Source organism: Solea senegalensis, linkage group LG9 (genome assembly GCF_019176455.1).
Source record: "Solea senegalensis isolate Sse05_10M linkage group LG9, IFAPA_SoseM_1, whole genome shotgun sequence".
Classification (NCBI taxonomy): Eukaryota; Metazoa; Chordata; class Actinopteri; order Pleuronectiformes; family Soleidae; genus Solea; species Solea senegalensis.
In genome coordinates, this window is record NC_058029.1 from 8,828,375 (window position 1) to 8,899,766 (window position 71,392).

Genomic DNA, 71,392 nt, shown 5'->3' on the forward strand with positions numbered 1-71,392 from the left:
AAACAGTGCATTACAGAGGAGGGTTTTTTTGTTTAGAAAAATAACAAAATTTGCAATAGTTAGTTATTAGCGGACAGGAAGAAACTATCAAAAATAATTGTTAATTGAAATTTGTACATGTACAATGGACAGACAGACGGTCACATTGACGGTCAATTTACCTAATCTCCATATTGCATGTTTTTGGACTGTGAGAGGAAATTTCTAACTTTATATTAGATTTTTTCCATGTGGCCTTTAACATCAGTTTTTGATGTAGGCCTAATAATGCCCCAAACATTGCATTTGACCAGTAATGTATACAGCACTTTTGTGGATCCATATACAGTAGACTTGGAATATAAAAATATAAAAATGAATAAATATGAAGGGGTGCCACCTTTTATCCCACTTGAGCCACGTCTCCTGAAATGTCTGTGGACGCCTCAGTCTTATCGACTTACCGTCCTTCCCTCTTCCCCATGAGGTCTGAGAGGGGAGATGTGTCCCTGGTGGACTCCACATCATACCAGCAGTGACAGAATGTCATTTACTCCACACCCACACAGACTCCGCTCCCTTTTTGTTTATTACAGCGGCAACACAAAAAATACATGAATTCCTTTGGATCAAAGAGTATCAGATTCCAGTAAAGCCCTTTACTGGTGTCCACAACACAACATGTTTGCTGAGGTAATGATTAACATCCATCATCCTCCTCACATGTGTGAAAGGCTTAATTAATGGTGACCTTATGAGCGAGTGAGTGAGAGTCCTGTGCGTATACGTGCCGAGTAGTGAGAGCTGTCCATGAAAGAGTAATGAGCTCCTCGAAATGATTCATCAGTCCCCAGTGGCTCTAGAAGACACAAGGTGAAAACAGCATCTTACATATGGAATATTGGTGTGACATTTCAACAAAAGGCAGTCACCACTGTCTGCGCCAGAGTTTTCTCCTGTGGTTCCATATATGTAGGTGAGATTCTTAGGGTTCCCCTTGAGGGTGGGTTACTTTAAGGGCCTGTTGTTGTGTCTTTACGCCACAGTGTGTCTGGTACATGAGTGCACGCGTATACCATAAGTGTCTGGCATCTAGGTTTTTAGAGGAGATGCAACTCACTGAAAAGTAGAAATTGTGTATTCAGATGTGTACACACAGAGCATAGCTGGTGTCTGTGGGGTGCAATGGGAGTCTAGGTGCGTTTGCTCAATTGAACTTGACGTTCCCTCACTAATAGATTGAAAGTGCCTGTGATGAGCAAATTCCTTTGCCTCTTTGCCTCCATTGCTCCTTTCTCTTCCTCTCCAGTGATTCTATGTGATGTGACAGAGCTTGGAAGTTGAGGTTTTGAACTTAGATGTCCTCCCTGCCAAGGAAATTGTTCTCCAGCTATATTTTAATCTCAGGGTGCTTTCATACCTCGCTCGCTGTTCCGAAATTGGGGACGTTTCTCCCCTAGATCGGTTCTAATGGGCTTGTGTGAACGCAGCAATCGTACTCCGTTTGGGCGCAAATCAGTGATCGGTTGCAATCGCTCCACATTTGCAGTGTGTACACAATTTACGAGTAGTATCCAGCTGCATTTATGACCTACAGCGCTGTTGTAACAGTGCCACTACCAATGTTACATTCAACTAAGGTTACATTCTAACATATTGCTCCATGAAATGGAACATAATACAGGTATGAAAACACCTTCAATGTCACTACAAGTGCACACCTGGATTGATTCATTTAATGGAGGCAACAGCAACACTAGTACTAGCCCTCATTCAGCAGCTTGGTTGAACAAACCTTTTGTCCACACCTGCACTGCTACACATAAATGCTCCCTCACTCAGGTCTGATAGTATTGCTTGACAGAGCCTATTTTTAAGGACACAACATACACGTAAAGTCAGCTTCTGTTCATCACGAGCAAACGGAGGCAGAATAATAATATCAACAACAACCAGAATCACCAACAGCTTTAAATAAACATTGAGTGACATATTGCGCACTGATGTGGTTTATGCTTATGCTTAATCTTTACGAACAGCCACAAAAAATAGAATAAAAGCACAACAAACCACAGTATTAGGTAGAGTATTTGCCTCACAGGAGGCTGTAATGACATCCATCTGTGTACTTAAGCTATTCTCTCAGATTCATAGCAATATGTTCACCACAGGGATAATAAGAGAACAAAAGGCTGCATCTTCTATCCGGCCTCTCTTTCATCTTGTGTTGCTCTCAGTCTATTCGATGTCCCCAGTGATTGACTTCTATGACTGGAATTCAGGAAGGCTTTTTCATCTTTAAAAAACATTACCATAATTACTTTCTCACTCTATTTTGTATTGATGGCTTTTGTTCTTTCTGTCCTTCACGCAGTTTCCCTAATGAATAAAAATGTAAAAAACACAGCTTTGTGTGTTTTGTTACTTCTGTTACTTCATTTAATGACACAGAACTGAACACAAGTCTATTAAAAACAGGAAACAACAGGTAATACATACATATATATATATATAAATATGTATACATGATGTTATATTTATGTACTTAGTATTCATTTAAACATCATTGCCAAGGAATAAGCAATAAGCGTCACCCCTGGTGATGGTGGGGCCCCAGTAGTGTGTGAAACACCCCCAACATTTTATCATATTAAATAATTTCTTTAGATCTATTCAGACATCTACTGTAAATAGTGTTGAAGTTATTTGGTTTTGTTTTGGAGTTGACCATTGCTAATTTCAAATCACAATTCATCTTAGGGCCCCATAAAGGCTTGCGTCGGCCCTGCCTTTCAGTTATCCTGGTGTTGTTTTACTTCTGCAGCTCTTTCAACAAACTGCAACTTGAGCTGTTCATTAAAAGGTAACACTGTCACTCAACAGAAGTGACCAACATGTGTCAGAGGGCAGAGCAGGCAGCACCACCTTTACACACAAAACACCTCCACCAGAGTCTAACCTGAGATTATCCATGACAAAAAAAAACACAGGGAATACTCGTGGAGCACAGAGAGCCAGGCCGGAGCTCAGTTTGTTTGCATAATCAGATTCATTCCGGCAGTATGTTCTCCCTGGAGCAGCTGCAACATTTTGCACAGTATAATTCCAACACCAGGTGGATTTCAAAGACAAATTAAACACACCATACAAGGTACAGTGCCGCAATTATATCAAATTAGGCAATTATCACCCTTACCCACTGCTACAGGGAGTTGAATGTAGTCCTCGGTATTTAGTGAGGTGACGATTAAGGAAGATCAATGGAGTAAAAGGAAGATAGGGAGCGACTCTGTGAAACAGAAAAAGATTCATTATACTGTTATATTCAAGTTATGCCGCACAATATGTTATCACAGCTACTGCTCGTTACACTTTCTCACATGTTGTGGTGAGAACGGCACAAATCCCACGTCTTGCCAGCTGCATAAAGCATCTGTGCTCTCTCTCAGCAAAGACACTTTGAAATCTCAGGGTTTTTGTCGACGTCATCCCACCAGGCTCAGGTGCATTTCCTTTTCCAGATTCAATCTTTTTCAAGCTTCACCAATCAAACTGTCTGAACCGCTGTCCTCGGCACATCCCGGAGAGAAAATGATTCAGGAGGGAAGTAATAACACACACATACACACACACATGTTCAAGCATGCACAAACTGCATTTACAAAAACATACATATCTCACACACAGCGACAGACAGACGGAGAAACGATCTGTGTGCACCTGCCAACCATTTCCCCTCTCACTCCTAAATTAGGAAAAGTCTGATTGCATCTGTCCTCTTGACCTGACCTACCACCAGCAATCTGAGCATAATAATGGATCCAGCCTTTCTGCCTCGCTGTATCACCTGTGGGAGCAGGAGCTTTCAGTTCAATACATAGTTCAATTTTCCTTCATTTAAAATATAATAATATAATATTCTTGATACACAGCAGGTTTTTGCTCTAATAACTAATTCCCCCCTCACACACGCAGACACTGAGAGATTATATTCCAGTCCATAGAGACAGATGTGTAAAATTGAGAGATGGATGATATGAAATGGTTTCAGAGTGAGTTTGCCTGGTTCCTGTGGAAGTGTGGTTATACTATAAATCCCCTAAGCAGTTAAAAGCATCCAGGCTGAGGTAATAAAAAACAAATATATATATATATATATCTATATATATAGATATATATATATATATTATTTCCCTTCCTTAGGCAGAATTGTCAATCTGCGACAAAACATTTTGTGCATGCAATTTCTCTTGTGTAGCTGAATATCAATACCCTCATGCTGTCCTAATTAAATAAATAAATGAATGAGTGAAACTCCAAAGATGAGGTAAGTGTTAACAAAGCCTCCTGGAATGTAAAGGTTATCAACATTTCACGGGCATCAGATTGTGGTTTCAGTCCAGCTCCTCTGCCTCTACATATCGAGGCTGGGATGATTCAAATGCTTTGCTGTGACTGCCATTGCTGTAGCATCCAAACAAAGCTGCCAAAGTACATTCAGACTCAGCCGTGGAGAACAACGGTGCATTTCCAGCCTTCAAAGCCACTTAACTCAAACTACATCCAGAGTTTCATTATAAATCACGGACATTATTTTCATAAAAGCAATTTTGGCAAATAGTAGCTAGAATTCACAAAGTGTTTGATGAGGACATGTTGTGCTCGCAACAAAATGTCTGTGGTTTTGAGTCCAAAAACATCCGTCTGAGTGGATGAGACTTCTGCAGTCGGCACGTGTCAATTGCGGAGATTAACCCACAGGTGACAAAGCTCCACTCATCCAATAACTTGAGAAATTATTCCCCCTCTGACTATGTTTTATTGTGTTTATTTCCTGACTCTCTTTTAGTCTTCCTTTTTTCTTATGTATGAAGTCATGAGTAGCAATTATTCAGCCATATAGATCTGTAAGCAGATTAGATCTGTAGCAGCCAACAACTGCTATTTCTATCTTTCTTTTTTCTTTCTTACTCTCCCTAAACTGCGTTGTGATTGATCAAAAACCTTCTCTGATGTTATTCTTTTATGGTACTTAATTGTGTTTGCCATGCAAACAGCTTATCATTCACCTGAGAAGAGGATTCTGCAATTTTGCTGCACCTGTGCAATGACAATAAAGACTTTCTATTCTATTCTATTATGTTTAATCTATGTTGTGGAATGGACTGCCATGACACACTAGACAGGCTCCTTTATTGTCAGTTTTAAACCTCTTTTAAAGACTCACCTGTTCTCCTCTGCATTTGAGAGAGTGCAAGTCTGTTCTGCATTTTATGGGAGAGATGTCACATGCTTTATGTCTTTTATGTTTTTATTTACTTTTGTTTGTTTTTTCATTCTTTACGTTCTTATTATTATGTTTAATACTACTGTAAAGCACTTTGGTCGATTGCTGTTGTTTATTAAATGTGCTTTGTAAGATTGGATTGGATTCTATTCTAAGTAAATAAATGAATAATCCTGCCTGCTGTACCTTTAATGTTTTTTTGTCATGTGATAGGGTTCATATTATGCAGTCACAGCCAGTATTTGCTGTGATACAGGACAAAGTGAAATGTTGTGAACATGTTCAGTAAGCCTTAACATGGTGTTGTGATATGATTGACCAGCAGACTGACACTGAACTCATAGCAATCAATCAATCAATCAATCAATCAATCAATAGCTATGTTTAGGACGGCCTTGAAGTTTTCTAGAAGGCATTTATGGTTCATATAGAATGAAATGTATGTTATCTATTCTAAGCTTAGCTACATGTTATGTTAAAACATGTTATATAAATAATCTTAGACTTTACTTGACTGTGAAGTGTATTAGGCTAAAACTCTTCATATGTTCTATATGTACAGTATGTGGAGCGTACTAGAACAAAGCTATAACACCAAACGTGATGTATTGGAATTATTAAAATCACTGTCAAATTGTGTAAGTATGATAATATAATGACTTGATTTTTTAAATTGATGCCCCACTTTACTTTTTGTTCTTTTGAAATATTGGTTGGAATCTTCGTTGTGGCACAAATCTTGATCTTCATAAAAGAAGAAGAAACAAACATTAAAGCTGAATTATCAGCTCAAAATACTCAACATGCTTGTTAACACAAACACACTCTGACCTCACCCGCGTGTTCAACATCACCTGCGTTCTGCATAATATATGCACAACTTCTTAAGCTGATAATTAGTGACGCCATGAACTGTGTAATGAGAGATTATTTTTGGAGATGTTCATTGATCAGACACGTTGGGAAGCAGGAGAAAGTGGGGGGTGGGGGCGTGCGGCGAAACAAGCACACTGAAAAGATCTAATTTTCCCACGCAGTTTAAAACGAAAGGGATTGTAGCAGATGGCAACAACATGAAATGTCTGCTTAGTAACAGTGTTATACCCAATCAATATGGTCTGTATTCGACATGCTGTCAGCTATGTTTGTGTACAGTACACAAAACATCACACATATGGAAGCGCATGAATAGTTCTCTTCGTATTCTACATCAGCGCCGCAGTATAAGCTGAGTACTTTTTTTTCCTCTTTTGTCCTTGTGACAGGAACAAAGTCAGTGAACTTAATCAAAGGCCACGGATGTAATTAAAAATCAATTCATTAAACCAACCCTGATTATAAAGTACACGTGGAAACAATTACACGTGAGCCAAATTTAAAAATAAACTCCGAAAAGGGCCTGAGAATTTCAGTTCTAGTGATAAAGAAAAAAGAATGTTGTGGGGTTTAATCTCTGCTTGACAGTGGGGCAGAGGAAAAACATTTTACTCTCTAATAATCTGAGCTGCCATCTGTACTCAGCTGTGTGCCAGACAAGCTGTGGGCCTTCCTTACATCCATCACCACAGTCAGAGGGTAATGATACAAGCGAGCCGAGGGGAGACAGAGGCCACACATCTTTGTCCTCCTCAGGATTCACAGTGACCTACACACACAGAAAAATGAAATCACTGACTTTCAGCCACATCTTCTCATCTTATGTTTCTCCACTGCCTTATAGTAATTTTCCATCTCCTCAAAAACTCTATAATTACTTTCCACTCGGTAAAACGGATCACTTTTTTCTTTCTTTTTTTTCAAATGTCACCTGTTACCACTGTGAAGTTATCCTGGTATTTTTCCCACATGCTAATTTGGTGTTTTGGATTCACTCCCACTGGGAATAGGCTTTAAAGGTTTAAAGGAGTAAACAAAAGAAGAGTGATTTAATTGGCCTCAGATGTAGAGCTGATGTGCATTTGAATTACATCACCGCTACTCAGTCATTCACCTCTCATTCAACCCTGAATATGACACTGTGTCCTAATATTGATGTTATGAGTATATTCAGTATACTTTGGTTTTTACAGAGTACTTGTTGATTTTAGTTTGTTGTCAGCCCCCTCATAGGCCACATTCTGTGTTTTTATGTTCAGACGAATTAGCCGTGACTACATTTATGTACAAACATCTGCATGTCATCACAAATTAAACTGGAGACAATGAATTCAAAATTGTTCTTCAACTGATGAATAAATGTATGAATGACCTCCAAGTACAGAAAAATCAAGTAAAAATAAAATGCTCTAAAAAATTTACCAAAATATGACATGACAAAATAACTGATAGTTTAGAGTTGATTCCTATTCGTTTCAACAGCTCTTTTATTCTTTAAAGTGAAATCAATGCCTCTAAATTAGTGCTCTCTGGTGAATTCCTGCTACTGTGACAAAGCTGTTTACTGTTGGGGGAAAAAAGCAGCAGGCAGAGGGTTTGCACTGACTTCACTCAGCCCCAGTTAATTTTTTAAAAAAAACATGTTTTATCCAGACACCTTGAGACTTGATGGAAAAGGGAGACCTTTGCAGGCTGTCACTGCCATTTTTCTCCACAGACAAAGCCCTTGTAAAGTGGCAGATTTAAGTCGGGTATAACAGAACAAATACAAGGGCATTGTGTTTTCTCTGTAAGACTTGTAACCACTGGCCTCAAATTCTGTCTGTTTGAGTTTATTCCACCAAAAAAAGTGTAACAGTAAGTTTGATGCATCTACAGTGTTGTTGAAAACACATCTGTCACTGTCAATTATGTGTGAAACACCCGGCAGTTTATTAGTGTGGTGTATAGGGTGATTAAAAACACACACATTTGTTTTCACTTCTGAAACGGTGATGCAGCCAGAGAATAAAATCATCTGAGGGAAAAAAAACATGATGTCACCTCTGAATGGTTGTTACTATGCCTGTCAAACTGTTTCAGTCGCTGCGTCAGTCACAGGTACAAATCCCTTTCACCCCTTCAGGCTTAAAACACATGATCTCACATGGTATGACACTAAGACCCTTGCTCTGATCTGCACATTCAATGACGCGGAAAGAACATTATGTGTGTTTTTTCTTGTTTAATACACTTTAACTGCACGTCTGGAGGTTTTTTTTGTAGCAACACCACAATTACTGTACATGTTGACACGCTTTCAAAAAACAACAACAGCATACAGTACATCCGGAGTTACTTTCAGACAGATTTGAATACAAGTAAAGCTGGACAACAGTGTGACACCTTCTAGGATGGTAAAGGACTACAGCATTCTCGGGCTTTTTATAATCTGATGCTGTCACGTTTCGTTTGGTCTATTATTGAAGGGACAATAACAGCACACAGTGTGATATTATATATTTAGGCTGTGCTGTACATTTGCTTATACTTTCTTTTCGTCACTGACACATGGATCAACACGTTATTGCACTGAGCTACAGAGAGGCAAACGGTCAGACACCGGTGGATGGAAGTGGGTTTTCTTTCAGCACCGTGGACAGCTCCTTGTGCAGCCGCTGCTGAGTGAACGCGGACACCCCACCCACATGCACGCGCGTCCTCCCGTCAAAGTGCTTCAGTGTATTGACTCATTCAGACTCTGCTCGCTGGGTGAACTCCGACTCATGTTTGACAAGCTCGCCATCAGGGATTTGACTTTGTGCGCGTAATAGTTTCTCAGGTTAATGGAAGGAACCTGCTTTATGTCCTCGTCGAAATTACAGCTTCTCATTGCGATCTCCAGCTGCTTCTGCTTCTTGTAGAAGAGGGAGAATTTATTGAAAATGAGCGTAATCGGAAGCACAACGACCAAGATCCCGGCTAGGATGCACGCCGAGGCGGTCAGTTTGCCCGCAATGGACGCTGGCACCACGTCTCCATACCCTACGGTGGTCATGCTGACCGTGGCCCACCACCAGCACGCCGGGATGGTGGAGAAATCCTCGCTGTCCTCTTTCTCCACCGTGTATGCCATGACACTGAAAAAGGAAACGCCGACAGCCAGGTAGAGAAGCAGCAGGCCCACCTCTTTGTAGCTGTTCCTAAGTGTGGCCCCCAAGGAGCGCAGCCCCGTGGAGTGACGCGCCAGCTTCAAGATGCGGAAAATCCTCATTAGCCGCAGCACCTGCGCAACGCGTCCCAGATTGGCAAGCGCCGGGCTGCTCTCCACCACCAGGTTAATCAGGAGTGTCAAGTAAAATGGAAGTATGGATATCAAGTCTATAATGTTTAATGGGTGCTCGAAGAAGTGCATGAGATCTGGCGCCACCACGAACCGAGCAACGAGTTCCAAAGTGAACCAGCCGATGCCAAAGTGCTCCACGGTCTCGAAACGGGGATCCTCCGTGGGCTGCCCCTCACTGTCCAACAGGCTGAACTCACTCATACTGTTCATGCACATCGTGGCGATGGAGCCGAGTACCACCAGGATGGAGAGGATGCTGATGATGCGGCTTGGCACGGAGTAGCCAGGGTTGTCCAGCATTAACCAGATGCGCCTCCGTGCGCTCCCGAGCGGCTGTTTGTCAAACTTGGTCGCGTCGTTATAGAACTCCAGAAGCTCATCGAACGATGAAGTGGTGCTCCCTTCATCACTCCGGTCTTCCCAGTCCTTTCGGTCCTGATCCATTTTCCTACAGTGGTACGCGCTGCTGCAGCAGGAGTCGATGAAGAACTCGTTGATGCCCCAGTACTCGATCTCCTGACTAAAGGAGAAGATGCACAGCTCGGCCATGACGTGCAGCCGCCCCGTGTTGTAGAAATTCAACACGTAGGGGAAGAGTGCTGGGTTTCTATCAAAGTAAAACTCTTTCTCCGTGTCGTCGTAGTCGTCGCACAGCTCCAGTATGGATTCTTTGGACTGACAGTGGAGGAGACGCGCAAGTCTAGTCTCAGGGAACCGGGAGAGAGTGTCGGACTGGAGACGCTTTTTGAAGCCGCCTACGTTAATGCGGATGGCGGCGTTGTCGTCCATGTGAGCCCCGCTGCCCAGTTCCCCCAACAGCTGACCAGTCATGTCTGCAAAGGGGGACACACAGACACGCACGACACACAGAAGACAATGAATGAAGGACCAGTCACATTAAGAAAAAGACACATACAATGGAGATAATTCTCAACTGAAACAAATAAGAGATTATAATTTGAATTATTGTCACAAAATGATTCCCTTTTGTTACACAATGTTTCCCCCCAAATAAAACAGGTACAGGAGGAGCAGCATTTGACTGAACTGAAACAAAGACACATGTAACTTACTTTAAAGCTCAACGAATCCTCCTAGAAGAAGAGTCTGCGTTTCAACTTGGCTGATGCCATATTCCAATTTAGTGTTGCGTGGTTGGGGGCAGTTGAGTCTCATGATAAAAGGCAGAGTCATCCCCTGGAGTCCAGACAGGCGCGTCTGTCAGGTTGTTCCTTCACATCTTCAGCAGAGGAGACGTGAGTCTCGCCTACGAGATGTCAAACATGACATTGTTTCCAGAAATTAAGAGAGAAATGTAAAAGAAAAAAATATCTTCGAAGGCTTGTTGACGCGCGGTGGTTCTTACATCCTGCATCCAGCGGGAGGTTTACATGTTATTCATCCACAGGTATCAGCTGTAAAGACTGATACACGCCCTGACAGTCGCTTTTGTTTGTGCGAGGGAATTCCTCGCTCTCTCTCTGTTGCTGCGCAGCAACACGTAGCTCTCTCTCTCTCTATTTCTCTCTCTGCACCGCCTTCCTAAAGTGATCTCAGCAGCATCATCTCATGCTGCCGCTGAGGGGCGAGGCGCAGCTCCGGGAGGAGAGGAGAGGTCACCAAGTAACGACCACACAGAAAGCATCCAGGCAGAGGATGAGATTTCCGATGTCGTTGTATAATAATGACTTATTTTTAAGCACAATTAGATCTATATTAAAGCGATGTAACGAACTATTAATGAGCTAGTACATGTTATAGGTGTAGTGTGGATGAATGACGTTCTAATACATTGTCAAAACCGGATGTTGCCATGAACCAGCCTGAGACACTGACTTTCCTTTAGCCACCTAACAAATGTCTCAGCCAGCAGAATCTAGTCAAAATCTGGGGGAAATCTAAAAACACTTAATGTGAAAAAGCTTAACTGAAAGTAGCGATCAATCATCATCAAATTTCTCATGGACACTTCTAGTCATGCCCATGCTCCGCTCTCCCAAAATCAGAACAGAAAACCCAACATTATGGATGCTGTCTACATTAAAAAAAAAAAAAAAATTAAATGGCTGAATGCCCTAAAATGGGGATGAATCAAGCTAGAAACTATCTCCGCTTTCACCTCTCCAAAAATCAAATCCGAAGCTTAATGCAGAAAGCATCCATAATATTGGGCTTTCCATTTTGATTTCTGGAGCGGTGGAAGTGGAAATGATAAATCTGGCTTGAGTCTACCGTGTTTTATGAATATATTTCCCACTTTCTCCCCCATTGGACCGCCTTTTTTGATGAGAAATGTAAGTTTGTAAACAGCTCAGTCTTCTGCACCATAGTCTATAGATAAATAAGCAGAAAAATCAATTTTTAGCTTGCAGAGACACGGGAGCTGTCAGCTGCTGCCCTGTTTGGTCAGTTTGTGTCACTAACTGGACAAAGGATTTCAAACACATTACACACACTCTGTGCCATGATGAACTGATTATAGTCTTATAGTGTCACCTTGGTGATGGGGAGAAAATGGCAAGAACATGTAGCACACATTAAGATATCTAGAGCTGAAACAATTAATCGTTGAATCGATTATTATTCATTTACTAAATTAATCGACAACTATTTTGATAATCGATTAATCGGTTCAAAGCTTTTTTCATGACTAAAATAAGATTTCCAATTGTTTAAGCTTCTTAAATGTGAATATTTTCTTCATTTGTTTGCTCTTGATAACACAGAAATCATTAAAAGTTAGTCATTTTGGTTTGTGGACAAAACAAGACATTTGAGAACGTCATAATTTCCAGGTTTGACAAACACTTTTTCAAGGTTTTCTGATATTTTATGGACCAAATGATTAATCGAGAAAAAAATCGACAAATTGATCGATTATGAAAATAATCATTAGTTGCAGCTCTAAAGATATTATAAGTCTAATATCTGTATATTAAGTCACAAAAATGAAATTTCCCTGTGTCCTCATTGGCAGCCATGTTTTCAAAACAAAACTATCACTTTAAGATCACAATTTTATTAAAGAGACATACTATTGATGGAAAAATTATTTAACAAAAGAGACTTTGGGTGCAGTGATATATATATATATATATATATATATATATATACACACATATGTATATACTGTTGTATGGAGTGTAAGGCTTTATAGGAGACTTTAAAAAGACTCTGTAGGGATACAGTTCTACTACCAATTAAATAAAATGACCTTTATAAACGTTGATGTCACCACACCCAAAATATGTACCTTTAATCACATTAGGCACCAGAGACGCACCATAACTATAATGTCTAATAATGTAACTAATAATAAAGATAGTGAGTCAAATGCAGTTTTAAAACACACACACACAGCTGCATTAAATTATGTGATGCCAAGGTTACAATTGATTGCTGCCTTGTTGGTCATTGATCAAACACATTCACTCCTCATGCAGCCTGGATCAATAGAATTAGCCTATGACATTCAAACTCATGCCACTGTCTCGTTAGTTTTCTCTGCAGAGCATGTGTGGAAATATCATGTTTGATCTACGAAAAGATAAAAACCAGCCATGAACATTGACCATCAACATAATAACCTCCAGCACCTGCATTCACTTGGGTTAATATTATCAATTCAGTGGTGACATCATAAACAGGCCCGTCTGGCAGAAGATAATGCCATTGTTAGAGAGGCCACCTTGCAGCACAGCCACACTTTTACCGATGAAGTGTTTTGTCTCATGTGTTCTGATGTGTCTAATGAAGAGCATAACGTTTGCAGGCAAAAGCTGCCTTACATAAATTCTCTCTTAGGTCTGTGTTTTTTTAGTGCACCAACACTGGGCTCCTTGACAGCAGGCAAGAAGCAGGTAAATTGTTGATTACACTATAAAGTCGTCAAGACTAATGTATAGTGTTGTTGCACTGGGGAAACCATCAGTGCTCTCTTGTTTGTGCAATGTGTCCTCTGAAAAGTACACATGTGGCCCATTTTTTAGTTACAATACACACTGTTTAAGTGGCCATGATAAAGTTTACAGCACTGTCACCTCATGAAATTGAATGGGAAGATTTAAAATGAAGGCCTTAATAGCAGTTATTGTTCCCTCTGGCTGCCGCGCCGTCATTTCAGTCACTCCACTCACTGATGTCATTTACTGGCCGTCCTCTTCAAGGCATTTAGGTTCATTGGAGGCATTTCCACACTTGCTGTTGCTGGAAATATAGCCATAGGCTCCACACAGCACTGGGACTGTTTACTCCTTTACAGGGTCATTGGAAGATTTTTTTCCTCCCTATACAGCCAGCTAATTCATATATCATCATGACTTTTTTTGCTCCCGACAATGGCAGCTAAAATGAGCACTGAATTCCCTGTACAGATTGGCTTTTATGAAACTGCATTCACTCACATTGAGAGGACATGGTATTTGCATACTTTTAGGGATTTAAAACCTCACCACAAACACCCAGTATGGCTGTAGGCTACTAGAGATTATGACAGATTTGTAGGAATTTGGATGCTTATTAAGAGCCTTGAAAACACACATAACCCCACTCTGCTGATTGCAATTTTGTGAAATTACTGTACACTCCAGTTAATGCCCTTCACTTATGGGACCAATATATGGCTCCTGTGGGGATGTTGTGCTACAATTATGATCCTATTATATTATTATTATTATATTCTCATCCAGCAGGGTTTTATTGAATGTCTAGGTATCAGCCTCTTCTCATTGTGATTTGGATCATTCTGATTATTTCTCGTCCTGTCCTCTTATGATACAGGCAAAGTCATATAAATCCTCGCAGCAACTTGCTTGCACTGGCACATTTAGATGACAGTCAAATGGCAAAGCTCTTGGGATTACGACAGTCAGATTTTATTGTTTACTTGCTGAGAAACGCTCACAGGATATCAGATTTTGGTGAAAAATAATTGGTGCCTCCTCATTCTGCAAGCTCCATCAGTCACAAATGGTATCTCTGTGCACACGCATGCACACACAGTTTTGCATTCTTTGTGTGGACACTCATATTTATTCCCTAGTTCCTTACCTTAACCATCACAACCTAACCCTAACCTAAATCCTCCAATTCCAACCCTAACACTAACACCAGGTCCCCCCAAAAGCCCATTACAAGATGCGAGGACCAGCCAAGATGTCCTCATGTTGCCAAAATGTCCTCACTCCGTGTGGTTCACAAACACAGAGCCCTCCTCAGATTTCATTAGCGTCAGTAAAGAGGCTCTTGATGTTTGTTCAGGATTACTGAGATTGTTTGTTCGGAAGTACTCGTGTTTACCAGACTGTCATCTTCAGATTATTCACTTTCTGCTTTTCACTAAACTGCACAGCTTTTGATTCATTCTTCTCCCACATGGTTGAGTTTAATGCTGCTGCTTTGTGGAGGAGGAAACATTCCTCAAAGCTTATTCCTCCACAAGTATCCTTAAAACCTGCTTTATTATTGATAGCAGACCATGCTTTTGAATACATTAATGTAAACATCTGTCATGATGGGTAAAGAAATATAATCAGGAAAAAAAACGTTTTTCTCCTGTCGTACAATTATTCCATTTGGGTCTACTATATTTGATAGCCTTTCATGTATGTATTCCCGTAATATTCCACTTAATCCTATAGCTGCTCTGTTTGGATTAGCCCCTGACGGAACACCCCTTTCAAACTCTCAATCTAATTCCCTTGCATCTGCTTGAAGGACCGGGCCCCTCCCTCAAATGCTGGGTGGATCAGAGAATTCACAGCACATTTTAAACTGGAGGAACTACAATACCATAGTCTGGGCTCTGCTGCAAAATATTGCAAAGACATGGTAACCCTTTCCTGGATTATTTTGAAAGCCTTCCACGTACCAGTGTGACTGGCTAAGGCCATCACAACCCCCTCCTTTTCTCTTATTGTATTTATTATTTATTATATTTTCTGTTTTGTTATGTTTGTCCTTGTGTTATTTTAATGTTACTGTCACATTTTGTATTATTATTATTATGAGGTAAAATTCAATATAAAAAACAGTTGAAATATTGAAGTGATGCTTAAGTGGTAGTAACTAGTCAAGCCTAGAAGATTTTATAACATTAGTTAAACACCATGAGCTACAATATAAACCTGAAGGGTTGTGAGATGACTGACAGGACACAATAGGAAAAACAAACAACAATATTTTATAGCACAATTATAATACTAACCTTTTCCCCTCATAAATATTTGAGAATTTGGCAAATGAAGGCACAAAATACAGCTGCAAAATATTCACACACAAAAAATGTCAAAAAGCTCATCATAGGTTTTCTACATAATAAATGTAGATAAATGTAAATAAATAGAAAATAGTGATATAGGTGAACTAAAAAGTTCACCTGTTGACCTATAAACACACCTAGAATGTCCATTTAAGGATTCGTGTATTATTCCCATGGCAAATTACCGTGCCATGTCTTTTCTACTTGAAACTGCTATTCATTAAACATCTAAAGTTAGTCATTGGATTTTGCATTGCTGGTTAGTTTTGTCTTTGTAGTTTTATTCTACATGTCAAATAACCCTTTAAATTTAAATTCTTGGTCTGCTTTCATTCTCATCTCATATCTTTTGATGGAGACTTTTTTGTGGAACCTCCGTATAAATCTTATCTCAAAATAATTGACAGTCTTATTGTTGCCTGCCAGCCCTGACCGTTGCACAAGAGATAAAGGAAATAAAAATGTCCAGGATTGACATGATATATGGATTGGGCTGAATTCAACTCATGGGAAATAACTACAGCATTTGCCCATACTGTAGAATTAATATAATATCAAGTGGCATTTAATTCAGTTGGAAACAGAAGCTCTGGTGCCTGGATGCTATATATTTCAGTTAAGGTTGATTTCCTTAAAACCTTTCAGTACAATATACAGGTTAAATGCAGCAGGCAGAATAAACGAAGGTTTTGAATTTAAAGTCTCAGTTTTCAAAATTGAATAGTCCATAATCATATCATAACTCATTATCATACAACCCATTTCTCCCAGACGGAGTTATGACTTTCAGTGACTATGGCAGAGATGGAGAGAAAGGGCTGACAAAGAGTGGTTAGAGGAGAGACAATGACAAGAGAAAAGAAAAGACTGTAAGAAGATGGTATGATTTCACTCTTTCTCCTCTCTGCTTCAGAGCCTAAGGTACAGGCTCATGTGAGAGCGTGTAGGAGTTTTTTTGTGTTGACTAAATCTGCAGCTCCCTATCTTTCGCTTGGCTGCCTTTCAAATTCTCTCTCCTTCCTTTGCTTTCTTTCCCACTCCCTTGCTATCTTTATCTGTCTCTCTTAACATTCAATATCAACTCTTTAGAATGTCATCTGTCTCTTTCATTCTTTACTCATATTTCCTTGCCTCAATGCTCCAAGATTCTTCCCCCTTGGAGGTGAAGGTTCAGATCCTCGTCTCTGACTGAAAACATCAGGGTGAAGTATATCTCTGGGGGATTCTTTTCACGCTGGGGAAAGCGGCCCAGACCCATCTCAAGGACAAAATCTGTCAGTCAAAGCCGTCTCTGAACATCTGTCAGCAAGGATGGATGGGTCAGCATGTCTCCTGAGAGATCCACAGAAATAGGAAAAAACAAAAATGTTAAAACATGCAGAATAAAACGTGCATTTAATCACCTCTATTTTACATTACATTCATAACATCGAATGGGTCTTGATTATGACGGCAGGGAACACAGGCTGACTCAGGACAAAGCGCAGACAAAAAAGGAGCAGCATGAATATAAAGTGGCTGATTCCAGCTTTGATTGTCAAAAATTTAAATATAGACATATTAACAGCACATTACACCCATTTTCCATCCAACTGAGGTTTGTGTGTAATAATATGATGCACACTAATGGGCTCTGATGTCAAATGATAATATGTAGCAGAAGTGATGACCTAAATATAGAGACAGCTCCCTGACAATAACGGGAACAATAAGATCTAATACTAGGTCTGCCCACACAGGAAAATAGTACAGCATTTTATACCTAACTTTCTATTTATTTCTGTGCTTCAGCTTTATGTAGCTTTTACAGTCGGCTTGCTGTGTCTTTCAGATTCTCTGGGTAGCATTAACACACAGAGTCTTTACTGTCCTTTACTGTGAGGATGAAAGGACGCTCATCAGTGAGACACTGCTGACCTCTACTTTTAACGCGATGATGTTGTTTATCATCCAGAACTTCAACAAACAAGGGTGCCACAGGCCACCTTCTGGAGTCTGACTGGTCATTCCTGGTGCTTCATCACACCACAGTAACAGGGTTGTAGGTGGGGAGGTGGCCTTAAGATTCAAAAACAACAGATATGCAAAAGACAACCCCAATTTCTCTAATGTCTGAGAGATATGTCATGAACACACTGCAATGTCTAAACTATAACTGTTCCAAAAAATTTAGTTCATATCAATAATAATCAATAACGAACAACATTCTGTCTGTATACTTGGTCAATCAAATTTATCTGAAGACAGCTGTAGACTTTGGAATGTTAAGTACCTCCGTTCAATATGTTTGATACAATAATTGTAAATTTACATATATAATATATAAAATTAACACCTGTAAAAGATGAATTTGTTAGTGCTGCGCAACAAAATAAACAAGCATTCACCATTCATCTATTAACAGAATGAAACCAGCATCAGTGAGATCTCATAAAAGACCACGCAACAATGTGACATACTTCATCCCTTTGAATGGAAATGGAAATCAGATATCAGAGCCTCCTGATGTGGCTGGCTTTGTTTATCATTTTGTTGTACAATGGCCCATGTTTCATCCATCTTTCTCTCAGCTGCTTGTGATGTTTCCAAAAAGCACATTTGACAATTCAGACACATAAAACACCTGTTGTGTGTAGGCGAGAACATTCCAACAGGTGGCACATCGTGGCTCTTATAAATCAGATGTGTTGTCCAGCCATCTGGGAGGCTGTCACCTAAATTCCTGTGTTATCCTTCATGTGTCCAGCATAGGGCTGCAAAATGAATCAAAATTTTATCGAAATCGCAATACGGCCTACTGCAAATTCCAAATCTTATAAATATTTCTTAAAGCCAAAAATGTGTGTCAAATTACCATTTCAGAGTAAATATTGTCCCAAAAGTCCCATGCCTAATCTGGAGTACCTGCACTCCAAATTTGGAATGTTTCCATGGGATAATGCCAAAAACAGCAATCTTGTTTATTTAGTCCAAAGGTGATTTAACAATATTATTTTAATAATAGGATTTACTTTCCCCACGTTTAAAATTAGATGGGATAAAACTGCATTAGCACCACACGTCTATCTTTCCATAAATCTGAAAGACTTAAAGTTTTCAATCCAAAAAGTGTAAATCTTGTGGCCAGCTGGCTACTTCATCTGACCTTGAGTTCACTAACAGGCAGCAGATAAAGGCAAAGCAGAAAATTGCCTGAGGCCCAAACTGGGAAACTTCAGCTATATTTGAACACAAATTCACTATTGATTACACCTTTTTCCTCCACAAAACAGAGAAAGAGCTAAAGGACAAATACATTACATTAAAATAAGCACTTACAAGTATAGAAAACAAACAAAATAAAGTATATACAATGACGTAGTTCATGGCCATGCAAAACATAAAGTTCACATACAGAAAGCTAGCAAAACTTGCTATGATGACGTGATTTAAACACACAGCACAGATACACCTTAGCTATCACTTATAAAAGACATAAGGAACATAAAACAAGTACAACAAGACAATACCGTGTTCTTTTTCCAGCCAGGAGCTGAATGTTAACCTCAGCAACACAGTTTTATCTTCATCTGTGTCTACAGACTTCAACAGCAGTCTATCACACGAGCAGGCACGAAAATTCACCAGAACTATTTCAAAATAAAAACGGAAATAACAGCTTTCATTAACAAATTAAAAGCTTACAGGAAGTTGTTATAACTTTTTTAACTTTTCCATCCTAAGTGTCCCATACTGGTGTGAAGAACAGCGTGTATGTGATAGTGAATGGAAAATAAATAGATACTTACATGAATGAAAACAATAAATGCAGTTTGTGATGAAAAATTGATTTCCGTCGTTCATTGTTATTGATTTAGTCATAATAATGTCATTTATATTTACACACACACACACATATATACACATAATATGAAATTCACATAATGTGAAATGTGTAGATTATAACAAGAATGTGCTTCTGTTTGGACCCAGTGCGCCGCTGGAGCGCAGTGGACACGCGCAACTGAAATTGCACCTGTTATCTCATGTCTCCTTCACGTACACCTCGTAATGTCGCACAGTAAAGCAGCTACTCAGCGTTACAACAAGGCATTTCAAACAAAGTAGGCCTACCTACATTATGTACATTATTTATTGAAAGACATCATGATGCAAGTCACTGATATTTAAATCATGTTATAAATTGTAGACCAAGTGTCCATACAGTTAATACTCATCAGCTGAAAGTCGTTTTTTCCCGACCGCAGTGAAGTTATCACCAAACTCCTGATCCACGCTCTGTGACGCCGCACGAAAACTTTAAAGTCTTCACTTTTCGTGAGACGACAGGGACGCGGGATGCAGAGGATGGGATGAGGCTGAAACAGACATATAAAGGATGTGAAAAGAGCGGCGGCTGTGATCGAGAAGAATATTATATTTCCCTTATCCGCAGGACAAGGAAAAGATGGCGAATTCAAGCTTTCCTTTCTGGAGCGCTGCCCACCGAGCTGAGATACTGGAAAACCCTCTGCAGGTAAGTTGGTCTAAATGTGGATTCACATGAAAGAGAAAGTAAAGTGTTTTCTTCTTTGGCAGAACAGGTGTCATTTCACAGTCTGCGGACATATGTCCCCAGACACATGGGGTCATATGTAGGAACGTGTTAATACCACGGATACCGTTTATTTTCATGAGGCTTATTACATAAAAGCAGTTTAAAATTTAAATTCACATGAGAATATGAAAACATTTACAAAACAGCCACAAGATTCAAATTTGGTAAGTTATAATAACGTTATGGCACATCAGGATGTAGCCAGAGCTCGTTTTGATAGATGTATTCATGTAATAACAACAACAGCAACAACAATAACGACAACAATAATAATGTGCAAATGATTTAAAGACAGAGATACAAGAAAAGAAAGTGTTTCCTGAGAATGTACAGCAGCACAATTATTCGTTAAATATTTAGTTACTACTAATAATAACAATAATAATAATAATAATAATATTTGTGATGATAATAATAATAATAATATATTTTATTTATAGATTTATTTATTTTTATTTATTTATAATCTCAAAGATGCTTTAAAATTAAATTCATTCCTTCTAAAACATTCATAACGTTACTTGAAACTTATTTTCTAACTTATTTCTCCTTCGTTTTGTGGCTTGACCAAGTCCAAAAATGCTACATAGATCATCCACTACGTAACACAAAGTATAGACGCAGTTGTTTTTTACTGTCCTGTAGTATGGTCACAAAGAAAGTTTTTATTTTTTCTTCTCCTGTTTCATTAAACTTTCAGGAAGTTCTCTTTCTGAACTTGACTTGGAGCGGAGTATTATACACCAATGCCCAAGATGAGATTATGTTAGTCTCTGAAAAACATCTCTGAATACAAAATATAACCTCAGCGTCTGGAGCTTTTTGGGTAATGAGCACTCAGTGTGTGGATGAGGGAGCCAGGCTGCACAGAGATCTATGGTTGTTGGCACCTGTCGCAACTATTTTCTAAAATTGAATATGGCTGAATCACACTGACATAAGGGGATTTTATTTCTCAGGAACCTTTAACTTTGAAAACTGCACCTGCTACATCTGTGCTGGTGTGTAATGATGCAGTGTGTGTGTGTGTGCAATTTCTCATTTTCTGCTTTGTGTGTGAGGGTGTTCTTGTATTGTTTGCCTCTTTTGAACCTTTACTGACATAAACACTGACCTTGTCAGGACCAGCAGTCCTGAAAACCTGGTCCCGTTGAAGCAGAACCTCATTTCCCAGCAATTGGTGAAGTTTAGAACTACAATTTAAAGTGTGTTGAGGTGAAAGTTAGGGTTTGACCTAAACTGGTTCTGGTTAAGTTTAGTGATAACACTTTGTCTATGCCAGGGGTCTGCAACCTTTAGGATGAAAAGAGAGTAGAGTGTTAAAATAGTGTATTAACAATTCAAAATTAAGAAAAACTAAAAGTTTTATTTAGAAAAAACACAGTAGTTATAGATGAATGCCAAATGTTGTGCGTCAAATTTGAAATTTGAACAGTATGAAATATATTTAAAATAAAATTTCTTTGAATCCTTGTCTCAATGTCTAAAACCAGGCCAAGAAAATGGAAACTATGTTCAAGTGTTTTTCCAACGCTCTCTTCTCTGGTGACAAAGACGCTGATTCGCCGGCTTGCTGCAACAGCATGAGTGAAATTACCATAATTTATCTCATGTTGGTTTTGACTTCTCATCTTTCAGAAAACAGTAGGACGTTTTCCTACAGCACAAACCGTTGTGTAATTTCATTAATGCAAAGTGCCCTTGTGCATAAGTGTCGCCTGGGATACGCTCGATGTTAAAGGGTTCAAATTTACCCACTTTGAAATAAATGAAGCAATTTGGACTGTATGTAGTTCATGCTTGAGAAAACCTGCCTTGCACAAATTGGTATGTGGATTCAAGGATGGACAGTGTACTTCTTCATGTACACAATACTGCATTTAAGTGTCTTTTTAATATTGTATTTGACATAGACATTGGATGGGTTTTTTTTTTTTTAAACTACTAGGAGCCACTGCAGAGGGGCTGAAGAGCCACATTTGGCTCTAAAACCATAAGGTTGCAGACCTGTGGTCTAGGCTAAGTCAATGCAGTGTCCTTAGAAAAATAGCTGTGCGATCCTGTGAGTGTGTGTGTGCCAGTCCTCTACGCTCCCACTATTATGCAGAGGACACATTCTCTTCATGCTCATCTTCCCCTGTCAGTGCGTCTCTCTCTTTCTGCCATGTTTTGTCTGTGTGACATGAGGGGCACAGGGAAAGAGATAGAAAGAGAGAGAAACTCAGAGGGAGAACGGGAGAGGAGGAGGAGGAATGAGAGGCGTGGGTAATGAGTAATTGGCCATGGGTGGGCTGTGAGAGAATAGATCTACTGTAAGAGTCCTGAACAGCTGGCTGATGGTTCCAGCTCCCACTCTGTCCAAAGTTACCCATCACTGCAGAGAGTGTTCCGACATCCAGGGCACAATATCTTTCTGTCTCACACTCAACTGCCTTCCAGAGCAGAACCTGTTTGCTTTAGTGTGAGCTAATCCCAAAAGATAACTGGTTCTGTTGATCCATGCAAGGTAACAGTCGCTGAAAAATTATAATCTTGGCACAAAGACACAAAGATCTCAGTGCAGTGTAGATCTAAGTTTTCTTCATTGAGCAAAATAAATGGTTGTAGTCATTAGTCATATTGGCAGATATTGGTGTGTTTTCAGATATCTGATAATACATGATGTGTTTTTACAACAGTGAGGATAAAGACACCAGACAGACACAAGGGGGAGCCCCGTAGAGAAAAAGGTGACTTGCAAAGTTCCGCTTTAGCCCCCAGTAAATCCTGGGAACTAATATTATCCTAAAACATAAAAACTTCAGCCTCCCGGTTGTTTACAGCCCGCACAAGATAATTTGATCCAGTCCACAATTTATAAATCCAAAACAACCAAGTCAGCTATATGAAACAATTCTCATGACGGCCAATTAATATTTTTCAGAGATGAAAGAAAATAGCAGACTAAGAGTTCCTTCAGCAGAAAGTCACACAGTTAATAGTCAGTTGAGACGGACCACCAGTTTGCAACCAATATCAATTGTTAGTCTTTTTTTAAATCACTATTAAAACAAAATTAAGCCATGTCACATTTACGGTCACGTGACAGCCATCATGCACATCTCTCTGTTGCTTATCCAACAGATGTTGACCAGGTTCATACATTTGCTCATAAATTTAGTGAAACAAGATGCTATAAAAATGTAAATGGCAACAGTTGCCCAACCCTGCTTCAAACAGTTTTGTAGCACACACACAGTGTTTGTGCAGACATTGTTGTTTCCAATGAGGTGAGAGAGGTGGATGATGGAAGGCTGTAAACAGCTAAAAATAGCTGTTGAGCAGAGATACTTCTGCAACAAACTTTGCCACCACTATGCTCAAGTCAATGGATCATCTTCTTGCTGGGAGCAGAAAGAGTTAAGGAAGGTTTTTCTCATGCGTTTCCCAAAGAGAGATTGACCAGATTCCGACATAAAAGGCTTTGGATATTCATGGTACCCAGTGGAGAAAAGCCAATATTTGGATTGACCCTTGCCTGCACTCAAAGTGCCATCATCAGGCGAACATGAACATTGAGTATACAATATGTATTGATCAAAACACTGAAGGGCATGTAACCAGATAATTTGCCAAGTACATTTTTACTGTGGGACCACAAATCATTAATGATTTAATTGCCATTTATCACAAAGAAATCCTGAATACTGACAGTATACTGTACTTTAAACTTTTTATTTTGATCACATACTGTATCTTGATCGTATTCTTGGCTTTACTACAGTCAACATGTAGCACAAATATTATTTTCTCATTGTTGAAATGTACTGGTTGGGTAAGCGTAAATCATAAATATTATGTAGAAACTAAACCTGATAAAGTTGAGATGAAGCTACACAGTCCTCACACTTTCTGTGCCTGTCTGTCTGTCTGTCTGTCTGTCCATCCTGGTCTCTCTGTCCTTCCACTCCATTTTTGCCTGTGAGCTGACTTAGTCTTCATACCCATGTGTCTACTGTACCCACCAACCCTGAGCAGAAAGAAAGTGAAGGGTTTCATCCAGAGATCAGCCCATTGCGGAGGGACAGATCCTCATTGTCAGTGGACACAAAGGGCTATGCTGTCTGTCTGTCTCTCTGTCTCTCTGTGTCTGTGGTCAGAGTCCTACAGTGAGGAGGAGGATCTCAGAGTCAGTGTCTATGAGGCCCATAAATGTTTTTTGTTTTAACTTTAGTTCCAGTTTAAATCGATAATTGATCCGGTTTAAGGTCACAGTAAGAATGTACAGTACATTTGGTAGAACATGACTTATACTATCATGTATTATACTATCCTATGACTGTAAGTTTGAACCTGTGGTGATTTTGAGGTTTGGAGAACACAGATCAACATTTTTCCATTTTGATTTTTTTGCATTGATGGACCAAACAACTAATCAATCGATTGTAAAAAGGAAAATAATAAGCAGAATGATTAATAATAAAGTCATGCCTGAGCATGGATGTTCAGAATTTGATGCTGAGCACAGTCCTTTAATCCACTGAATGATATTCTCCCTGGAGCAGCTGTACAAAAAAAACAACAACTCTGACTTCATCTCTGACATTTATATTAACAAAATTTATCCATCACATTTCTGCACTGATTACAATTCAAGAGGATTTTTAAATAAACTACAGTGACCTCATTTTATGTGCAGACAGTAACCAGAGACAAATCTAAAGTGATAAAATGTGACATCCCTGATTTGGGTTTGATGCATGATATTCAAACTCACTCAACTGCTGCAGTTGGATTTTTGGGACTGAGTGATGGAGGTTCAGCATCTCTGATCTGCTCTTTCTGCACTGTTAGTTTCATGCATCAGATGAAATAATCCAATTACCTTCTCAGATCAGATTCTCACAGAAATTTGCTATCCTTCCTGAAGACTAAAAATAAACTATTCATTCTCATTGTGAGAGAACATTCTCATCTTCAGACGATAAGACTGGAACTATGCACATTCAAGCTTCCCTGCTTTGACACCAAGGGGCCGGGCATCTTGCCCTAATACTCTATCTCAAGGCTTACTAACTATCTGTATCAGACCTGGAATGCTGCTCGATGACACCTATCTGTTCATATGTCAGGCATCGTCTCTATTTTCCTCGGATCTGAAACATATTCAATAAGATCTTTTAACTTAACTCATCACTGACTCCAGAGATTCCATCAGTGGTCATCTCACCTGATAATCAAAAATGTCCCCAACTCTCATCAAAGTCTGTTCTCTGGTGGCATTTTACTCAGCTGTATATCTCCTTTGCTGCAAATTAATTATGGGACACAATCCTTCTGGTTTTACCTTCCACAGCCTCTCTCCATTTTAACAACAATTGAAGACTTACCTTTTAATTACTCACCTACTCAAAGATTAATTGTCTGTCTTGTATACTGTCTGGGTTTTCCCTTTTAATGGTCCAAGTTATGCTTTTGTTGAATTTTTATAGTATTTTTTAATTGCTTTACTGTTACTGTATGTCTTCACCTTCTGGATATTTATTTCCTGCGATATGTTCCTATATTAAATAGAATGTATTATTATGATTAAATTTTTTTCAGGCTTAGAAATCCTTTAATCAGAGACTTCTGTTGAAAAATACTCACTGTAAGTGTTGTATAAAGTACCTTAAAGGGATACTTGAGTAAAAGTACAAGTATCTTACCAGAAAATTACTTTGGTAGAAGTTGAAGACATTACTGTATAAAAAGCCTCATTTTGACATTAAATGTCTGAAATGAGCTTTAAATACAATGCTAAGATTGGCATTACCATTGGCAGTTGAGTTAATTCACACTACTCCTCCAGCAGGAGTATTGGGTCAGACTTACATTTCAAAGTATGAAGTGTGAATTAAGCTGGCTAACTTGTGACAGCTGAGTGGAAGGTAACTGGGCTTATTATAAAGGAGGGGTCTCCAGGACAGGTCAAGGGCTGCGGTGCCCTTGAGCAAGGCATCCAACCACCAGCGCTCTCCCTGCACAGTAAGTGCTACCCACTGCTCCTGCTCCCGGTTTGTGTGTGTTCACGACTGGTGTGTAAAAAGGATGGGTTAAATGCAGGAGTCACCATCACTAAAACAAATTCTAAATGTGTTAGTGTCACCTCTCTGTGGAGCTGGAACCTTTAACTGAGCTGAAAAAAACATCAGATGTAAAATACATGGTAGTTAATGAGTCAGTACAAAGCAACAGTGTTTAATGTTTGGTAAGCAAGCTGCCAAGTCAAAGTCACTCCCAGTATCCTGGCCTCACCCTCTCCGACTTCTTTGTTTGCTCTTCCTGTAACAGGAAGAATTGCTCTCTCGCTCTCGCTCACTCTCACTCAATGTCGCTCTCTCAGTCCTCTCCTGTTTCCTTTCTCTCGAGTGGGTTTATCTGACTTGGTGGGTCGAGCGTTTGTGCTGCTGTGATTATATATGGGCTAAAGGTGCATGCGTTCCCTCTTCTCTGAGATAACAAACAAACGAGACAAAATAAAATAAAAAAGAATGAATTACTGCGTTTAGGTTGAATGTATTTTGCTGGCAAACGTACTCAGACTTCAATGAATCCAATTTAAGGTGAGATGAATCTGTACTCGCACTTTAAATGGCTTCATCTCCAGTGTGAAGTTGGCGGTATTAACTATCCTGAGGCTGTACATACACTGCCATGTACTCTCTTTATACGCTCTCTCTCTCTCTCTCTCTCTCTCTCTCTCTCTCACACACACAAACATACACCTCACTCTGCTCTCTTACCCCTTTCAACATTAAGCAGCAGTCTCTTCGTGAGCTCAGTAGCAGCACAGCAGCACGCAGCTTACACTCCCTCCTGTAAAGCTTGACAAGGTTATTGATCTTCGTTAAGAGGAAAGACCACAACTGGCCTCAAGGATGACACTGTCTGTCTGATCAGCTCTTATACGTGGTCAGGGAACGCCAAGGAGAAGAAGTGGGTTTTTAGTCGAGATTTAAAAATCAGGCAGTGTGGAAGCAAGTTTAATGTTAGCGGACAGTTTGTTCCACAATTCAGGAGCCAGTACAGCAAAGGCTCTGTCTCCACGGTGTTTTAATCTCGACCTAGGTACACAAGCAGAGCCCTTTCTGCAGACCTCAGTGATCGTGACGGTGAATAAGGGGCGTAAAAGATTACTGAGGTAAGGTGGGGCAAGACCATTCGAGGCTTTATCAGTAAAATAGCAGAATTTTGCGAGTTCCAGTCAGCAGACTTGCAGCAGCGCTCTAGACTAACTGCAAGCAAGAGAGGGCAGCCTGGCTAACAGCAAGTTATGTAGAAATGAAAGCACGAATAACCCTCTCAAAATCTATAAAAAAAGGAAAATCTTGACCTTCGCTAATAGTCACAAGTGAAAAAAAGACACTCTCACACACACACTCTCCCCATCTGTCTGCTTTAATGTTTGAGGTTGGAATCAACATTTGCACAAACATGCACGTATGTTTTTTCATCAAACCGACCATCTGCTGAGTAAAGTCCCAGGTAATATGAAGTAGAAGGGATGAGTCACTTTGAATTTAAAATTGCATCCATCTTGGCGATTAAATGAATGAACTGGTCTCAGCACGTTATTGTACCAACATTAGAAAAAGCGTCAGTTTGTACTTGACAACTTCACAAGATGAAAAGTTATCAACAGGTCTCGCAGATTCAAACCTTTACATTTTGTCAGTTTTGACTGATCAGTGGTATAAATGAATCTATAGGTCCCATAAATGGGTTTGTTGGGTACATTTCTGTCAGAGAAGAATGGCAAGCAAAGGTTACCCAAATTGAACTTCAAAATAAGACACAAATGTTAGTCATGGTAGCTTAAAATGTCTGGACATAAAGTTTAAAATGTTGCTTAACCCTACTTTGGGTTATATTTTGTCAGCACACTTTTGTGTTTTTGTTCTGTTTTTCATTAAAAAGAAATTGTGGATGCATAAGTTTATGTCACAGCAGCACAGCACTTTTTCTGTAGAACTGTCACTGTCTGCTGCTCAATTCAGCAGGTGCCGGAATGCTGGAATATGTCAGCCATTATTGTTTGGTATAAAATCTTGTTGAAAAAAATCCATGTTCCCCTTTGGGATGAATAGTAATAACTTTGGTGAAGCTTTATTTTCCCTCCTTGCGCTGCAATGAAGTTGAAGTTTGGTGACATTGTGGAAGTACAAACGTTGCTGTCAAGTATAAATGTGGTTATCTTGTTCCAGGTTGTTCGATCGATAGATGTATTGCTGTATTGATCCCGAAAATGGACATGTTGTGTGTTAGAGCTGCACGGTTTCAGGAACTTTACAACTCTTACAATCATCATTTTGTCTAGTGCTCCTCTTTACTTTTACATCAACAGTGAAACAGGAAGGGTCAGGATTTTTCCCTTCACGTCCAGAGATTAGGTTTGATTTTTGCTTAATAACGTCTTCAGTGTGTGATAGAGATGCACTATTATTTTCACGTCTTGTCTTGTTATATTCACAAACCCACATTTTAACCCGTAAGTTTTAATGATTTATTTGTCAAATGGAGCAAAGAAACCAGAAAATATTCACAATTCAGTAAATCAGAAAGCTTGTTTTAATTATTAGAAAAAAAACAAAATAGTTGACGATCAAATAGTCGTTGCAGCCTTAGTGTGTGAAGAGATGTTTGATTATTTCTGAACTGCTGTTAGTGAGGGCTGACGATGTTATCGCAGTAGGCGCAATATTTGTTACAGCCAAGATGTGTGTCAAAATATAATTTTAGATTAATTATTGTCTTGATCTACACACATCTTATTCTACAGACTTATGGGAACATCTTTGTTTCTCACAGATATCACACAGTAATCATTTGAAATATGTTTTTCGAATGAAAATCAGAATAATGATGTAAAAATTACCCTTCTCTCTGATAATCATGCAATTCCTGTAATAATAATCACAATTAGATATTTATGCAGAATCATGCAATAGCTGATCCCTGTATTGTGTGATAGTGATGTTGAGTTTTGAGAAATGAATTCACACTCCTTTATTGCTGGACATGAGTGTGTTATCTCACTGTCAGCACTATCTGCTGGGTTATATTCACAGTATCCTACTACCTGCCTTATCTGGTAGATCTAATGGATCACTGAGCCTTAGCTGAGCACACTTCACCTGACAACTCTGTTGCTCTCTCTCCTCCCACTACTGTTGCCATTTCCTTTTTTCGTCTGGCTTTCTTTTTGCACTCTTCCCATGCCATAGTGTATTCCTCTCATCCTGCAGCTCACTCCTCTCGCTTATCCTTCTGTTTCACCTTCCATCAATGTATTTTAGCCCATTTCTGTTTCTCCCCTGTCATAATTCTCTTTTGAGGAACAAACACTTGACTTTGTTTTTTTCAGTGATTGAGTTTCTTTGTTTAGGTTTTCATCATTCACATTCCACCCCCTCTGTGTACTCTTGTTTCTTCCTAAAACATTTCCTGCCCACGACCACTGGTGTGTTTGTGATGTAAAATTACATTTCCTCTTGGCAATATAGTGGCATATAGTGGAGAAGCAGCCCGCTGTATTCTTGAAACACTTAAAGCAAATGGATCCTGTTTCTTTTTCCATTACTTATACATCATTTATACATTCCTGCTCAGAGTTGGCTACAAAAATAGGTTCACATTCTCCTTTCCTGGTATTAGAACTTTTAGACCCCATGATGATGTGTAGGTTTTTAAAAAGATGTGAGAATCAGAGTCTGAGGATACAATGCATTATTTAGGGGCATCATCTGTAAAGAAACAGCTTTACACACTTGTTTAAAAATAGCGCTGCATTCTTAATCTCAAAATAATCAAAATTGCAATATCCAAATGGAGAGAGTGTATCAAGTGGGAGCAAGACCTGTGTGTGAAAAACAGTGAGACAGGTGACGCGAGGAGGAGAGGTAGCAAAAGTGGATGAGTTCAAATACCTGGGGTCAACCATCCAAAGCAATGGACAGTGCACAAGAGGGGTAAGGAAGAGTGTGCAGGCAGGATGGAGTGATTGGAGACGAGAGTCAGAGCTGAACCCTTTGGAAATAAACTAAGAGAGTCAAGGTTGACATGGTCTGATCACATGATTATATTGGACAAAGTATGTTGGAGATGGAGCTGCTGCCGGGCAGGAGGAGAAAGTTCATGGATGTTGTGAAGGAGGACATGAGGACAGTTGGTGCAACAGAAGAGGACACAAAGGGAGAGGACAAGATGGAGGCAGATGATCCACTGTGGTGACCCCTAAAAGGAGAAGCTGAAAGAAAGAGGAGATTACAGTACTCAAAACTACTGGAAATAGAGGACTCAGGTTTTTTTCAAGTCATTTTGTAATTGTTGTGATTAGATAAAAACTTTTGTCTTCAAATGCAACCAATGACAGATCATTTGGCGCGTCGTTCAGTTAGGTTCATGTTAAAACTGCGTGTTTGTCTGGAACTCCAGATGTCTGCTTTCTGTAACCTCAAGGAATTTATTTGCATAACAACATTTTAAGTAAACTCAGACAGACACGAGACACTGCAGTGCCGTCCCTCCCTCACTTGGGTGTGAGAGGGAGTCATGTGACAGCAGGTCTTTGCTGGCGTTGTTTTGACTACATCACTGCTCATGTCTCTACAACAGAGGGTGAAGCTCTTCTGGAGATCAGTGACCTTATCATGTAGCTTAAAGTTGTGGTTTCAGTCTTTGTAGTCATCACATAATCATACAATACAGTAGTTTATGATTAAATGCCTGCAAAATCTAATGATATTTAGTGAATTAGGCACTCAAACAGTGCCATATTATAGAGAAAAAGATAATTCATTGATTTGAGTGTAATTTTATTCTATCATAAAACCAAGCACTGTTTTCTTTGATCCATGTAACAAACAAATCATTAAAACTCAATCATTTTGTTTTATGGACTAAACAAGACATTTGAGAACATCTTCATTTCCAGGTTTGGGGAAACAACGATCAACATTTTTCACCATTTTCTGACATTTTATGGACCAAACAACTAATGGAGTAATCAAGAAAATAATCAACTAATTAATTGCTTATGATAATAATTGTTAGTTGCAAGCACTTTGCCTTAGTTAAGTTAAAAGAAAAACGAGAACATGAGAATACACTTGCTGCAAACTTCACAAATGTGTATGGCTGCCTCAAATATCCTGCATCCATTTTGTGCGTCAGTTGTGCACAAAGTGTCATAACTTTGTTGTTTTAAAGGCCTCACACATGATCAACAATGGACCCATTATCACTTTTTCTGCTGCTCAGAAATCACTCAAGCTCAACCTGTTCTAGTATCAACATGTTATTTATGACCAAATATAAATTCATTTCTGTGGTTTGCCCCCCAGCGGAAGTACATGCCTTGTATGTGAGTTTGCTCGTGATGCATCTGGGTTTGTCGGCAGCTTTTTCAAGCCCTTTTATCGTTTGCTATCGAGCAACTCCAGCTTTTCCCACAATACAAACTTCTGCTAACACTGCAGGCTACATACAATTACTAAAATGTGACCTCACCGTGTTTGTGTGTCTAAAGTGTTTGAACTAACCTGCATTAACTCAGTCAGGTGTCAGATATCGTGGGAGATATCCTCAGCCTCTAAGGGGGTTTTGTGTTTTTGCATGCGTGTTACTGTAAGTGTCTGTCCTTTTCCATTTACTGCATGTGAGTGTGTGTGCAAATTGAGAGTTTGATACTAACTTGCATGTATACAACACTCAAAACCTCAGAGACGTCTCTTTACATAAACTACACAAAGTAGTGCCTTTGAACGGAGCACCCATGCGTGACAGCTGTAGAGTGAGATCTACAGGGAGTGTTCTGGGGTGTTAAGAATTGCTGTGTGACAAGTAGAGCATCGCCTAATCTTCTGTTTGTTTACCGTTTTTTTTACAGACTTATCTCCTGGGAATCATCATCTCTATATGTGGGAATGTCCTCATCAGCATTTCACTCAACATACAGGTATGAATTGCTGTGACCCAGCTGTACAACAGACTCTCAACACCTGAAAAGTCTCCACACAGCACTGACGGTGATCTGCCGAAAAAAAATGGTTAATTTAAATTTTAATGCGGCTATAAACACTATATTTATCCAATTACCCTGTATAATCAATCATTATTTACTTTTTGTTTGGATAGGATTTATAATACTATAGTCAAACAGTGTACGCAGCTGTTCTTGTTTCAACCATTCCAAGTTCAATACAGATCATTCATATTCATATATTCAATTCATGACCCACAAGCAAACATTCATTGTGGACTGAGAGTTTAGAGCAGGGGTGTCCAGACTTTTTTTTTTAATGAGGGCCAGATTTGATAATGTGAAAATTCCTGGGGGCCAATGGTCCCTTTAGACCTTTTTATTAACTGTAAAGGTTGCATACAAATACACTGTTTTATAACAATTTTATTTAATTATCACAATTATCATTTTTAAATGGCGATGTAACCAAATCTAAGCCATACAGGAGTGAAAACATTTCTATCACATCTGACTCCAGAGGGAATACACATTTCTTTCTGTCACAGCTGGGTTTTGAACCCAGGACTCCTTACCAGATGAGCTAATGAAAATGTTATGCGATTGAAGCCAATTTTCTGTCTGACTCCGTCCCGGGCCATAAATAATACATGATAAAACCGAAGCTGCGGGCCGCACAAAATCTGACTGAGGGCCGTGATTAACCTACGGGCCGGAATTGTCTGGTTTAGAGGCTGTAGTCTAAAGGCATTATCTGTCAAAGTTGTTGTGTAACTCAGTGATTCACCAAAAATAATGTCTGTATCTACATTAATTTTTTAACAGAAAATGTGAAAGCAGCAGTGTGTAAGACAGTTGTTTATTTAGCGAGTCTAAGCGTGCATGCGTTAGAGCTGGACATGTTTAAGATGTACAAGATTAAATTTGCATTGTGCAGCTTCTCACTCCGTTGACTTGCTTAATTGATATCATTCCTCTTCTGAGATGAACACCAAAAATTGGGCTACACCCACTGAGTATTAAGTTATTAATATCTTTGTCGTGTACATTTGATTTTGTCGTGTGCTGATTTCAGTTTCAGATACTTTATGATACCTCGAGCTCCTGTTTTTCCTCTCTGTCTCTCTCTCCCTGACAGAAATATGCCCACGTCCGTCAGTCACAGCGTGGCTCCAAACCCTACTACACCTCCGTGATGTGGTGGTCTGGTGTGGTTCTCATGGGTGTTGGGGAACTGGGGAACTTTGCTGCCTATGGCTTTGCCCCAGCATCCCTCGTGGCCCCACTGGGCTGCGTGTCTGTCATAGGTAAGTGCCATCCACGCGCTCTCTCACACACACCATTATCCATGCATGAAGGCAGGATGAAAGCTTGTTATTCTGGGATATGACAGGCACTGCTGCCTCTGATGCTGTCATAAATGGGCCTCTTTATGCCATGTCTTTACATATACTGAAGATCTGACAGGTTTTTACATGAAAGTGTTTTATTTAGATTAAACTCATTAAGGTGCAATGGCAGAATGGGATACACGTTTTTGACATTTTCAAAAAAAAATCTCAGGAAATATTCATAAATGATGTTTTTACTCTTGAAGATATAACCATTGTTCAAATGAAAGGCCTTTGATTTTAGGGTGGAGGATTGATTGGGGAAACTATCAGCAGATATATATTAATTTGTCGAATCTAAGAATCGTTGTGCTTTTATGAGCATAATTAGCTCTTTACATAAACATCTGGAGTGGGTTTTCTTTAGTGCATGTTAACTAGTAAATGGCACTATAACCTTAACCCTTTTAAACTATTATTAGCAAAACATGGTACATGAAACATCTGATACAACGTAAGCTCTGATACAGGACTCAGCTCAGGTAAGGACTGAGAATATCAGGCTTCACTGAGGCAAAATAGATTTAGTGCACAAGCAACAGGGAGAGCAACAGTGTCCAAAAACACAAAGTAAAAGTCAACACGGGAGAGAATGATGGAACACTTACCAGGTCAGTGAAACGAAGTGGCAGGGAACAAAGGGACGCAGCTACAGGAAGGGAATGTGAGATAGTGAGACACAGGTGGAAACAATTAAGAACAGGTGTGGGTAATCAGGAGAAAACACGGGTCCAAAAAAATGCAAGAGAAATAAAAACCACATCCAACAGACGAAGTCCAAACATAAATTTCTTAACATAAAAACAAAATGCACAAGGAGTCCCACAGGAGCAGAACATGGCAGATGGCTCTGTTACGGCTTGGCCATCTTATTAAGTATGGCTGCACATGGAAATGGCATAATGTTGATTTACAGAAGCAACAGAATACATTCAGCAGAGGCCACATAAGAAATGTGTTTTCACATTGAGCCAAATCTGTCAGTCCTGACAGACAGACAGACAGAGAGACAGACAGAGAGACAGAGAGACAATGGAACCAAAGAAGTTTTCAGGCGGAGGAGATGAGTTATTCTAAGTTATTCACCATCTGTCACCAGCTGTGTTCAACACAGTGAAGACCAGACAGAGAAAGTGTCTGCGTGTGTCAGTGAAATCCCCTAAAATGTGGGCACTATGTGTTTCAAGAGCTATATCTCCATCATTGTTCCTTCTGTGATTAAAGTCGAGACTTGGCACTTAAATGAAGTGTCCATTATCTTATTTTAAACTGAGTGTTCTGAAGCAGGAAGCCTGGAGAATATAAAAGATAATAAACACAAGGAATATCTCCCTAATGCTGCTGTGGCTTATGTGGCTTCAGCTTGTGGCTGAAATATCAAGCAGTTTCTCCTTGTGTTAATGTTTCACCCACTTAAATGTTTACCAGATCAACCAGAGATATACGGGACCTAGTCTTATACTTCTGACGAGGTGTGGGAATCACAGGGTACGATTCTGTGAGAATCAATGTACTGCAAGACATTCATATAGCAATACATCACAATATGTATTGAACTGAAGAAAACAAAATGTCCGTGAAAAGTTAAAAGTGCAGGATTTCTCTATTTATTCATAACATAGAGAACAAAGTGTATAAAGTCTATGTATTGAACGTGGATGTAGTGTCTGTTAACGGAGCTTTCTCCATCATTATTCTGCTGTAAACTTCCTCTTCTTCGGCCAGGTAACTAACTTTGCCCAAGTTTCCCTCATTGATTTGAGCAGCGCCACCGCAAGGAGACATCAAGTAGTGACGCACGATGAATGAAACTGGCAGGGACTGCGTAATTCAGAGCTCTATTCACTTATTAAATAAAATATTGATATTTGCCCTGGGTGTAACAATGATCGCGTTGCACGAGGAAGGACGACGATATATCACCAAATTGTATTTTTTGATATTTCCGACAACCAGCCCAAAGTTCAGTCACTAGCACAAAACTATTGAAGTTCAGTATTCAGCCCTTGCTGTCACACACATGCTGTTTATTAGCCGACACCTCTACCTGCTCTGGATTTTAATTACCACCAAATTCTTAACACTGCAACAACGGCCCTGAACTATTTTTGTGTGTTTTGAATATCAATGCATCATCCGGATTATATTCAGATAAAAAATCTAACTTTTATAATACGTCGTTTGAATAACAGGACAATGAAATCTAGTATCTGCTCTGATGAGTCTTTCATACTAACAGTGAAACTCTTGTGTTGAGTATTAAACAAATCTGACACCAAATCTGATCACAGCAGGTCAGTCTCGGTGCATGTAGTATTTCTGTATGTTCTTCCAAGTCCTAGTTTATGCATAGCACTTGAACCCAGACGATATTTCTGCTCGTTAAATTTAATAGTTGATTCAGGAGCTGCCTACTCCAGGAATATTCATTTTTTTACAGCTGACAGGGTGAATTAATGCTGTCACGGGCCGTGTTCATTAGCCAATCAAAACAAAGCCTGCCTGGTTGTGGCAGCTGGCAGCTGCTCAGTGCAAACACTTTAAACACAGGTTAAATATTGAAGAGGTTCACTTCTTACCTCCCACCACCCATCACTCGCTGTGCTCGAAGTGATTCATGGATATTAATGACAGCTATTATTCCAACGTTTCAGACGATTTTCCTGTCGTGTCTCGTAAGTGGATAAATGGTTTGAATGAAGCAGTGAACGAGACTACAAATGTTTTTCATTGTGGTCTTGTGTGTTGTTGTACTTGAGCTTTTTTTTCTTTTTTGTTACAATCACAAGGCTTCAGCACACTGTTCTTTATTAATGCAGTCACCTCAGAAGGAACTATGCCAGTGTGTCTGAATCTGACATCGTAATGACTATATTTAAAGCCACAGGTAGTAACAATTACTGTGCACATTCTCGTTTTATTATTTGATAAAAAAAATGAGGGACTGCTCAAGGCTCCTGTTAAATTTGGTTGAGCATAAATAATAGGTGGCTTAAGTGTGTGAGGGAAGGAGGTGAAAAGAAGGTAAAGGTAGAGTCTGCTGCTGTGACACGGTCTGTCATCCACACAGCTAATAAGAGGAGCTGAGGGGGCAACGTGAAGGTCGCTGTCTGCCTTTGTGACTCCACCTCTCACCTCATGCTGCCTCACAATGTACACACACACTCGACTGTGTGCAATGACTGTAGTGGCGTGTAAAAACACCTAGGTCTTAGCGCACACACTCACACACACACACCTCCTGCGGTGCTGTTGTGCCTGTTTTCCAAGAGCGCTGTGAGGCCTCATTGGTCGGGGTGGGTAGACAGCAGGAGGCCTTGTGTGCGTAAACAATGAGTGGGTTGAAGAGGGGAGGAAAAGCTGATGCTGAGAGCACATGCAGCTTAGAGCGAGAGTGGAGCGCAGAAACCCTGATATAAACAATGCATCACTCAGAGGTGTCACACCTGCAGCTCTGTACACTTAACACAGGGTGAAATGTTGTCAGTTTGAGAAGTTAAGTTTATTAAAGTGCCTGCTTAGCACTACAAACCAATATAGACCTCCCTAGAGTTCTCCATTGGTTTGCATTGCAAAGCAAGCATCGATTGTTGTTCGTCCCTGTTTCTTCTTCTTATTTTTCCTCTTTCACATACACACACATGAAAAACAGTCGAAACAATGATCACAACCCAGCCCACTTTGGAGCCTCACAGTGTCGTCATACTTAAACGCAGAGACGTGGTTGAAATTTTAAACGGGTCACATGACTTCAAAGTTTTATAACCGTGCACAACCAGCTGCAAGAGTCAGTTTCTCTCTCTCTCTCTCTCTCTCTCTCTCTTTCTTTTAGAAGTTTTAAATGTTCTATCCACCCAAATGTTACTCCACAAGAAGCAGGCACGTTCAAAATTTTGCTGCAGAATTTTCTAGTTGAACTTATTTCTATCGGGGGCAGTAAAACATTAATCTCAGTGAGAGGGAAATTTAACTGCAAGCTATTTTCCATCTGTAGTCTCTGGGCAGGTGAACAGACAATAAAGAGCATGCACAAACATGATAGGGCTCATTATTTCCTACAATCTCATGACACATTTATTCATTCATCTTCTACGGCTTTATCCTCCACATGCGGGTTCCAATCTCATCTGAAATAGGGCGGGGTAAACCCTGGACAGGTTGCTAGTCCATCACAGGGACACATAGAGACAAACAACATCCACTCTCACACTCAGGCTCAGTTTAGAGTGTCCAATTAACCTTATACCAAAATCTGCATGTTTTTGGACCCGCAGAAAACCCATGTACACACATAGAGAACATGCACGCAAACTCCGTGAAAGGTCGTAAACCCGGGTCTTCTTGCTGCAAAGGCAACTGCTACACCACCGCGTGGCCCCACTCATGATACTGTATGAATCAAAATACACAGGCGATGACTGATGATATGTTGTGATACACAGCAAGGACGTGTTTAGAGTTATGTGCTGCTTCATAACTTTTTTTTTTCTGGTACTTACTGAGTCTGATATGGAGCAACTGTAACAAAACAATTTCCTTTGGGATAATAAAAGTATTCTGATTCTAAATCTGATGATGCCATTCGAGCTCTGCTGCCGCCCACTGGCTTTATTCTACACTACACTTTATGTAACGTGAACGTCTCAAGACTACCGTCACAGCATTTGCTGCTGTAACGATTCACTGTCTGAATTGATATACATATACACATATCCATAATAGAAGTATATCTAAATATAAATGACATGTATTCAGAGTTGTGGAAATGTGTACAAAATGTCATGAATAAATACATGAATAACAACAAACAAGGTAGAGATATTTACAGGTTGAAAGCAGAGGTTAAGAAGGAGAGGGAGAGGATCACTGACAATGTCTGCCTGTCCCTGCATGTCACGCTGCCACTCCACTGCTCCTGTGGGAGCAATTACTATTTTCCCTGTCCACAGAGCCCATTGATCTCTATTAGGAATGACAACATTATTCTAGATGCTGTGGTTTGGAACATATTGTAACTTCAGCTCAGTCACATTAAAATGCCATACCACAACATGCAAAAGAGGAGGGAGATTAACATAGTGTGAAGTATTCTTGACAATTTTTGTCATAATTGCTATGATTACATTCAGGGATCTAAAAAAGTGGAAGAAAGACATGATGCCATGGTTGTATTTCACTAAATTACAGCGTAAAATGAAACTCACAGTGCATTATTGTTCAGGTGCTCTCTTGAGTCTCTATATTCTGTCGTGTGTGACACTGTGACTGTACAATGTGTCCGATGTGATAAGAGTCTGTACTTTTGCGATTTGTCTGGGAGACGACTACTGGACTTTCTGTCCTTCTTATCTCTTTGTGTCTTTTTCAAATGGTGAAGCAGTGTTTGACACGCTTTGCCTTCAGTGAGGTTCAGTTGTCAACACAACTGACAGAGAAGCCGTAGTGTGACAGTAATGATGCTCACACACACGTAAACTTGTTTTTCTCTCTCTCAGTGAGGACATCTAATAGACATAATGTATTCCCCTGACCCGAATCATCACAACTAAGTGCCTAACCCTTACCCTAACCCTAAAACCAGGTCTTAACCCTGAAAAAGCCCTTTTTGAAAAAGTCAAAATGCCCCCTTACAATAGGTTTGTATGTTTTTTTGGACACAATACACAGACTATTTATTTGGACAGCCTTAACAAAGCATTATTCCAAACCAGTTAATCCCTAACCCTAATCTAACCACAAATCATATTTTAACCCTTAATTTAAATACATTCTGCCTCATTAGGGACCAGGTTTTGGTCTCCATGAGGACTACTGGTCCTGACAAGGTCAACGTTTATACACACACTCACACACACAGGCCCAGTCACAGAAGTGTGTACTCCAGAGGTTCCTGTCAGCACATTTTTCATTTTTATCAAGCCATGTGGATATTACTTTGTCTGGAGTTGCTATGGTAACTTGTTAGATGCAGCTGGTCCCAGAGGAAAATACAGAGTCCCAACTGTGTATGGGAACATGTTCACGGCATGAAATATTTAACCGTCACTGGCATTTATCAGGATAATAACAACAACAATCCTCATGCACGTAGGATTTGAGAGTAAACAGTCCCTTGTCCTGTGGTAGACACTAGCAGCACCATGTTGGATATGGTTGTAGGCATTGAGCTTGTTTGTTTGTTTGCAGTTAAGCTTTTCATGGCTTGGCTCCATTAGCTGTTAAGTGTATAACAGCTTGAGAACCTGTTTGTCATGTGACCACGCCACAATAATCCCATGTGAGTGTTTGCCACATTGAGTTGTTTATGTGCTGTGTGATGGTGGCAGAGCCTCTTCACAAAATCAAATCTGTTTTCTTCTCGCAGTTTTTTTTTTTTTTGCTCTTCAGTGTGTCTGCCTTTCCACTGGTCGGTCTCCCTGTTGAGAAATCATAAAGATACACGGCCAGAAAATAAAGGTACTCAGTCATTTAAGTGTTTGTAAGTGTTGAGGAAGGACCTCCATCACGGCCGCCTCAGATATATAAACCCTCTGTGACATGATGCTGTCGACTGTGGCTCGTTGACGGAGAAGGTCGTCCTCCGACCTGAAGGTCAGAAGTTTGTCACTGGCAGCCTTGTACAAAGTAATGTGAAAGTACAAGTATGTTACCAGAAAATTACTTTGGTAGAAGTTGAGGTCACTTTTGATAATATTACTTAAGTGAAAATATATAAAGTAAATTAAAGTATATGACATTTACTGTACTTAAGTATCAATTATGGTTGAGTCATGGTTGCTCAGTGGTATAGGGTACGTTGTCTTTCAACTGGAAGGCTGTGGGTTCGAATCCTGGCTCTGCTGGTCTATATGTCCTTGAGCAAGGCACTTAACCCCATGTTGCAGCGTGTGAAAGATGTGTGAATGTGTGAAAACTACAGTGTAAAGTAGCTCATCAAGACTAGAGAAGCGCTAAGTATATAAATACAGACCATTACCAACTCTTCTTCTGATTTTATTTGGTAGTAAAGAGTAACAAAGATAGTTAGAGGAAATGTAGTGGAGTTAAAGTGGAGTAAAACACTAACCCTACCACAGATACGTGAATTTTGTATTCAAGTACAGTAACAAAGTATTTGTACTTTGTTACATTACAACCCTGGTCAAAGGGATAATTGGTAGATCTCCTCTAGTCTTCCTGCTGCCGTGCCCCTGAGCAAGACATTAACCCCAAGTTGCTTCTGACAGCTGTGCCAGTGACATGATAGAAAAAAGTGCTTCATACGCATGCACTGTATGAATGTGTGAGTGAGTGAGTGGGTGAATTGATTGGTCATCAAGACTAGAGAAGCGCAATATAAACCCAGACCATTTACTCGCTTTTTTGTTTTTCTTCCCCGTCAATCTGTCTCCTAGTTTGTTATTCTGTCTCAGGCAGCGCGTCGACTTGTGTGGCCATCCATCTGTTTATCAGCACATCTGCGTGTCTGCATGCAGATCTGCCCGTGACGCTCTCCATCCATCTACGAGTGCTGTCACTTTAGTTGCCCCCCGCCCTTTGGTTTTGTCTCACATCCCAGTGGCACATTAAGAAGACTAATCTGGGGCTTAGCTCATGTGAAGCTGATTGCTTTGCAGTGCCTCGCTTTTTGACACTGATATTGATGAATGGGTTTGTGAGAGGAAAAAGAAAAGAAAGGTGTGTGGAATAGTATTTTGTTGATATGTGATGCTGGTGTTATGAAATCCTAATGAGTTTCATTTATCTAAGCTCACCGGCAGATTTTACTGTGCGGTGAGTCAAGCACTGTGTTTGTATCAAGCACACATGTCATACATATGCTTTCATGGTGTTGGTGTGTTCACATGTGAATGACTGAACTGCATATCACTTGTATACATCCAATTAATATTACTGTGACGTTCCCACATTTCATTCCGCCTGTTGAAATCAGATTAGTCCTAATCCAATTACAGTGCACATACAGTGCATTATTCTTTCAACACTGATATTATAACATGGCACTGATTAAAACCACTCTTGGATCAAAATAATAAATTAGCTGGGAACAAGGTAATAAAAACAGCCCAACACAAACAGGAAATGAGCAGTGTTGATGAGAGATGATTGTTGTGAGTGGTATTATTTTGCAAAAACAAATCCCACATAGTTGTGAGGATTTGTCGAACACAAAAAATGACTCTGACCTGACCCAACGTGCAATGAAAAGTGTTGTCATGTCATGTTTGTTATTGTTGGCAGAGGGAAAATTTGCTGCCGCAAACCCAAAAGGGGACAAAATATCTATGTATCTTGCTATCTATGTCACAGTCAGGGCCAGTCCTATGCATTTTGGTGCCCTAAGCAAGATTGGGATTTGACAGTTTTGATATTCCCACTACTTCCTGTCGTTTTCGTCTTCTGACGCTATTTCCTGTGGCTGTTGGCAACATGTGTTTGCAGTTGGGTCAGTAATCAGTAAAGCAGTACAAACTACACAACTGCGTCCAGAGTTGGATCAAAAGATTCAAACATGTTCGATTGACTGCGACTGAGGTCGGGTCTGATTTGAGTCTTTACCCGTCACACACCAACAGATTTCTGTGCCCACTCACCAAAACGACTGTCCCCAGCTAGTGCTGACTGGTTCAGACTCTGCCCAACTTTGAATGGTGGGTATAATCTGGCGAAAGGTCTTGTAGTGTGTCCCCAGGTTACACACAGGTGGAACACATCAGGGAGAATCAGACAATCCCTGTGGAGGAAGAAGAAGACCAACACACTAATTAAAACTAATGAAGACATAAACGAATAAAGGATACAAAATAAAACTAGGATACAAAAAGTGGAAACTACAAAATAAGACACTGTGTGCATTGTGCCTTTTTGTCATGTGGAGACACAGTATATGACATTGTCAGATTGTTCAGATTATCGTCTGCAGTTAAATTAACAGGAGTGGTTTTTTTTGTTTTTTTTTCACTTTCCAGCCAGTGCGATCATATCTGTGGTTTTCCTGAAGGAGACGGTGCGAGCCTCTGACATCGTTGGTAAGCAGACTCACAATCTTTGAGGAGCAAAGCTGTTTTTCTCACGTTGCCGGTTTGACTTGGGGAAGAAACATCTCGAGTTTTGATGTAAATCGACGAACGGTCTCAGGAAAACTGTGACAAATGAAACATATTTCACTTCAGCCGAGGGGAATTCTGTGTCCAGAATCTGTTCAATAGACCATTATATCATTTTATGAAAAGCTAGTGTTTGTCATAACATTTTTGTAAATGCTGCTGCTGCTAAATGGCATGATTGTTATATGGTTGCTACAGCGATAATGATTATTACAACTGCATTCATATCAGCACCACACAGCATCTGCATTTATTTTCCTGCCAGTTCTCTAATTGTCTTGTAATTGTTGAGTGACAGGAGCAGCCACATATTAAAAACCTTTCATTGAATATTTTATTTATAAAGCGGAGGAAATGAGAGGAAGCTCTATTTTTTTGGGCTGTATATTGTTTACAAACCACAGACAGAAAGTGTCAGTGAACACGGTAAACTGTGAGATTATCAGGTTCAAGAGTAGTAATTCAAACCTTAATAATCACTATGCGTTGCTGTATAGAAGTAAGATAAACCTACGCACACTTTATGAATCTAAAAGAAACAAGCTTGGAGTCATATCTCTGTCTTTTAATTAATGTGAAATTAGCCAGATGTTGTTTTTAAATTAAAATAATTAAATGTTTAAAATGCCCAAAGGCTTAAAGAGATAGAGGATTCATCTATAATTCATTTGAGGCTACAGTTTAAAAACTGGTGACTCATCTTTGAATCTCTGCTTAACTCTTAGAACACAGAGCATTTAGGCTGCTTTTTCCATCATTTTGTTAAAACGTATAAACAGAGGCTATAAGAATAATACAATATAGAGTGTCTTATAACCTTTTTTTCAGCACAATCTATAGGCAATCTGATGAAATTTTTTTTTTTTTTCAATTTTCACCAAATATATAAACACAACTGATCAAAAAGTACTCACATTTTTTAAAATCAAATAGAATTTTTGAAACTTCAACGTTCACTTTTTTTGGCCTGTGTGTGTGAGTTTTTTTTAGAAACAAAAATGGTCTATTTTGTGACATATTTTCTAAAAAAAAATATGATATAGAATTAATCATAACTTTGACTTAACAGCACATAAGAACTGTGTGAGTACTAACACTATTGTGTCATAAATACAATAACAAATCAAAGCCTAATGTAGTGAATATTGTGATAGTTGGTAGTTGAGACGCTGGATTTGTTATATTGTTTCAAACAGATTTGCATGTAGATTTAGAGTAAAACAGAATATTTTTACTTTGTATAAGGAAATTGGACAGTTTACAATCAAATTGGATTGTATCAAGGGTTTTACAGCAAGAATAAAAAAAGTTGCCATGGCAGCTTACATCACTATGATGATTCATTTATGTATTATTTATTGTTTCTCAGTCAGAGAGAAAGTGACACACAACATTTGAACTACATTATCATCTCTCTCTCTCTCTCCCTCTCTCTCTTTCTCTCTCTCTCTCTCTCTTTGTCTGTCTTCTCTTTTGTCTGTAGGTGGAACCCTGGCAATTACAGGAACATATATCTTGGTGACCTTTGCCCCCCACACGTCCACACACATCACTGCGCATCTGGTCCAGTATTATTCCATCAGCTGGCACTTCTTGCTTTACCTTGTATGTATCCCACACAGTAACACTGTGCATAGCATGTGCAAAAGCATGTTCTCCTTTTCTTAGAACCTATGTTCAGTCAAAATGAGCCACTGTGTTTTTACAAACACTCAGAGCAGAACAACAATGGCTCTTGCTGCTATTAATTATCCAATTATCCATTTTTGGCTCCTCTCCACCCAAATAAATTTAATCTGGAGTGCCATTTGACCCATTAAATGAAGATAACATCATGAATAAAGTTCTGTATATAGATATACTATATATGAAAGAACTATAGTTGCATTTATGAAATTTAAGAACCACAAAAAGAAAATGGTGACATTTCATTACTGTTTTTACCTGTTCACCGTGATCTAGTTTGATGGTAACCATATGAATGAATTCATATCTTTATTTTGGTTATTTTCATATCAAATCTAAACATAAAAATCATTTAACACAAATGTGCCAATAACCCAAAAACCAATAGGCTGAAGCACATGACTTATTTTTGCCTATCCTGCCTATAACTGTCAATTCACATTATAAGATGTAATTATTTTACTTTAGAAACTTTTTTGAACCCCAAAAGACTTTAACACAATTCATCTTTCAGTTAATTCCATAACTTCACCCCCAAAACTGTAGTTAATAATTTAATTGTTCTCACTTTGCTTGTTTCAAACATGAATAGATTATAATTTCCTTCTCTTACTTAAAAGAATGCATACAGGAAGGAGTTTTATTCACCACACGGAAAAATAATCTCTAGGGTTTTTGAATAATACAACGTCTAGAAAACAAGGAAAACTAATGAGTGGATTCCAGATATCCATACGTGCACGACAGGTTTTTAAAGTACAGAAATGATAATAAAGGTCTCTGGTGTTGATCCTCATATGGATGAGTTCTGTCCGCTCTAACACTCTCTGCTTTTGCTTTTTCATATTCACTGTTATAATGCCATGGTGACGATCTGTAACACAGTATTAGACAGTATAACGAACCAGAGTCAAAGTGCTTTAACTTACACACAAACACACACAGGTCACATCCTGCTGCTTTTTCACTCATGTCTGTCTCCCGTGAGAGCGGCAGAGACGCAAAGCTCTGTGGTTTCCAGCTTTCTCAGAAATGCTCTTCTCTGTGTGTAAACTGTGACACCTGCGATTTGTTTTTCACAAGACTTCTAGTAGATAAGTGCGCAGAGAGTGTGCAGAATCACAGCAGATTATTACAGATGCTCTTCAGTAGATTACTTAACTCAGATTGCACACTTAAAATCTAAAAAAAAATCAAAAACGATTAATCTGTGGATTATCTTCTCGAATGATGATGCTCTCAAATGTCGTGATTCAGTTTTAATGGTTTCCTTGTTACATGGAGCAGAGAAGCCAGAGAAAATTCACAATTTTGTTTTATTCTTTTAAAAAAAACACTCCAGCTGATTAATTAATTTAGTAATCAATAACTAATCGATAAATTGAGTAGTTGTTTCAGCCCTATATGTATCTATCTTCTTATTTTCCTTCACATAATCAGAGGAGTGAGTCAGGCTTTTATTACACTGCATGTTGTTGTATAATAATGACAAATAATATAGAATATAGAGCAGAGGTCTCAAACTCACAACCCCCTTATGGATTTTATGTGGCCTGCCACTTAATATCATGTCATAATGAAAACACGGTTCACTTCTTTCCAGTAAACACAGTACGTGTGACTGAGGCGCAGTGGACAACGACAGATTACAATATTAGTTTTGACCACTTCCTGTGGTCTTCCGTGATGTAATGGTAAATGTATTTATATAGCACTTTTCTAGTCTTGATGACCACTCTTACATGGACGTTTTTGCCATTCACACTCATAAACTCACACTTTCATACAGCGCATCTATGTGCAGCACATTTTCTACCACTCATCCTTCATATCCATTGCAATCCACTGCATTGGCATGTAGACTAGTGGAGCCGGGAATCAAACTCACGACCTTCAAGTTGAAAGACACTTTGCTTTTCCACTGAGCTACTGTCGCTCCTTGATGGTTTTTGTCAGACAGTAGGGGATCACTACGCCCCCTGCTGTCTGACCTGAACATAGGATGTAAGATCCCTCATCCCAGGTTGATGCTTCTTGGGGCCAGTTTCCAGATCTCGATGGTCTTATATATAAACTTATATATAAGCTTGTTTTTCGTGTTTTAATTACATTTATTATTTAATTAATATTTGATTCTATTTTATTTCCCCCCCTGTTTTTGTTTTTCGTAGATTAATTTTTGCGTCATAAATTGTAGTTTTCTATCGCAAACTACACACCATTCACTAGTAAAACAAACACTTTTACTTTGAAATTCTGTTATCCATTCATTTCAATTGATACAATATCGTGTTGGAATGTTGTCTTATCATTTTAAAGTCACATTATCCATCTCTGACTGAACAGTCATTTGAGTTTGAGACACCTGACACAGAGAGTAGAATCGCTATTAGCGCCAATATCTAAACACTTGAATATTGTTACATTTGAAAATCTCAATGAAAAATCCCCTTTTGCTGTTTTTGCAGCAACCAATAATCTGCACATAATCAATCAAAGCAGGCAAGGATGAACCTAACTGAGTGGGAGCTTGCAGCTCATCAGGTGTGCTGGTCAGAGAAGTGCACAGTGTGTCCTGGGTAGATGTGCCATCATTATTCTAGGCAGAGCAACACTTCTCTCAACCATATTTCACATCCTGCATTGAGTCCAATTTGCCGAACTGATGAAAACACTTAGAGACAAAAGAAAAAGCATCCATTGTATGTAAAAAAAAAACACAACAGAAAATGAAAACAGAGATGGCTGACAAGACAGACAGATGTTTTCAAACTGAAATAGCCTTGCTGCTGCTGCTGCCGGCTGCAGAGATTGATGGCGTGTAAAATGGATGTGCTGTTTTCCACTTGTGGCAGTGAACACTCAGTGAATACTCATGAGACCACAGAGAAACAACCTCAGCTAAATATAGGATTAACTGCAGGTCACGATTAATCAAAAGAATGTGAAATATCCATCATTCTTTTTCTTCTTTTTCTTGTTTTTTGATTTTATTATCATCAAACTAAAGTCTTTTTAGAGTGTGTGCAGGCTTTAAAGACACATGTATTCATGGTGAAAAGTCTGAGTCTTTCTAAACCCATGTCTCAAAAGACTAATTGAATCTTGTTTGTGTTTAGCTTCATATAGAAAACCAGGGAGGTCGCTGGCTGACAGTGGAGGTCAGATAACTCCTTTTCCCTTTAGTCTTACATTTACTCTTTATGAATAGCAGGGAGTGAGACCAGTTGATGTGGAAATTAGTCCGATTGTGGGTGACCAGGTGCCCCGCTTCGTGTGGGACTGCCCAGTATTTGCATCCCGTGTACCGCATCCCACATTTTAATCATCTCTAGACTGATGCTTTCCTAAAAGTAAATGTACACATCTGATCTAACGGCTGTAAAAGAAAAGAAGGTCACCTGAGCAGATGAACGTTGTTAGTCTCACAAAGGCGAACCACAGCACTTCTCATAAAAGACGATCAAGTAATTCCATTTCTTTTTCCACCATGAATTCAACAAGGCTGCTTACTGTGCCGTATAATGGTCAGTGAGAGTGCAACTCAAGAGCAATTGAGGTTTTTATTTTCTGAAAAGAAGTGGGATCTACATGATTGGTTTGTGTAACCCCACCCCTTCTCTCCCACTCTCTCCACAGTTTATAGAGGTCATCCTCTTCTGCATCCTGCTCTACGTGTACAAGAGGAAGAATGTGAAGCACATTGTCATCGTGATGTTGCTCGTGGCCCTGCTCGGTACGAACAGAGTGAAAGCTGCCTGTTTGAGGGCAGAGGCTGTGGATTCACCCATTTTCGGCAGTCAGAGGTTGCTTTGTTGCCTGGCTACCAAAAATGGACCCATGCTCTGCTATCATTTCTGTGGGGGAAAAAAAATGATTCTCTACAACTTGCTGAGAGATAATTAACCGCCTCCACAAATCAACAGGAAGTTCTTTATTGTGCAACTAAACGTTGAAGTGTCTGTGTGTGTGTGCAGCCTCGCTGACAGTCATCTCAGTCAAAGCTGTATCAGGGATGATCGGAGAATCGATTAAGGGTCAACTGCAGCTCATCTACCCCATCTTCTACGTCATGTTTGTCATCATGGTCGCCTCCTGTGCCTTCCAGATCAAGTTAGTCAAGGTTTTCTGTCTGTCTCTTGGTTTAGAGTAGCTGACATACCTGCCTTAAAGCAATACTTCACCGATTTGCATTTAGCTTTGTATTACTAGGGGTAGTATTTTTGAAAAATTGTGCTTCCCAACCTCAGTTTTGTCACTGGTGGGCACGTAACAAAACAAAGAATGAAGATATTTCTCGACTCAGGGGAAACTGAGGCTGGGAAGCACCATTTTTCAAAGAATACTACCCCTATACAAAGCTAAATGCAAATTGGTGAAGTATTCCTTTAAGCTAGATGCAACGTTGGCTTCATGAAAAAAATTTAATAAAATTGCACTAGCAGCAGACCTAAGCGTATTTTTGATGTATGTGTAAGCTGCTGTAGTGCCTCTGTAACCAAGGTCATTGTATTCACTGCACTTCTTAAATCTCTCTCTTACTTCTTTCTCCATAGATTTCTGAATCAGGCAATGAAAATGTTTGACGCCACAGAAGTGGTTCCGATCAACTTTGTGTTTTTCACCGCGAGTGCCATTGTTGCAGGTTTGTCATATTACTCTCTTATTACATCATTTCATGAATTAAAACAACAAACGATGCTTTGTGTCCGTCTTCTTGTCAAAATCAATAGAGTGATCCCAGCCTGCTATTCATCTACAGTTGCCCAAACATGGTTGAGCTGCACCGTTGCCCTGGTGATATTTAAAAATATAAAAAATTATTTTAAGTTGGATACTCATCATTGTGGCCCTGTGATGGACTGGCGACCTGACCAGGGTTTGACCCTTCCTTTCGTCTGAGGTGGAAAGTAAAATAAATGATAATAAAATAAAATTAATGCACCGGAAACTTATAAATAAAATATTAATATTATGAAATAATTAAAGTCCCTGAGTGAGAAAGTTAAAGTGTTTATGACCTTTGACCCATTTTGACCGATTCATTATGTGTTTACATGTTTTATTTTGTCAGCACGTTAATTTGCCTTTAATTAAAAACAATTCATGTGAGATTTGCGTCCCTTGTCCTTTTCTCGCAACAAAAGAAAGAACCCCATCCTTCTTAAAAAAGTAACTAAGTAACTTTTACTCTGAGTACATTTTAAACAAGCTACTTTTTCAACTTGAGTACATTTTTAGACCAGTACTTGTATTGTACTGCAGTAAAATGTTAACAAAATAGTGGTACTTAATTGAGTGGAATATTTCAGTACTCTTTCCACCTCTGCCTTTCATCATGTCAGCTGGGATTGGCACCAGTGACCTTCATGTGAAGGATAAAGTGATGAATGAATGAAGGAATGATGCTCATCATTGTCTTCATCCCACCAACACAAACTTAAAAATAGTAAATGCTTACTGTAAAGCCATGTGTAGTTCTTATCATACATCAGCGATCCAATGTAATGTCAGTGTGTTATGGTGCATGTGTTGTCGCTAAAATGGTTTCTTGAGACTTGTGGTTATCTCAGATTCTGAATGTGGTCCTACAGTACGTAGCCCTCACATCACCTGTGGATAAATTGCCACGCTGCCACCAGATTACTAATAAGGTACAAATATAAGAAGAAATTGTTCTTGTTCTTCTCACTTCTTGAATTATTACACAAATTACCACCAATTTTAGAGTCAAACCAAGCATGCAGAAATGTAAAATGTACTGTATATACAAGCAAGCATGCAATTGGATATTTAAAGAAACACAGCTGATGTGTTATAGGCAGTGTAAGAATACCCAAAAGTGTTCTGAAAGATTAGTTTTGGTCATCAATGAAACACATATTAAAGTCTATGTGGTGATAAGTGCAGTTGAAGATTATCACCAGGTCGTTGCCAGATTTCTCCAAATGAACAGTGAGCGCGAGGAAAACGTTGGGTACTAGATACAGAAAGAGGAAATCCTGGACATTTTCTCTTATCTCTTCTCTACATTTTTCAGTTTATTATAAAATCTGTGCAAAGTGTGCTCAGCAGTTTCAGGGCTACACTTCAAAATCGACGCACTTGAGATAATTTACATGTTCCGTTTCTCTGTGAAATGTCTTTTCGTCTTTTCATTATTAATATCCTTTTTTTGCAGGGATAGTGTTTTACCAGGAATTTGAAGGTCTGGCTTTACTCAACATTTTTATGTTTCTGTTTGGGTACGTATTCAAGGACACACCACTTACTGCAGCATATTTAACTGTTATATACATTTTAAGATGGTGTTAACGTACATATATTTATATATATATATATATGTTGTATTTTTTCCCAGTTGTCTCCTGTCATTTCTTGGAGTTTTCCTGATAGCCCGAAACAGACCAAAGATAAAGCAACAAGATCGCAATATTATCTCTTTGGACAAGATCCCTGGTAACTTTCTTATCAGCTTTTAACCACTAATCTGTGCAACAATGAACACTATGTGGATACAAGTATTTGGCCACACCTGTTAAGGATTGAATTCAGGTGTTTCAATCAGGCTTTGGGGTCAGTCCCTTATCTCCAATGAAGGACAATTATCGCTTTAGCAAACCAAAGTTATGCTTCCAACAGTTTGAGGAAGGTCATTTGCTATTCCAACATGACTGTGCCTCAGTGCACAAAGCAAAGACTATAAAGACACAGTTTGTTGTGGAAGAACTTGACTGACCCACACAGAGCCCTGGGATGAACTGGTACAGAGATTGTGAGCCAGGTCTTCACGTCCAATATCAGTGCCAGACCTCATAAATTCTCTACAGAATGAATGGACACAAAAAATCTTGAGGAAAGTCTCCCAAGAAGAGTAGAAGCTGTTATAGCTGCAAAGGGGGGAGCAACTCCATATTAAAGTACCGTGTAGGCACAGTATTTGAATATGTCTTTACAGTCTCTGTAATGGTCAGGTGTCCCAATACTTTTGTCCATATTGTGTACGTTGTGGGACGACCCTCATTGATTGGTGCACTGATTATGGCCGAGAGTGTCGATATGAATCTAGCAAGCACTGACCCTGAATTTATCTGGTGTATCTAATGTTTGCAGCCCTGGTAGCTGGGTGCCTCTAATGAGCTGTGCCTGTCTGTCTGTGTTCACAGGGAGAGTGCACGCAGGCAAAGTGCAGCCTGAGGCCAAGACTTCGACATACGGTTCGCTGGCAGCCAAGCTTATGTGCAGTAGTGCTGGACAAACAGATGATTCATAAAGACCCGCTCCAGTGCTGGTTGGGACTGCAATTTAGGTAGACTTGTGAGTGCATGTCTTTCCTTTGGGTACTTAAATAATATCTCTATTTATAGCAATAAATGGTGGGAGGCAAGTCAAGCCAGTGTCAGCTGAGTGCCAGTGGCCAAATTGGTGTTAAATTATTACACCAAAACTAGCAAATACCTCTCTGAAAAAGAGTGCTACTAGACTATATTCTGTTTCACCTGTGTGATAGGAGTAATTCCAGCTGGGTAATCAATGATACTTGGAAAACAACTGACTCTAAATTAGACCAAAAAAACACCTCAGGATTAAAGAGAAACATCAGATGCCTTATGGGCAGCAGCAGCCTTTCATTTTTAAACAGGCCACTCTGACCAACACCTGTAAATAAAAATATTTGAATTGTGTTTATTAACTGAGAAAATTGGTCTGTGTGTGATCGTGTGTCAAGAAACAATGGTGGTTTCTAAAATTTCAAATCATAGCATTCATGAAAAACGGTGCACTACTGCCCTCCAATGGTGGGGGTGGAAAATCATGGATGCACAGCCTGCCCTTCCGTCTTTACCTCAAATAAATAACAGACTACACTCTCAACTCCACTGCTACCAAACTTAACTGTTGCCAAGCAACTAACCTCTTATCCGCCACCTACACATTATGGGATATGTGGAAAACTACTGTACTGCCAGTGTAACTATAAATGATTACGTGCCAGTGTTCAACACACCAACTTATAAAGGTCAGAGATTAAATTCCGTGAAGCCGACAGTAATTACACACAAAAACACCCATTCTTTCAAGTGCAGTGTTTTATTTGCTTATGTTCAAACAAAAAAAAATTAGTAATCCTGCACCTTGTTGAACTGACAGCCAGCTCTGAAATGAAACTCATTAAATGACTTAAAAAAATAGAACGCCATCAAGATAAATACTTTCAGCGTCATTAAGCCTGGATATTAAAGGATGCACAAAAAGCCATAAATTAATTCCTTCTTGAAAACCAGTTTGTCTCTCTGAAACCAACTGATTCCTATGTGGAATCTGTCAGAGGAATGAGTGTGAAAACAAGAATCCACAAATAGCAAATCAAATGGAACAGTGACGATGTCTCTCGTCAGTAAAATATACAACTAAAATACACAACTAAAAATAACACTGACACCTGTTAGCCATTCCTCAGGCATGTCATCAACTCTGCTGCTAACACTGTAGAGAAGACGATGGCACGGTACAAGAAAGAAATTACAAGGCACAGGGATTCTGTTAACGAAGCAAAGGGCAAATTAATTGCATATAACACTCTCCATTAATGCAGAATCTAGCTCTTTCTGTAAAGTACGTGTCAAGTACAAAAGGGAATCGGATGCTTCAATCAGACCTCAATGTTGATTTTTGCAAGGCGGTAATGCAGGGAGGTAGGGTTGCGCAGCAGCACTATTCCTCTGTATTCAGTTGGTTGACTGAGGATGGTGCTGAGGAGACCAGCAACGCTGACAAAGCCCAGAGCCTCCCCACACCCAGCAGACAAGGAGAAGTCTCCCTGTGTGACCCAGCCTAGAGTCACTCTGGAGCAGTGAGAGGTGACACTCGGCAGAGGGTCTGGCCACAGCCCAAAGATGAGACCTGTGGAAGACTCGGAGGATGATTTGGGGTCTTTGGCTGCTACGGGGAGGTTTGGTTCCGCTGACCCTTCCGCCTCAGTCTTCTCAGGGGACAAAGAGGATGCAGCAGCAGTTTTGTTAGAGCCCTTTTTCTTGTGCTTAGCTCTAGTTTTGAAGTGATTTTTGTGCAGGGGCTCCTGGGGGCCACTGCAGTCAGACTTGTTACTCAGCAGTTTCAGGTCCTCTGTGAGTGGCACACACACCATGGCATGAAGCTCTGGTTTCCCCTTTGATAGCAGAGACAAACGCACCCACACCACACTCATCCTATGCTCGGTGAGAAACAATCTCACAGCTGACGAGTCGGGAAGAGGCACTTGCCCGATGCGGCAGAATCGCTGACCTTTAGATGTTGTGGGCCTACACCACCCAGACAGTAGTTTCAGAGATTTTCTGTTCCTAGTAGGCAAAGAAACAGCAAATAACATAATCCATACATACATAATTATATATTAACAGTGGGTAATGTTCAGACAAGAAGTTGCATTTTCATTGGCTCTATCAGGCACCATGAGAGACATGGAATTTTGCTGAGAAACATTTTTAAAATTCCTAATACTGAAAGAAAAAAAAAAGAAAGACGGTAGCTGACATTTGAAAATCAATCAATTCGAGTCATTACTCAAAACTTGTATGGTGCTTTTATGAGAGCAGATGCAACTCTTCCCATCTACTAATCTAAGTGATGCATTGCAGTAATTTGAGGCTGGATGTCCTCTGGGGAATTCTCATCAGGGCCATTATGATGAAAGCGAGGTAGGCCGGAGAGATGCTATATATCAAGCTTGTCAAGAACTGCACGACCGCCTTTTAATAAAGATGACTGGAGACCAAAGCTCGTTCATGAGACCTTTGAAAGTCAACTGTATCAATATTGTTAGATGTGTGGGATGTTAACCCTCGTACGACATCATGATAATCAGGCTGCCTGGATTTATTTTGATTTTATGGCTGTAGAATTGTCAAAAAATGTTAAATGAGTGAGTACTTCTGCTACTTTTTCCAGGATAACTTTCACTTTTGATATCTGTTATTCAACCGTTTAGGAACAGACATCACAAACATGTGACGTGCTGGTGAATCTTGTCTGTGACGGTCATTCTGCGGAAGTCCTGAGGGCTACCGTAATGACAAGTCTATGGGCGCAAAGATCTATTTCTCTGCTTTCCAGGATCCATCCATCTTCTACTGCTTAACCCTCCACATGAGGGTCTATGTCCACATGAGGGTCTATGTCCACATGAGGAGCTATGTCTCAGCTGACAGGTCCAAAAGCGAGGTACACCCTGGACAGATCGCCACTCCATAGTTTTTGGAATTGTCTAGATATATAGGTCTAGGAGTTACGGCAATGAGAAGTCGCATGCCAAATCCCGTCAGCGACAACAAGATGGTAACAGAAGGGTTAATTGTCTAAAGGGACCTCAGCACAAAACTGTGACGGTCATGTGTTTTGAGTCTGTTCTGATGAATTCACACTCATTAAAAGGAGGAGGAGGATAAACAAAAAAGAACAGTTTCAGTGTAAATCACAAACAATATCGTACAAGAAGTAAAACAAAACACCCACCTCAGTACAGTGAAGAAGCTTTGGGGTTTTGTTTCACCGATATTTGGCTGTGATGTCATTTCTTGCTCCATAACTGTGTCAGTGTGTGTTGTGGTTTCGGTCTGGCTTTCGCTTTTTCTCTCCTCTCTTTCCTCCATTGTGATGAGCTCCCATTCCTCAGCCAGCTGTTGCCATGGGCAACAGAATGGAGCCAGACAGCCATGTTTCACATAATTGGTCCTCTTGGCGGGTGGACGCCTACAGAAGAGGTCAGAAGGTCAGAACCTTGTCAAACTGTTGGGGCAACTCTTGATAATTAATCCAATACATCAGGACTGCTAAGCGGTCGTTTGTAGGGGACAGACAGCGTGAGGCCTTTTTAACATCTCATCTGCATGCTGGCAAAGTTCTGCACAGAGGAAATTAACTGAGGTCAGAGCTTACGCACACTTCACTTTATCTTTATCAGCTTTTACTGACAGCCTGTCATACCACATAGTCACACTATGTGCTTCTGATTATCTTTATCCTTTCATACAGCAACAGACCACCTTTCAAACATAGCCTCAGTGTACACCTACCAACCTTTAGGTTTGGTAGGTGCAAGTACTTCAAGGTCGAATGTGTAAGAATTGGTGACGTCATCCAATGGCAAGACTGCAGAATTTTATCAAACAGAAGACTTCTCCACTCACCCCTCCCTTTCCCATGCGCATCAGGGAGCTACGGTGGCCTTTGTGTACCAGAAAGGATGCCATTTGTCTTCATTTGCATGGTAAGTTTCCACTTCAAAATGCGAAACGCATGCTCTGGCTGGTTTGTTCTGTTCGGGCTGCTGTAGAAATATGACGTGGCAAGAAGATGACGGCTTCCACAAAGCAAGAGCCTTGCTTTTTTGAATTTCCTTAAGCTTTGTTCTATTTTCTCTTGTGTTGTTTTGAATGTTTTCCCTGAAGCTTTAGTTTGACTGTATGAATTTGAAAGAATGAAAGAAAAAGGTTTCTCACATCATTCTCCACCCTTTTGAACACTGAATGGATAACATTTTACTTTATTTAAGAGACACTTTGCTGTTATCATTTTCTTTTATCATTTTGCCTAAGACTAAGCACGATCTTATGGGGAGTATACTGTATTTAATTTCGGCCACTAAATCCCCCCTAAACGTTACACCCTGGACCTTTAAGATTGTGTTTTCTATTTACATTACATGTCAGAGTATAAAATCTCAAGACTGACAAATAGTTTGCCAGAACAAAATGTCTTTAAGCGTCACTCTGCTAAGTGAGAATGCTGAAACCCAATCTGAAATTTTGAAAATCCTCTGCAGTCCAACAAAACCTTGAAACAAATCTTTTATCAACAGCACACACACACTTTCTTGGAAACCACTCCACCATCACACCTGACCCATGGCTTTATCTCATTTCTTCTGATTACCTTTTAAAATGTATCTTAAATATTGCATGGTTGTGTGAAGCCTACACATTTATTTGTTTGTGTTTTATAGAAGTATGGCACCTGTAATGTTGCATTACTGCCTTCTTCTCTTAACTTTCACCTCTTCTTCCTAATTCCAAATATCACCTAACTGTCACTAATTCTCCTTCTCGAGGGCCTTCTCTCTTATAACTAATCCATTTGCTAAACTAATCAACTTAAAACTATGATCACACTAATGGCACAAAACATTATTATTATTATCTTGCTTCTTCGCCTCAGCTTTGGTGTTTCTCTGACCTTTTGAAGTTGTCCAGGAGCTCGGTCTCCTGCTCCTCCTGAAAACGAACACCTGCCGGACAGTCTGGGTAATCATGGGGAAAGTGGGGGGTTCCTTTATTCTGAGAGTGTTTCAGACTCATATTCAGCCCACCAACACGGACTCCCCTGTAAACCTATCAGAGGGAGAAACAAGTAAATACTGCATTTCTGCAAATCTGACAAAATAAAGCTTTTAGTCTGCTTTTAAATGTCAAATATAGTCAACATTTTCAAACACATGTCCAATGCATCCAAGTAAGAGGAACAGATACAGATTTCCACTGTGTTATATACTGTATATCATTAAAGCATCCTCAGCAACTGTTCACTCAAAGACCTGGAAACATCATTTTACATTTTTACTTGAACCTGACATCAAATCATTTGGAATCCTAAGCACAAATTATTCCCATTACTGTTGTATATACTTTGATTTGTATAATAGCTTATATCTGAATATCTTAATAGGCTGTGTTTTGATTTAATATGACCACAAAACGAAATTGCTGTCAGACTCTAAAGAAGTCAATAAATAAACAAAATTGAATAAAATAAGGTAAAATTAGTCTGAGGTACAGTCCATACAATATTTTGATGGTATCTCACGTGATGCTCCATCTTGTTAAATGTATAACATGGAAATGTTTCAGTGAAGCTCAAATTTCTAACACATTTCAAATCACAATAGCAAATAACTGCAGTTGGATATTTTACCCAAATCATTCAGCCCGAAGTCCTGGTACTTACCAGCGGGACCCAGAAGGCCATTCCCCAGCCTTTAGGAAGCAGCAGGTCCCATCCAGCACCCCAGGAGCTCATTTCATGTCCCACCTGCTTACCAGGTTGGTGGACCAGCAGGACAGGGACTCGGCCTTGTAGTAGAGTGGGGCTCAGTCTGGAACCTGGCACCAGCACCTCACTTCTCATACGGTTCAACTCCTGTAGCCACATACAGACATTAGACATTTCAGGGTATGTATGCTACCAGACATAGAGACAGTGGAATAAAAAGAAATATACTGGTTGCTGAAAATTAATGTTCAACACTTCTGAAGAAAACGATAAGCTACCTGCTCTGATATCTTGTTATCCGTAACATTGTCCCGTACAGACTGTTCCCAAAGGAAACTCTGACAACAGTTTTTGGGTACTCCACGCAGCATCAGCTCCCTCCTCTTCTCCTCATCCACCTCTGGAACAATTACACAACACAAACACATAGCACATCCTCCCACAAGGCCAGCATCTGCAACTTTTAACACTCTCCATGTCTGATTTATAACCCAAAATTTAAAATAAACAGCAATGTCATCACTGATAACTGAAACTCATTCAGGTAGCCAAAGGAAATAAGAACATGATGCAACAAAGCTGCGTTAACTTAGTGCTTTGTGAAGTTTACATTTAATCCTCAGCATTTGTTATTATACATTGGAGAATGGGGACGATTTGCAATAGTAAGTGCTTCCATGTTGCAAGTTCTTAAAATGATCTGCAACACGTTTAAACTGAACATGCAATAAGCTTACAATTCTGTCTTAACTGTGAAAACCTCAACAGTGACAGATTGACTATACATTTTTGTTTTAGGAGAAATGATCAATACAACGGTGAAACCTGTGAATCAGCTGTCATCAGTCACCGAGTGTGTTTCGAGTACAGGGTCCTGCCAGGATTCGAACCTGGAACATCTGCATGGAGAGGCAGAGGCCCCCTGGAGCACAGAACCAGATGTGTACTCACTGAAACAACCTCAGAACCAGACATAACAGACTGATTGTTTGGTAAATGGTCAGATGTTTGCTGGCATATCGTGTATGAAAACATTTCCTTAAGGGAAACTGAGATTAGGCCAGGAAAGCAGTTTATTGGTGATTAAATTATGGAAATAAAATCAATGGATTTCATTATTTTATTTGTCTGTAACGATTATAGTGGCCGTGGCTCAGTCTGATTGGTAGATTAGATTTTACCTTCCGTCTGCTTTACACATGGCAAAGCTTTAACCTTCTTTGATGGTAAAGTCAGCCTGGGATCATCTACAGCCAGACCCAGCACTGTGCCTGCAGGGAGCTCCCCGGTGGAATAGATGTCTGGATGAATTAAAACATTCACTTTTTATAAACATGTCTGCCTCATGGCAAAGGTACTAAGAGACAAACATAAGAATGCTTTCATTTACACTGTGAAATAATAAAAAAAAAACCTTTCAGGATATTAAAGATATCAGCTTGTTGTTTATGCAGATTCATCTTGCTCTCGTCTTTGCAGTGCTCAGGCCACCAAAGGGGGGATGGCTGGGATTTATCCAAAGCCTTATAAAAGAAAGAAATGCATACTTATTTGTTAGGAATGCACAAATATCTGAGGCTCTCTCCTTTTTCATGTTGATGATGTTAAACCCTTACATTACAGTCTGTAGCAGCTTCCAAAGTTTCAGCAAGAACAGTGTGGGACTGTGGTCCAATGAGGCGATAGCGAACTATCTCCATTGTGAGATCGCTGCAGCAAATCCACAAGACAAATTCAAGCACAATTTAAACTGAAACTTGCTTATCTAAGCCTTTTATTTGCTCGGGCTGCTTTCAGACATGCACTAAACTCCGGAGATAGTCTAGGGATTAGACTATGTGTGTGAATGCAAATGACCACAGAAGCTGGCCCTAACCCACATTCTATGGATAATGTCCAAGTGAGCTCATATGAGAACGCAACAGGAGAAACTCCAGATAATCCACAGTGAGTGAATGGCTGAGTGTCCTGCCACCTGTAGACTACAGTCAGACTCCTGCCCTTCACTTGGATTATCTGGAATTCTCCTGTTTTGAATGTGTCTCACCCAGACAATCTCCTGCTGCATTTGTCATGTGGACAGCACAAACTCCAGAATTCATGGCTGAAAATAGTTTCAAATCTGTAAACTCAACTGACTTTATGACTATTCCCGTTGAGCTGGATCTCCATGTGACAGGTGTACTGTGAGATCTGGTTCCGTCTCCTAGAATCTTCTTGGCAGGGGGTTCACAGGCATCTTTACAGCTGCGCTTCCTCTTGGTCCTGTGACTCTGTGCGGGCTTAGGGGCTTTTTCAGGTTTAAGTTCAGGTTCTGTGGTGGGTGTAACCTCTGCAGGTGTAACCACAGGCACATTCAGATGGAGATTGAAGGGCATGTCTACCCCTGGGGCGTCAGTGGAGATCAGGGGGCCTCAGTAGCACCCGCCGCCTCAGGGCCTCTGTGTTTCCACTGCGAGGGAGCCGGACCGTGACACACACTAAACGTCGAGCGCACCGCAAGTGTTTGTGTCCCGCAAGCCGCTGTCTGGTGCACACAGTCGCTGGAAAAGTCCTGAAAGCTTTGCCCGCATCCCTTGTTAGCTCAAGGTTGTGTGCGAGTGGAGTGTGTGTTTTGGGTTTTGCGTCCTTTAAAAAGATATGACAATAATGGGCTCTTATTATGTGTTTGGCTGAGTGCAGTGTGCTTGAGCTTGCGCTGCCGTGATGGAAGTTGGACGCGTCCCAGTGTTGTTTTGAGGTGCTCTGGCTTTGTTAGTCAAAGCTTACTGCGAAGTGTCTCCTAAGACGCTCCAATTTAGCGATTGTTTTGTGTGCCGAGGCTCTGAAGTGGTATCACGGGTCAGCTGCTCAGGCTTTCCTGGCAGAGGATGTGTGGGACTCTCGGATTTGTGAAAACAACAGGGCAACAGCAGATCAATTCCAGGTTGACAGCGCATACTGTATCTGTGCAAGACGTGGCTCCAATCTTCCCGCATGTCTGTCTCTAGCTCTGGTCTCTCTAGGCCTCCATTAAGCTCCTTCGGCTTTCATATGACACAGTGATACCCATCATGAACGGCATGACAGCATATGGACCTGAGTGACATTTGATGTATGTGGCAGGAGTGAGTGCAGCTCCTCTTTGTGTCTCCTATTCATGTGGTGAGAGCGGGATTAAGACTTGATCCAATAGAGCAGAAGTGGAGAAGAACGAGCTCGGGTCAGATCTGCCTTGAATTAAGTCAGTGTTGCAGCAGGAATAATACAGTCACCTCCCCCAAACCCCGATAATACTATTGAAGGCTAACGTATGTGTGTGCTTACGTGTGTGTGTGTGTGTGTGCAGCCTGGCCTGCGCCGAGGCTGCGACCAAACCACAGGGTGGTGTCCTTTACAGAGAAGAGGGGTCTCTGTTGACGGTTCAAACACAGCCCACGGCCCCCAGCTTCAAAAGGCCCCCAATCATCGCACCCACTTACAGCCAACGGCGCATGTCACTTAATGTGGACCACACTATTCATCAATTATGGTGAGCTCAGGGGCCATCCAACACCCGCACCACAGCCCAAGTAGTGAGTTGTCTCCTTTCCTGACGAAACCCGCCTCGCTGAGCTGCCATACGAACTCCAGCTTTCTCGCTTCTTTCATGCCATGTTATCTCGCCACAACTCCAGAAACTCCTCATCTTGCCTCCTGCAGCGTACGCTAAGGCCTGATAATTGCTGTGTAATGTCACTTCCAGCCTTGTCCGTCCACAGCTCCCCACTCATTCCACAGTGGGCTAATCCACATGCCTGTAACACACACACACACATCAATGGTATGAACCTTCTGCTCAGTCTTTAGTCAAACTGGATGTGATTGTGACATGTCTCCATATTAGCCGTGTCCTAAAGCCCATTCTGGTGTTTAAAGGGGGTGTACGTAACAAATCTATTGCATTACATCATACGATGACCATCGTCATATAAATCTTTTTTAGCAAAGTAACAGCATGATGGAACAGTGGTTACCACTGTTGCTTCACAGCAAAAAGGTGCCAGTTTGATTCCCTGTCTGGGAATACTTCCATGCACGCTGCCCAAATTTTAGAACCGCCTACAAAAAATTTTGGAATCGTTTACAAAAAAACATTTCGACAACAGAAGACTTCCGACCCTTGAACCGGCTGACACCCCGACTTCTCTGACCAACGGACCTTTCAGCTGTGAAACTGTCGAACCAGACGTGTCTGAGGGAGCTGTAGCATCGCTCTCTTCTTCTTTGGTTGGAATGTGTCCAATTCCGTGCGTCCAGACTTGTACCGCCACCTGATGGTGAAGTGGGATAATACAGGACTCTCATGCGCAAGTATACCAGGGTCTGCGCAAAAGGTCCACACGGGCAATGATCATTTCAAAGCTGAAAAGTGTCTCTATCCTTCTCAAAAACGTCTCAACCTGGAAAGAAGAAAAATGAGGGTCTGCAGTAGAATTACGTTAAAAGAAGGAAGGAAGAGTGAGCTTCAGCCAAGTTTACCTAACCCTCTCTATCTCTCACGTACACACTCATTCACATTGCTGAAGGAAATATTTAGCGTAAATTATGTTATTACAGCTCGTTATTGTTGCCTCGTCATCGCTTCTACTGCTGCTGTATTTTAACTTTCAACCTCTGCCTGTTGCTGTTGACATGTGACAATGAATGAAATAGGTTTGATGTTCATAAAGATAAAAAAGAGTTTATCTGTGTGGACGTGTACGAACACAGTGGAACAGCGGGTATAAAGTACAGCTCTTCGTTTACGTGGTTTGGGAAACTCTGGCAACCACACACTATGTTAAAAATGTCCATCAGTAAATGCAATCCCGATTCCAAACACTCCAGATTCCCGTTAAGTGACCAAACGCATGTTCAGGTTGTAAGAATGAAAATAAATGACACAAATGTGGTGGCCATATTTGGAATTCCCTTTAGACAAACAGATGAGGGAACGGCGTGTAAATCTGAACCAGACCACACAGCATCACTCCTCCTCCTCCTCCTCCTCCTCTGTTGTCCCAGTCCGTGACAGGACGTCCTCCATCGCATGAGGACAGGCCTCAGGTCAGATTGACCCAGCATGAGGAGACTCTTCCACTGCAGTCATGTCTCGACTCTCAGCTGCTGGTGCATGTGTGTCCACCAGAGACATATCTGCAGCAGCTGTGTGTGATCTTTGTACTCATGTTGTCTGGCGGCTTCTTTCCGGTTGTATTTTTTATTTTTCCTCGTCTGTCCTGACACCTTCTTTCCTCCATGTGGTGGAGATATCTTGTGGACAGATTATGGACGAGCGCAGCTTCACGTGCTTCAGTGTGTGATCTGTGACTGATTATACCAGCCTTGTATAAAGTTACTTAAAGGGAAGTATGTTACCAGAAAATGACTTTGGTAGAAGTTGAAGTCACTTTTTTTTTCATATAATATTACTTAAGTAAAAGTCTTAAAGTATATGACATTTACTTAAGTATCCAATGTTATTTTCTGATATAAAATGTACTAAAGTTTTAGAAGTAAAAGTATTTAAAAAAGTGAGGAGTAAGGATTGAGCCATGGTAGCACAGTGGTAGGGTGAGTTGTCTTCCAACTGGAAGGTATGGGGTTCAAATCCTACCTCTGTGAGTCTATATGTGTCCTTGAGCAAGACACTTAACCCCATGTTGAAGTGTGTGAATGGCAAAACTATAGTGTAAATTAAAGACTGGACCATTACCAACTCTTCTTCTTCTGATTTTTACTTGGTAGTAACGAGTAACAAAGATAGTTAGATGAAATGTAGTGGAGTAAAAGTAACAGCTGCCAGATATGTGAATATTGTACTAATAAGTACAGTAACAAAGTATTTAGATAATACACACACCTCTGTCTTTGTGGGTTCAGGAAGACAAAACATTTTACCCCTAAGTATTTATAGAAATACTTCTTCAGCAACGGACTGCATATATATACAATGTAATGGTTGGTTGGATTATGACTGGCAGTGGTGGACTGTAATTTTGTATTACTGCCTTACCTCTCATTTCTCTTCTTCATCATCTTCTTCATCCTCTTCTTCCCTCAGCACTTCACCACTTGTCAGGACATGTTTCTTTAAAAAAACAAGAATCACCTTAAACTTTTAATGAAATAAACAGCACAATCCGTAAAAATGTTGTAGGTGAAGAGTCAGCAGCTGCTGCTATTTGAGGAATGAACCCATATAGTCACTGTGGTTTTATGATACATATAATGATGTCACTGAATAATCCAGTTAAAAATAAAGTCACAAACACATTTGAGATGTGATAGTGATGGGTGGATACTTGGGTTTGGAGCTGTGGGGAATTCTATAGCTCATATTCAAGTGTTAACAATAACATAAAGAGGCTACATTCCATAGCCTTTCTAAAAAAAATGACATTTAGGGCATATTAAACATTTAATACATAGATAATTTTTTTTTTATCCATTCATTCCTGAATCCTCTCTCTCTCACACACACACATACACACACAGAGTAAGATGGGGCTAGCACTGGTTCATAAACAATTGCAGCCACACACTCACGCTAGGAAAGAACACGAAAACAGCACTAATGGGAAAAAGATGAGAGGGCTCACAGTGAGCACAAGCAGAGAGAGAGAGAGAGAGAAGGAAAGAGCAGGCTGTTGGACACCGCTGTCTCACACACACATACACACACACAGGCATGCACACACACACACACACGCATGCATGCATGCATACACACACACACACACACACACAGGCCTGGGATTTGCTGCCTGAGGTAACACTGTTAAGAAAAGTCCAGTTGAATTGCTGGGTTCAAGTTTATACATTTGATTTACGGTCTCTGTTTGTTATTATAAACTTTTTCTCTCTTCTATCTAATTCTTTTGTCCATGATTTATTTTATTTCTTTACAAAATATGTGAGACATATATACATATATATACGTGATATATACTGCTTTAGTTTACATTATATATTTTATTTCAAAATTAAGTCATATTTAGTTTTTAAATAAATATTTCATTATTTAAAATAAAATCTGCTCTTTAATTTTTTTTCATTAATTTTTTATAGCTTTGTGCCAGTCTATTATTTTTATTTAATTCATCCAGGCCTTTTTTTTTTCAAATGCATCATTACTGTATGCAGTTTAAACGATCAAATGTTAATTATTGAATAAAACTATTATGGTCAGTTACCACAAAGGCAAAAAAAGGTTTTAAAAAAATAAATTAAAAAAAAAGGCAAAAACTGTGTGCACTTAATGATGAAGTGTGATGGCGGTGAAAAGCGGCAGTGCTGTCGGGGAAAAAACTGTGTCATCTTGTATATTTTGACTTTGGTTTGCTGTCTTTTCCAGGCCGCAGGGTGCGATGATAACAGAAAAATATTGCGGTGATGTGTCCACATCTCAGAGCGGACTGCCCTCCCACCCCACAACCTCCCCCTAAGTCCGACAGGGGACCACAAAGGCCCTTAGATCAACATCTCTGCTCTGAGGGAGAGGAGCAGAAGTTACAGCCTGTGTGTTAATGATGGCTCACTGGTGATTCCCTCACATGTTTGTTCAGATTTTGGCTTTGCTTATACACACAGGCACAAATCAACTCTGCATCCCCCTTTCTCTCTTACTTCTTCTTTCCCTCTCTCTCTTTGACCTGGTGAGGTTTCTTCTTCCAGAGCTGATATTGGCCACTCACACTCTGGCCTTGATTTGTGCTGCTTTTGATCTGGGATCCGTTTTTTTTTTTGCGTTTAATCTTTCACAAGAAATACATTTCCATCAAAAAGGAGAAAAAAATGTAATGAATTTTTCTTCATAATGCCAACTCTACCCCTGCTTTCTCTCTCTTATCCGCAGTGTGTATTCAGTAAGACTGCATAATATTTAGACAGGTGTTCTCTCATATACATTAACCTCAAGGGGTCTGGTATGTCGTTTCATTGGAGCCTCATAAAGAGGAAAAGGGGGCAGCGTAACCTGGCTGGTGGATGCTTAAGCTGGTGCTGTATACTGTAGTCCACATACTGTATGTGTAATCCCTGACAATAAAAAACTGTTTAGCACCAATTTTCCTTTACTTTTAAAACCCTTTTTCCCCCCTGTTTGAGACAACCGTGGAGGCCACATCTGGAAGGCAGATGTAGACCCAGAGCTTGTTCTCTGCCTTTGACTCTCGCTCTCTCTTTCTCCCTTACATTCACTGCTTCTCACTCACTCTCTCACCACTCTCTCTTTTTGGTGTCTTTCCCTCCCTCCCTTCTCCTTTTGGGAAACATGAGAGCTGGCTTAACTCTCTCTCTCTCTCTCTCTCTCCCTCCCTCTCTTACTCTCTCACTCACTCACTCTCCCACCCCAGCCGGACCACCCACATTCGGAAACGCCTAGCTGTTCCTGAGGCAGCAGCAGTTTGGGAGAGAGAGAGATGTAAGGATGGGTTATGACTGACGGTTTTAGCAGAGTATCAATTATATCAATGTCAAAGCCATAACCTGCCAGTGTGTAAAGAGTCTGCTGCGTTATGCTCGGCTGAGTTTATGCAGCATGAATCCTGAGCTCCCTGCCTCTCACCACAGTTATCTATAGCCTCTCACTTCAGTCTCCAGCTCCACTTCATGATGTCAGCTCACAGAAAGAGTGCACATGACCTCACGCTTCAGGTTTGCCACTGATATGCGTCCGCGATATATCCCATAAACCTTTACTCAGACTTATTCAAATCAGTGAGGAAAGCAACACGACCGTGAGATGTTCTTAACAGCAGCGTTTATTTGCTCGGTAAGCAGGAAACATGCATCTCTAAGTTCACCTCAAACATTTCAACTTCTCCAACAGCAAGGTCAATGTCTCCACCTTGTGGATGTTCCATGGCTTTGATTGTTCAACTGTTAGTGTTGTTAACTATCACCAATACTTACTCGCTAAATATGTGTTGTCACCAATCGACAATAAAAACGGATTATGTATTGATTAAATGCTAATCAATGAATCATGAGGACTACTTAGTTGCCAGGTAGGAACAACAGTTTACAGCCAGTCTATTCAAATGATAACCAACCATAACCAGCTTCTTAGTGGCCCAGCCTGTGGTTCCACCAGAAATTACTAATTGTATTACTCAGTTCTTTTATTTTTCTTTTAATGCACTTTTTGATGTACATTTTAAATTTGTCATCACCTGCAGTAAAAAAATGTCTGGCCCCGCTACGTCCAACTGAGTTTGTAATGGAGTAGTCCTAACAGTTTTATATTTTATGTTAACACTTATATCAACACGGTTGTTTTTAAATGTGCTATAGAAATACATCTGGATTGGATTATTTACAGTAAATACTATAAGCACATATAGCATATATTATTAATAGTTACCATAAATAATTGTTCTGTGCTGACAATGGACAAAATGATTGTGTGTAATTTGAGGGTAATTATAGGCATTAGTCATAGTCACAAACCCCAGAGCCTTAACTTCCACAAACACATTATTATGTTTCCTTTTTTTTTTTTCCAGCACCTTACACTTAAAGATGGAGTAAAAAAAAAATAATAATATAGATGCAATTAATCAATCGTTCAGCCTATAAATCAAGTAATCTAAAAGAGAGAGAACTAGTCCTCCTCAAGGTTTTGTTTCCAGTCTTTGTGGAAATCTGCACATACAAGGAAAAGAGACCAATCCAGGACTGGCAACAAGTGTCTATGCTGCAAAGCAACCTGAAAAAGAATCTACAAAATAAACGCAGTAAAACACGTGTCAATATGGGCGGAGCAACTCAGAGATGGAGAATCTGGTGTGAACAAACCATACACGTCTGTCCATCTGGTGGGAGGGGCTGTCAATATAAATTACTACGCAAAGTGGAAAGACAGATTAAATTAAAGTCGAAGGGATTATTCAAACCTGGCAACCCACACATTTGTCTCATTCAATAAACAAGCCATTACAAAACCCACAAGAATGGAAATGGAAGCACTGACCTCAAAAAAAGCAACACCTTGATAACCAGTTAGAATCACCCATGATGCACCTGTGCAAAGTTATTTTCTTATCTTTTAGTGCTTGTGCACTGATTTTCTTCACTGGGTTTTGCTCCATACTATGTCAAATAGGTCATACTTGTGTAGCGTGTACATGTGGACCTGTAAATACTACTTTGGGACAAAAAAACACTACACATTTGTCTGCATTTGAATATAATATAACATGGACTTAAGAAGCCACACGAATACTGATGGCGATCATGTTTTGAATTGATCACACTGCTGTTTATGTGACGCTCTGCGAGATATTAGCATGTCATAGCTGTGTGTTTGTTGTTTTAGTCGAAGGAATCTGTTTTGAGACGAGAACACACGGAGTGGAACATTTGTAGAGATTTGACAAAATAGTAAAATTTTGTTTTAGTGTTTAGAGTTCTGGGAAACTGAAACGGTCTCTGACAACGTGTGTAAAAAAGCTATCGCTCTAGTTAATAAAGCAAAGAGAGTGGTTATGTTAGCGCTATAATAGAAATTTAGTTTTACGGTTTTAATCTTTCATTTAAAATGAATACGTGCACGTATGTGCATCTTTTTGTTTGACCACTGGGTGGCGCATTAGCCAAGGACGTGGTTATAAGCACATTCTACAGGTAATGAGCAGCAGGTGTGAGGCTGACATTAAAGAACGTGAATGTACATGGATTGGACAGTTTTACCTGTGCTAAGGTGAGCAGACGTGAGCTGTGTATGTGAGTAATGAGTCACCGCACTCAAATATAAATTAAGACGTGCAAAACAAGTTCTCCCTGTCCATCCACACCTCAGTGGCCAAAGCAAATGTATAGTTTTGCTTGAATAACTTTTTAAATATAAAATAAGAGCAGGTGTTCAGTGGTTTGAGCGTAAATAAATACCCTCTTTGACGAGTGGCGAGTCTGTGTTTGACAGTGAAATGACTTTAAGGAAAGTTAAATCATGTCTTATTTAGTTTTCTGTGTTTTTCTTCTGCTCACCTCAGTAGCCACTGACCCTACGGTGGCCCCCACCATGCCCCCGATTGGCCCCCCCACAAACAGGCCAACCAGGGCTCCAAACAGGGCCTCCCTTCTCACCATCTTAGGCAGCGCCCTCAACCAGCCTGTCAGCTTCACCCACAGACCCCAGAGAAAAGAGGGGGCTGTGGAGGAAGGTGAGACACTTGTGGGAGGGAAAATATCCTCTACATCCACATTCAGATCACCTACGCTCCTCTCTGCTTCATCCCGGGCTGCTTCCATTTCCTCTTCTGTGATATTTTCCTCTTGCTCTGTGTCTGTGGGAGACACCTCCTTATCGGCTCTCCTCTGTCTCACCACCTCCACCTGCCTCTCTCTCACTCTTTCCTCAGCTTCTTGGTACAGAGGGCAGATCAAGTGTTGTGTCTCACTGTCCTCAACTACCTGCTCAACCTTCTGCAGCAGCTCCTCCACGGCTTTCCCCTCCTCTGGTTCTCTACCTCGAGTCTCCAGGGTGTGGTAGCGGCCGCCACATCGTTCCACCAGCTCCTGGAGGTCTTTGCGCCACGTGACGAGGTATTCGTCCAGATTCTCATCCTCCTCCAGCTCCTCCGTGTGGGTGAAGAGCACGATGGTGTTTCTGGCGACAGCAGCTGAGCCAAACAGCGCTGTGAGGACATCCAGAGCCTTGTCCTCTCCATCGATTGGCTGGTTCACAGGGACACAGAGCAGGAAGGCATGTGGTCCCGGGCTGGATAAGGCGATAACGGAGGAGATGTGTTTTCTTCTTTCCTCTGGGTCACAGGCAGAGCCGAACCAGGCCGGACCAGAGACTATGACAACCTGCAGAGAGGTGGCAGCAGTTACATGGGAAATAATGTATAGAGTATGCACAAGAATGAGATGCAAACTGATGTGTAAATGTGCTATCTTTCATTCATTTTAGGGTTGTTTTTTGTTGTTTTTTTAAACTTATTGATACAAATTAACAAGTTCTTTTGACCTTAAAATGGATTATTGCCAAAGGTGATAAAAAAAAATAATAATACTCCCATTTTACAACATAAATCACTCACTTAATCGATTATGAAAATAGTTGTTGAATTAGCCGTATTATTGTCACTTCACTCAACACTTTTAACACATTTTGGTCAAGCTTAAAACTTAAAAATGTCTTGTTTCTGTGTGTGTGTTCCTGTATGGGTATCTTTAGGAGGAATAAAAAATAAATATACATAAGGAATTGAGGACATTTTGGCTGGTCCTCACATTCTGACAGGCCTTTTTTCAGGGTTAAGACCTTGTTTTAGGGTTAGAATTAGGTTAAGGTCAGGGTTGGGCACTTGGTTGTTTAGGTTAGGGTAAGGGGCTAGGGAATGCATTATGTCCACGAATGTCCCACCTGTCTGCCTGCAGCCTCTCCTCTGTGTTTCACAGCTGTATCTGTGCCCTGCTCTGGGTCTTCCAGGCGCAGGATGGTGCTGGCAGCTGAGCTCTTTCCTGCTCCGGCTCGACCCAGCACCACCAGCCTCAGCTCTGCGAGCAGGACGAGAGAGAGAACCACAGGAGGAGGAGGAGGAGGAGGTGGTACACAGAATGACAACGTGTTAGCTGCTCTTTGTTTACATGTAACGCTGAGTGTACATGTGTGTATATAAGTTAGAGAGAGCACATAAAACAGTCTTATAACAACATGACATGAAATACGAATACACGTAATATCTAGTGGTGAACAGAGCTTCTGTGACGTGACAGCGCCCCTCCACACACACACACACACAGAGAGGAAGCACGCAGCGGGAAACCGCACCCTCTCACTTCACCCTCACTGTGTGTCAGACACGGCGTTTTCAAAAGCAACATAAGAAATGTCAGTTACCTGACTGAGGAGGAGCTGCTGCTGCTGCTGCTGCTGCTGACATGTTTGCTGCTCCTGTTCACTGTCGAGTTTGCTGTGGAGTCAGAGATGAACGCACTTCCTGGTTCCTGCAGCCTGACTCAGTCCTGCCCTTTTATATACACAACTGTCGACTGAGGTCTGCACACACGCACACACACCTAACCAAAGGCAAAATCAAGTCAACAAAGGTCACTTCTATTCAGACATCTTATTAAAGATATCATCCCTAACCTTAATCATAAACAATAAGCACAATTCACTTATCACTGACATTAACCAGAAAGAGTTCTGCTTCACTAAGACCAGGCTTTAGTATCTATGAAAACTACTAATCCTGAAACATCTGTTCATACCAGAAAAAGTCGTCTTACCTTAACACACGCAGACACACACTAAAGCTCCAGACAAAGCAAGTCTTCTCAACCCTCTCTCTTATCACTTCAGCCCAGTGGTATTTTCACAGATATGACAGTTGGAGAACCTTATCTAGACGTTTACAAACAAAACATTTCTAATTGAACCGTTTCAGTATATATACTGTGGTAAGTTATTGACAGGTTGACCATGTTGTTCAAAATGGTCATGTTTGGTCAGGGATGGTGGCTCTCACAATATCTATCCATCCATCTTCTACCACTTAATCCTCCACATTGCGGGGCCATCCGGAACAGTTCGCCAGTCCATCACAGGGCCACATAGAGACAAACAACCATCTACTCTCATACTCACACTCACACTCACACATGCGGTCAATCAAGAGTGTCCAATTGACCTAATCCCCAAATCTGCATGTGTTTGGACTGTGGGAGGAAACCCAGAGAAAACACACGCACACACAGGGAGAACATGCAAACTCCATGCAAAGGCAAGAGTCCTAACCACAATACATCACAATAACCAAACGAAAATGATGTGGCCTTGCTTTACAGATGTTGCCATCTTGTGCTGCCATTTCTCTAAAGAAAC

At 40.2% G+C, this 71,392-nt stretch overlaps 4 protein-coding genes and 1 long non-coding RNA gene across 6 annotated transcripts; 1 reads left to right on the forward strand and 4 right to left on the reverse strand.

Moving 5' to 3' along the window:
* Positions 1–550: 550 nt before the first annotated feature.
* On the reverse strand, positions 551–3,638 carry LOC122774925. The gene is made up of 3 exons (XR_006361033.1): positions 3,360–3,638; positions 3,176–3,268; positions 551–838 (listed from the first exon to the last, which is right to left on the reverse strand). It is a non-coding gene; the product is annotated as an uncharacterized LOC122774925 (long non-coding RNA).
* Positions 3,639–7,609: 3,971 nt separating this feature from the next.
* Positions 7,610–12,051, reverse strand: LOC122774924 (potassium voltage-gated channel subfamily S member 2-like). Its single transcript, XM_044034536.1, has 2 exons — positions 10,541–12,051; positions 7,610–10,300 (listed from the first exon to the last, which is right to left on the reverse strand). The coding sequence occupies exon 2, from the start codon at positions 10,296–10,298 to the stop codon at positions 8,859–8,861; it is 1,440 nt and encodes a 479-aa protein (XP_043890471.1). The 5' UTR covers positions 10,299–10,300; positions 10,541–12,051; the 3' UTR covers positions 7,610–8,858.
* A 7,923-nt stretch (positions 12,052–19,974) lies between these two features.
* On the forward strand, positions 19,975–51,917 carry LOC122774814 (NIPA-like protein 2). The gene is made up of 11 exons (XM_044034349.1): positions 19,975–20,242; positions 32,232–32,300; positions 33,463–33,631; positions 42,685–42,744; positions 44,306–44,427; positions 48,148–48,244; positions 48,486–48,621; positions 49,065–49,153; positions 50,690–50,753; positions 50,870–50,967; positions 51,675–51,917. The coding sequence occupies exons 1-11, from the start codon at positions 20,174–20,176 to the stop codon at positions 51,779–51,781; spliced, it is 1,080 nt and encodes a 359-aa protein (XP_043890284.1). The 5' UTR covers positions 19,975–20,173; the 3' UTR covers positions 51,782–51,917.
* Positions 51,918–52,580: 663 nt separating this feature from the next.
* LOC122774678 (ribonucleases P/MRP protein subunit POP1-like) lies at positions 52,581–59,930 on the reverse strand. The gene is made up of 9 exons (XM_044034152.1): positions 59,692–59,930; positions 59,169–59,262; positions 58,967–59,075; positions 58,734–58,853; positions 57,831–57,952; positions 57,508–57,699; positions 56,740–56,894; positions 55,021–55,257; positions 52,581–53,849 (listed from the first exon to the last, which is right to left on the reverse strand). Exons 1-9 carry the CDS (start codon positions 59,928–59,930, stop codon positions 53,162–53,164), a joined length of 1,956 nt encoding a protein of 651 aa, XP_043890087.1. The 3' UTR covers positions 52,581–53,161.
* A 6,369-nt stretch (positions 59,931–66,299) lies between these two features.
* On the reverse strand, positions 66,300–71,056 carry si:dkeyp-69e1.8 (uncharacterized protein LOC100001340 homolog). 2 transcript variants are annotated; one of them, XM_044035078.1, is made up of 4 exons: positions 70,798–71,056; positions 70,406–70,584; positions 69,929–70,062; positions 66,300–69,369 (listed from the first exon to the last, which is right to left on the reverse strand). In XM_044035078.1, the coding sequence occupies exons 2-4, from the start codon at positions 70,446–70,448 to the stop codon at positions 68,512–68,514; spliced, it is 1,035 nt and encodes a 344-aa protein (XP_043891013.1). In that variant the 5' UTR covers positions 70,449–70,584; positions 70,798–71,056; the 3' UTR covers positions 66,300–68,511. The 2 variants fall into 2 exon arrangements, with proteins under 2 accessions (XP_043891013.1, XP_043891012.1); XM_044035077.1 differs by having other exon boundaries at positions 70,406–71,056.
* Positions 71,057–71,392: the final 336 nt, after the last annotated feature.

What these genes read in the sequence shown, in the direction of transcription:
- LOC122774678 (XM_044034152.1), bottom strand. Translation starts at nt 59,930, where the DNA reads ATGCCCTTCAATCTCCATCTGAATGTGCCTGTGGTTACACCTGCAGAG. An exon ending in AAGCTGCTACAGACTGTAAT is followed by an intron (nt 59,076 to 59,168) that starts GTAAGGGTTTAA and finishes TTCTTTTATAAG; the next exon opens with GCTTTGGATAAATCCCAGCC. An exon ending in ATGTGTAAAGCAGACGGAAG is followed by an intron (nt 57,953 to 58,733) that starts GTAAAATCTAAT and finishes TAATTGTTCCAG; the next exon opens with AGGTGGATGAGGAGAAGAGG.
- LOC122774924 (XM_044034536.1), bottom strand. Translation starts at nt 10,298, where the DNA reads ATGACTGGTCAGCTGTTGGGGGAACTGGGCAGCGGGGCTCACATGGAC.
- LOC122774814 (XM_044034349.1), top strand. Translation starts at nt 20,174, where the DNA reads ATGGCGAATTCAAGCTTTCCTTTCTGGAGCGCTGCCCACCGAGCTGAG. An exon ending in GGGCTGCGTGTCTGTCATAG is followed by an intron (nt 33,632 to 42,684) that starts GTAAGTGCCATC and finishes TTCACTTTCCAG; the next exon opens with CCAGTGCGATCATATCTGTG. An exon ending in GCGAGCCTCTGACATCGTTG is followed by an intron (nt 42,745 to 44,305) that starts GTAAGCAGACTC and finishes TTTTGTCTGTAG; the next exon opens with GTGGAACCCTGGCAATTACA.
- si:dkeyp-69e1.8 (XM_044035078.1), bottom strand. Translation starts at nt 70,448, where the DNA reads ATGTCAGCAGCAGCAGCAGCAGCAGCAGCTCCTCCTCAGTCAG. An exon ending in AGCAGCTCCTCCTCAGTCAG is followed by an intron (nt 70,063 to 70,405) that starts GTAACTGACATT and finishes TCCTGCTCGCAG; the next exon opens with AGCTGAGGCTGGTGGTGCTG. An exon ending in GAGAGGCTGCAGGCAGACAG is followed by an intron (nt 69,370 to 69,928) that starts GTGGGACATTCG and finishes ACCTCTCTGCAG; the next exon opens with GTTGTCATAGTCTCTGGTCC.